Raw genomic sequence first — 60,948 nt, forward strand, 5'->3', positions numbered from 1 at the left:
CTTTGACTGAGGGTCTTGTAAAACTCCGCGAGGTAGATAAACACTCGGTGGATCACCGAGTAGCGGAGAGAATTCAACTAATGTCACCGAATGGGTGAGATCTAGATGGTTTTTATAAAGCCACGGGTTTTGACTTTCATCCTTTATCATATTCTCTCACACTCAAATTTCAAAAAATCGCACCTACTCAGTATTTTCAAAATTTTTGCATCTAGTGAGTATTTTAGCTGCTTTAGTAGTGCTTGGATCTGTACTAATATATGGCCTAGCATCATAGTCTTGACTTAATCTGCCTAAAAGGTTGGTTCTCCAAACCCTACATTTAATTATGATATTTATACTCTCGTTGCAGGTAATTTTATCCTATGTCGTGTACTGTGCCTTTCCGATAAATCTAGACTATTCGGCGTGCTGAGTCCAGCTTGCCGAATCACTTGGCGATTCGCTGAAAGACCCTACCTCGCCTTTGATTTCATGTTGTACCTAATGTTTGGTTTTGTACCTCTAAACCCTTGCGACACTGGAACTTTCGGCGAGCTAACCCATGTTCGCCGAAAGTTATTGGCGACTCGCCACCTTGCTCGGAAAATCTATCCGTAGTAAACTTTTGATGTTTTACACGAATATTTGCCAACTTTTTCTCAATGTATTGCAGACATTGCCAGATCCAAAGTCGCATGTAGAAACATGCCACCCCGAAATAAGGGTAAGGGGATTAAAATCAATAAAGGTGCAGCTGTATCAAAAGGGAGGGCTGCAAAGCCTTCCATAACTGGTAAAAAGGGGAAAAAAGGCAAGGCATTGACATCACCAGAGATCAACTCTGACAGCAAGGGCATTTATTACACATATCTCACTGCTTCTAGGAGTAATGATGAACAACAAGAAAGCCAAAGCACAACCTCTGATGAGAATGAGCTGATAATGGCACAGAGAGCTGAGTTGCGATCTAAAAAACTAAATGATCCATCTACGATCCGGAAGCCTCTGCTGACCACTCATATTCCCCAGTCCCAGAACATGCAATAGTGTTGGCATCGCCAATACAGGGACCTCCTCCCAAGTTAATGAACAAATTGAAGACGGAGAGATTAAGGACAATTCTTGAAGAAAAATGTCTATCCACAGATGGAGTGATTGATAGGTATCCAGAGATTATGAGATGTATGAAATAACATAACTTCTAGATTTTCACAAAGCCCCGTGGCCCGTATGTTTCATGCTGGGTCAGAGAGTTCAATAGTGCGTACAACGCATTGATACCACATGGAAAGAAACCGGCAGCCAAATTTGAACCGGTTGACTATGTAGTTGTCAGGGGAAAGAAAGTGCACTACAACCCTCCTGCTATAAATGTTGCTTTTGTGGTGCACCGCAACACTCGAGGACAACAGTCAAATCATGATCAGAAAAATGTCACTGGAAAGTATGAAAGCATAGTTGGCCCCATTGATATCCGATGGTACACCAAAGTGGCTTGAGACTGGGGCAGTTATCGAAAAGAAAGACCTAAATGTGGCAACAAGATATTGGTTTGGCTTCATCAGTAACATGATTATGCCTTCACAGAATGAATCTATCCTTCGCCACACAAAAGCAGCCTGCCTAGGCTGTCTCATTAAGGGAACAACGATAAACTTGGGATGGATCATTGCATTAGAGAAACTTAGGTGTGTAACGCAGTACCTGAACTCACTTCCCTTACCGGTATTAATCACTGAGTTGTGCAAAAAGGCTCGAGTACCTAGAGATGCAAAGAAAGATGTGGAGGTAATTCCCACATCCTCCACTGATATCCGGAGAATAGAAGTTCAACATCTTAAAGATCAGGCGGAGAAGAAGCAGAAGGAAGCATAGTCCACTAAATCCAGACATGCGAAGACAAGCTCTTCTATTGCTGCACTCCCCCACCCCCGGACCCACTGTTGTTTCTATCTCCCGAACTCCGATCACCCAAGCATCATTAATTAAGATAGGACATCTTACTTATTTTGCGGATCATCGAGCAGCCAAACTCGAAACCTCGGTCTCTGGTATGATTCACACTACCCTGACTGATGTTGTGACACCAATAAAAGCTACCATTAACGCCCTTGAGGCTAGAATAGTGGTGTGTAAGCATGTCCAAGGGGTCACAAATGAAGTGACAGCAGTAAAAGCCGATATTACTGCTCTGAGGAATGATGTGGATCAGTTGAAAGCCACCGATCTATGCATGGTTTTCAGAACGGCGGAGATTTCAAATATGCCAGAAATACCTTCAGGCACCATCAGAAATGAGGATAAAATTGAGCTGACAGCTAAGCCGGAGTCAGAGGAAGAGACAGATGAAGAAATGTTCGAGGAAACTGCAGAAGCTGCAGACACTACTTTTGCTAGCTCTAGTGGAGCTGGTCCTTCCGGTGTTACCCACAGTATGAAAGCTCGAGGCCAAGTTGATACCCCAGACATGGAGACCCAGACAGATGGAGCGACAGCTTACATAGGATCCCCTCTTTACCTCTCTTTCTGTCTTTCGTTATTTTTAAATCTTGGATAATTTTATTTGCATTGAGGACAAATATTTTTGTTTGTGGTGGGGTGAGGCCCACACCTTTTGTGTGCTACTTTTGTTCGTATTGTGTGTTTATATTTGGGATTTTCTATTTAAAATTATGTTAATATTGCTTTTCTTTGGATGTTTAAGCTTGTAGATCCGTTTATTTTTAACTAAAAAAATATTGACTTTTTCAAAAAAATTGCGCAAATTTTCGCCACCTCTTGTGATTGAAAGTGGTTGTTCTTAGGCAAATTTGAGTCTCAATTTTGATCAATAACGATGACTTAAATAGTGTTTGCAATCGAACGAACATCAATGTGCAGCTACGATGAGACCAATGAAGTTGCATAGACGATATGTGAACTCCTTGCATCTCGTTGTGATTAGCCATTTATCAAATTGATTCTCCTGTGATGACCGTTGCACAAAAGTGTGGAGTCTTGTTTTACTTTAGTGTTGATGCCTAGTGTGCTGAGCTTACTTTGAAACATGTATGATAGAACCTAAAATTTGCCCCATTGGTCCAGGCGACTAAGTAAAGCTTTCTCTTAACATGATCTTAGGCAATTTTGAAGAGTGCGAGCCAATTTGACATATACCTCTTTTGTGTCCTACCTTGTGAGTGTGTGAATCTCTCTTAAAGACCCTTTAACCTTAACCTTCTTTGGAAGAAACTTGATGAAAACTAGACCTTTCTTAATCCATTACCTTTAATCCTCTTGATTTGTGGTTTAATGAATAACCAACTTAGGCCAAAAGCCTAAGTTGGGGGTGTGGTGAAAAGAAAAGGGAAAGTCAAGAAGTGCAAGAAAAGTCTCCATTAACCCATGGTGTTGAGAAAAATGGAACCCTTCCTTATAAATAAAAAAAGAGAAACAGAAAAAGAAAAGAAAAGAATGAAAAAAAAATTGTGGAATAAAGTACCAAAGAAATAGGGTTCCGAACAATCCATGGGAAGCGAATAATAGGATGACCTATGATGCACTAATGAAAATGATGAAGGAAAAAGAAAGGAAGTATTGAGAGCACCACATTGCATGAGGATAAAAGTCACTAAGCCTAAATGACCATACCTTTGCACTCAACCCTGTTACAAGACTTGTTAAGACCTTTGTGATCTTGAGAAAGTTGAAACAAATGTTGATTGGAAAATACGTGTAAACCTATGGGTGAAAGCATACATTGTGTTCATCTTTGTGAGTGTGAGCGTTGTATATGATTGCTAAACTTTAAATTGATTATACCTTTGCGTGTGAAAATGGAATCATCATTTTTGTGAGGGAATTCGAAGGCTTTTGTTGAGCTTGAACTTGCATTTGAAGAAAGTATTGCAAGCTTGAGAATCTTTGGTAATGGTGTGTCACAACATGAATCTTTGAGTACACAATTGATCCTTGCATAAGTAAATTGAGTCTTGTTGTGTACATTCATAATTGAGTCTTGTGTAGCACTGTTTGAGACATCCTTGTTGAAATGTTGAACTTGAGTTTTACTTAAGGACAAACAAAAGTTTAAGCTGGACGTGTTGATGAGTCCACAAATTAGACTCATTTAGGGCTATATTTTAACATAAATTATGTCCTCAAATGTTTATTTTATCTCAATATCTGATGAAAACCTTTAAGTTTCAGGTATTTGAAGTTTGAAGGAAAGCATGGACACTACGTTGCAGAAAGGAATGAAAAGAACAAAGAAATAAAAGCATGAGGGTCACCGAGTTCACTTGGCGAGTCGCCGAAGGGTCTTACTTCGCCTTTTGTTCCAGTGTGCTAAGCCCTGAAGGAAAGGATCAAGTCGACAGAAAAAGGGAGCAGTCGGCGCATCGTCGAGAAGTTTCGCGAAGCAGCACCATGTCGCCCAATGACCTAAAGCACGATGATGCTGAAGGTTGGTGCAAGATGGCAGTGAACTACACCAAAAGGCGAATCGCCGAGTTGATCAGCGATTTCGACTAACGACGCCGAATGATCCGCTGCAGCACAAATTTGTGAAAACTATAAATACTAGTTAGAGTTGTAGTTTTAAGAGTTGAACAATTGTTAGAATTTTCAGATAAAATAGTATTTTTTGATATTTTTGCTCTAAGCTTAAGAGGGTTTTGAAAACTTGAAGATCCAAAAGGTTTCATCTTCAAGTTTTGGATTTGGGTCTCCTGGATTCTTTGATTTTGGCCTGTATCAAGACTTAAATCTTCATACACAGTTGAATGCAATCTCAATTTGGTATAAATTTCTATCTCTTATACATGTGTGGCTAAAACCCCCAATTCTTGGGGTATGATTTAGCGAATATGGGTTAAGAAATTGTGTCTTGATTACGCAAACATGAGCATGCGCGACCAATAGTCCATTGACTCGATCAAGACCCTCGTGCAACTCCTTCAACATCTTCTTTATCCCTTCTAGCTCGGTCTTATGATCTACCTCATTCCTAGGAGACAAGCGCCTTTGCGGCTTTTTTAACATCACGGTATTGTTCTCCTTCCCCGTGCATGGTGGGAATGACACTTTAGCACCATTGTTTTATTTCGAACTTGCAATCGTGGTTAAAAGCATCGACAACTTCTTCTTAGGGTTTTTCTCGAGTTGCATAGCCATTAGTCGCACTCGTCCTTCCATTGTTGGTACCTTAACCAAGGGTACCATATATGATCCTCATTTCTCCATGACTAGAAATTGTTGGAGGTAAGGGTCAATCATCGCGTGGCACTCTTGGAAGAACTCCTGCCCTAGAATTATATCGAAGAGGTCTAAAGGAGAGACAGTGAAATTGGTCTTGCCTTGCCACTCGCCTAGCGTGATGCTTAGTCCATGCGTGACTCCACACACGAGAGTCAGTGGTGCATTGACCGACCTAAGTTGGGAGTTACTTGGACTGTAACTCATACCCAACCTTGTTGCTACCGTCTTGTTCATGATGTTAGCCTATGCACCCATGTCAACCATAGCATGAGTTAGTCTTCCATTGATCGTGATGTCGACATACTACGTGTCGTATTCTATCGGCTTCTCTGGTTGCTTCGTGATGGCTCATCATAGTCCTATCAAGCCCAACCGCTTCGTCTCTGCGCCTTGTCCTTGCTCATGTGCATCATTCTCTTTCCGCTCTCGCATAATAGCACCAAGGCTCTTCAGTTCAGGGCACCTCACATAGCCATGCGGCCCATCACATATGTAGCAACCATTTTTCTTTACAGGATCTGTCTTCCTCTCGACATCGCTTTGACGTCCAAACTTCTTGCCATCGGACTTATAGGAATCATGATTCTTGGGATGTGGCCGCTACTCCTCAATTTTTCAACAATCTCCCCCACCATGGTCATGACTACCTCTCATCTCCTCTCCTCTCCTCTGGCTCTATTGGGCTTATCATGCCTGAAGCCTGTCAAAGCTTCGGCCTGCATGATGGATTCATCAATAGTCCTGACCTGTCGGTATTCCAACTCCATCCTGGCCCAATTTGCTGCCCATCCATGAAGTGGAACAACATATCATCATTCGTGAGGTTAGGAATTTAAAGCATGAGGGTGGTGAACTCTGTCGCGTACGCGCATATGTTGCACGTCTGTTTCAGCTCCCTAAACTTGCGCTTCGCCTACTAGATGACGTTGTTAGGGAAGAAAGCCTTCTTCAACTCCACTCAGAATTTCTCCCAAGTGTTGAGGGTGCAAAGTCCCTTCCCCATTTCCGACTCTTTACGCCTCCACCATATCATGGCCATCTCCGAGAGGTGCAAAACGGCGTTGTTGATCTTACTCTCATCATTCTTAACCTTGTTTCACTTGAAGTAATTCTCAAAATACCATAAGCAGTTCTCCACCTCTTGCGCATCACGAACGCCTTTGAACATAGGTGGCTAGGGAGCCTCGACCTTGGCTTCCCTATCTCGCTCAAACGATGATAATCCTCCAACTTCCACGCCCTCCTTGAGTGCTTTCATCTCGGCCTTCATGGTCTCAATCGTACTCAACACCTCCATGAGCCGACACTCCAAGAAACTGATAGCCTTATTCATCTCAAACTCGGCACACTGGCGTCCCTCCAACTCCTTGCGGAGGTTGTCGGCCTCATCAAGGGTGAATTCCTCGAGTGTCTTGAACTTGACATCAGCCATGTTCAAACGCCGGCCTAATATCTCCACGGCCTGCCTCTCCGTTTCTACCCTTGCGATCAACTCCTCTCCCGCGGTGACGTCAATGGCCTCCTTGCCAAGTTCATCGTCACTTGCTTCGGTGGTTGAAGATGGGTGAGATGTTAGCGCCTCGCTTGGTGTGGAGTCGAGCAGTATTTCCCCACTACTCTTGTGGTGCTTCTTTCCCTTGTGGTTCTTCTTTCCAACATCCGGATGGACGGTTGTGGTGCTAGCGGCGTTTACGTCTCCTTTGTTAGTCATTCCCTTGGTACCAAACCCTTGCTCTGATACCACATTGTCACGGACTTAGAGTTTTGCTAAAGCTCCGTGCGGCACTTGACAACTTACTCACGAATCTTTCACGATCTTGTAAGCTCAAGTAAGCCCTTTGAAGCTAGATTGCTAAGAGAATGCAAAGAAAGACTTAGAAAGATTTGAAAGTTTGGAAGAAGGCTTTATATTAGCTTGGAAGATTGCTTTACAACTTGAGTGATGATTTACAAATTAGATCCCCTCTATTATTACTACTTCCTAGGAGGCTAAAGTGTATAAAAAAAAATACTACACAAGTCCCTACCTATTTACACTTTAGTCCTTATTCTAGAATTCTCTACAACTCTAGAATATTCCAACGACTTTCCATGTGATTTCATAACCTTCCTTGGGAAATATCCATACTTCTCTAGAATATTCCACTAAGGACTATTCTTCTTCCAAGGTAAGCCTTCCAAGGAAATATCTAGGGAGTTCTAGAATCTTCCACAAACCTCTACACAACTCTAGTTTCTTCCCTTTTTATATTTATGTTTTATTTTAATAGGAAAAGTGGTGGGTCATGACACTTGCCTTCACAAAAACAAGTTCCATTTCTTTCCCCTACCAAAAGAGACACCTCCACCTTGAAATGCCTTGAGAGAGAGGAAGTTTTCAGTTTACCAGTCACGTGTTTTAAGCATCAGCAATTCATGAACCAATATTGACTGATGTTACTTCCTCTCACCTGCATACCATATCACTTGATATCCTTGGGAACCCATTTCAGTTTGAGTCCCCAGTAAACAGATAAAGGCATAATAAGTGAACTTTTTGACCAATGAGGCAGAACAGTCTTTCTCATTTTGGGAGTTCTGTCAGTAAGAGCAGGTCCCCTTTTCTGTGCAGCTTTCTGACTGGTGTAGGAAGAAATGTTTTCTTGAGACCTTTTATAGGCTGGACAATCCTTCTTCAGATGACCATTACGGCCACAATGAAGGAACAACAGATTGTCAGATACTGACATATACTTACTGTGAGGATTATAGGAAGGACTGATATTTGACCTTCCTAAACCCTTCCTGTTGTTGTGACCTTGATTGGTGACGTTTGAGAGTAGTTTACAAGAGTTAGTCCATCTCAGAGAATTTTTCAATTCTTCTTTGAGACGGACCAAGTCCCTTTCCATTTGATCATTTCTTTCCAAGGCCAATGAAAGTCTGGTTTCAGCAATGTTAAGACTAGCTTCTAGCTCCATTTGCAAACTACTAGCCTCTCTTTTCCCTTTTCTAGATTTCTCACTCAGCATCTTCAATTTCTCCTCGATTTCTAGATTTTCAGTCTATAAAACAGTCAATAGTTCCTCGATACCGGACACATGATCAGTCAAGGCTAACTTCTCTTTATTAAAATTGTCTAGACTATTGTTCATAGAGTATTTTTCAGTATTTAACTCAATAACGGAGTCAATCAGAACAACAGCTAGATTTCTCAACTTCCTAACAGAGTAAGCATTCAAGTTTTGTTTAAGGTCAAAGAGAGTTACCTTTTCTTCATCTTCCTCATCGTCAGATTTTTCCATGAATGCGAACATGCCATCAAACACATTATCATCGTCTTTGACAGCTAGCATGGATGCATCTTCTGATTCTTCTGACTCACTTGAGGAGTCTCCCCAGACAGCAAAAGCTTTCTTCATAACATAGTCAATTACAACTTTTCTTGCTTTCTTATGAGGGACCAAGTCCCTTTTTCTGTCTTTCTCTCCTCCAGGTCTTTGATACTCTTTGGCTTCAACCTTATGCATGGGGTAATCTATGATGAAATTCCCTGGCTTTCCACACTTGTGGCATAGGTAGTTTGCATTTGCAACTCTGTTTGAGTTTCCGGCCTTTCGTAAACCTCTATGTTGCCTCGCTATTTTTGAAACGTTCTCGTGAGGTATGTCATGTCCTCATCTTCATCAAAAATTTCACCAGATATCACCTTGAGACCTAGAGACTTGTCTTTCTTCAATTCTTTCTTTGACGTTTTTTTATTTCTGTTCAGTGGAGCAACCATCTTTCCACATAAATCTCTCTTGGTGTTAACCAGCTAGAGAGAACCTGCTCTGATACCAATTGATAGAATATAAGTGTCCACTAAGAATCAATGGAGCAGGTCCCTTGACACAGTAAGAACACAATGTAGGCACATGCATTAGTCAACATCCATTATACGTCAACGGACCAGGTCCCTTGACTCAGCAAGAATAGTAGCTGAAATAAGTGCAGAAAGTAAATAGCTGAAGGTAAAATTTGCACAAGGATTTTACGTGGAAACCTCTTTGCTCAAGGGAGTAAAACCACGACCTGTCTCACATGATTTTCAACTGTTTCACTAATCTTCTTTAAGAAAAAGTGAACCACAGTTACAGCCAACATGAGAAGAAGTTATTAATCTCACAACCAAGTAATAAATCTATTACTTGAAGAGCCTAAGAAGATACCACACTGCCCACTAAACTATCAACACTAGACAACTTAGACTTCAACTAAGCAACACACAGGCTGCCCACTAAACCACCACCCTCTGGACGATTTTAACTTTTACTAAGCAACAACAATGTTGCCCACTAAACCACCTAACTCTTAAATGATTTAGAATTCAACTAAGCAGATACAACACTGCCCACTAAGTTATCTAACCCTAGATAACTTAGAATTTGACTAAGCAACAACCATGTTACCCACTAAATCAGTAAACCTTAACTGACTTAGACTTTTAGAAACTGAAACAAAAGATCTAAATCCTTTATAGATTAGGAACATATTTACAATATAAGGACAGAAGTATAACTCCTAAGACACACCCTCACGCTTGCAGCTCGATCAGGTCCTTGTTGTGCTTGCCGGAAAATACTTCACCAAGATGGTCTTTGCTTGTATACTTGAGAATTTTCAAGATGCAAAAACCTATAAAATTTTAGACACAAAACTAAAACTCAACAAAGATGCTTCACCACTTTTTCAGATCCTTTTGTTGAGTATGAGTATCATTCTTCCTTGAAGATGACTTTTTCCTTTTAAGCTTGTGAGTTTTTGTTTGCCAAAATCTTCTGTTTGTGTTTTGGTGAGGAGACTATATAAAACACACATAAACTCCTTGAGACGACCTTATTGGTTAAAAGCATGTTGTTCAGAAAAGTTGTTCACTTACCACATCAGAGAAGGCAGCTTTTCTGACGGTTATCTTATCACATTTTCATATCGCAGTCTTGCAGGGACCAGGTCCCTTGCAATATTCTTTGGGAGTTCCTAAAAAGGCTTGCTGGCTGACTTCCTCATTTGAATGAATGACTTTAACATGGTGTTTTTCATGTTGAAAATATCAATCATAAAGAGTTATTACCCGTTGGACAAACACCCTGGTCCATTCTGATTGGTTCTGTATGCTGGCGCCTCACCAACCACTGACTGACGGGACAACTTTACAGTTGTACCCCATTATGCATCAGATGGAGAGAACTCTGTCAGGGACCAGGTCCCTACATTTATGAGGATCATTAAAACACCTAGAATGTAACAGTCTTTATTAAGGATAATTTGAAAAGTTATTTTGACGAATTCATATCTATTATGATGAACTGGAAGGAATATCAATTGGTAATATCAACAAAAGAAAAATATTGATTCTTGTAATGTTGGATCCGCAAAGTCTTTTATCATTATTTTTAATTAATACATAAACACAAACATATAAAATTACTAAACTATAGTTGAACAAAAGTGAAACAACATATACAAGAGAAACAATACGTAACAACTCTCAAAGTTGTTTTGTGATTTTTGCCTCTTTCCCCTATTTAACCATTCTCATAGTTGTGGTAAACTGTTTATAACTTGGCGGATGGGTGGAGAAATTTTTAATATAATTGCATACATTTTGAGGATGTTTGATAACTTGAATTTTTTTACCATTGTCAATATTTGAGATTGACAAGGCTGAATACAAATTTTAATGATTCCACTAGATCTAGAGGGTTATATATGGCCTAGTTGGAGGTTCGACATGATTCTCGAGTCTTTCAATAGTATATTAGATCTTTGGTAGATCTCTAGTTTTCTTAAGTTTTGAGTTGACTATGGTTAATGATACGCTCAAATTACACCTCCCTAAAGAAACATAAGCGATCGTTATCAAGTAAAGAACCCAACTTGTAGGTTGGGGTCGATCCCACGAGGAAAATGGTCTAGACTTCACTTTAACCAACAATTATATTCGTTTAGTCAAATTACTTCCAAAAACAAGTAATTCAAGGGGGGATTTGTGAAACAAATTGTAAGAATTCAGTAAGTAATCAGTAAACAAAAGTCAATTTTGGTTGTTATCAAGATGAGAGAATTAACTAGGGTATACGTGTTCCCTACAAGCTCATAACGTAGTAAGCCTAGTAATAGCAGTCCTTTCCTAGTGTACTACATGTAAAGTGATAAGCTAGATATCTCTAAATCCTTGGTCCAGCATCAAAAGAATTTCACCCCGCACCTTAGACATCACATCGATGTTTGGCTTAGTTATTACTTCGCACCAATCAACACTAGACTATTAGATAGTATCACACAAAATCTATGTTAATAATTCTTTTCTTGTTTATTACCTCTTTGGTCCGGCAAGTAGCAACAAGGCGAGTTCTAACGTTGCACACCGTTAAAAAGACTTTTAAACGAAAGAATTATCAATGCATGCAAAACATTATTCAAGAATTGCTTATTTACTATTCATACGTTGTTAATCGCTCATGGTTCCCACAACCCTAGTTGTGGAGTTTAGTTACCCATAATCATATGAACACAATTCATTGTTTTAGATGAAAGAATTATGAACTTACGTAAGAAAAATAATAAACCCAGAAATTCAAACACCAAAATCTTCAAAACGAACTTAGGAAATTAAGAATTGCTAAAGTTGCAAGTTAATATCCCAAGTCAAGAACTAGAATAAAAGTAATAAAATCTAACCCCCAAAAACGAGGTTTACATACCCTATTTATATAGAAAACAAATCCTAAAATAAAAGGGAAACAAAATAAGGAAATAAAATAGCAGGATGTGTCTCCATTCCACGAGGCTGACCTATGATTCGTAAGCCGAATGACGGTCCGTAGGTCTCTTTCATGGCTCCTTACTTAGCCGATTTGAAATCTTCACAAATCCACCTCTCTCAGTCAGCTTCCACGAACCAGCAACACAGTCCGTCAGTGAGACGACGGACCGTCAGTCACCTTCGTCGCTCTATACTTAGATTATTTCAACTCAGGTACTGGAACCACTCCTCTGATCACTTCTACGGAGCTGCAGGACGGACCGTAAGTCATTCGACGGTCCGTCAATCCTCACCGTGGTTCCACACTTGGGCAAATCTCCATAAGCTTCAATCTTGCCATGCCTGGTCATCCCACGACCCTTATCTATGGGGCGTCACTCATCCTACGGTCTGTAGGTGCCTCCGTAGGTGACTCTTTTCAGCACTTGCCTCAGCTACATCTTCATCTTTTCACACCTGAGTTTATTTCCTGAAATTATAACAAAAAACACATAAAACTAACACAAAAATGCCTTAGACATTCACAAATCCTAAGTGAAACGTATCAATAGTACCATAAACTCATGGTATATCAGTTAACATTCAGTCAGATGACCCTGGAATAGTAATTTGATATTTTTAATATATACAAATGTGTTTTATGATCTATTGTACAGTTGATTATGCTTTGTTTTTCTTGACTGACAACTTAATAATTTAAGTGTAATGAAGTATTAATTGAGATGGCTTGATGTGCTAGCCAAATTGGTTTGAGCCGATAATGGCGTGCAACTTAAGGAACCCAGTTCCTTATTATTCTAGGTTTATTTCAACAAGTCTTGTGATAAAAGAAAGTCATTTACGTTAATATCCATTTCTAAAAGAATAGACTGAATTAGAAAGATACGAAATTTTGAACCGCTAAGGAAAGGTGGGGTCGGATATATTAACGTATCTTAATTTTCAGCTTGCTTTTGACCAAGTCATAGGATAGTATTTTATTTATCTCATTTATTATTTTATTATACATTGACTAAGTCTCCTGATGTGGAGCATATCTAGGAGTAGTTGCCTACAGTAGGCCAAGTGGCCTACAGTTTAGCTTAAGTTAGTTGTAGTTTATGTATTTAAGATAGCTGGCAGATTTCAATAAGATCATCATTTGACCTCCTTCTAATCTCAATATTTATATGGTATCCGAGCCTCCATAAGATCCACCGAGTTAGATCCATTCCATTGCCTTTAAGCTTTCTTATATATGGCTCCAATTACTGATGCTACTACTACCACCAGCTCTACAGTTTCTGCCACCACTCATGTGGTACAATTTAGCATGGTTGCTCAGTTATATATTAAACTACATGGTAACCTCAATTTCTCCATTTGGAAAGCGCAACTTGTAATGCTACTAAATGGACATCAACTCATGGGACATCTTAATGGATCCACAACTGCTCCATCACCTATTATTACCCAAAACGATCTCATTGTAGCAAATTCCAAGTATCAGATTTGGTTCTCTCAAGATAAATTAATCCAACAAGCAATGATGGCATCCGTCGATCCTACAATTGCTCCGACTGTTGCAGCATCACCATCTGCTAACAAAGCATGGGAACTCCTTCACACAGCATACGCCAACAAAAGCCATACTCGCATCTTTAGCCTGCGAGATAACTTGCAAAATACCAAGAAGGTTTCCAAAACCATTGCAGAATACTTACAAGAAGTTCGTTCTCTTTCTGATTCTCTCAAAATTGTTGGTTCACCCGTCAATGACGATGAACTTATTGTCAAAATTCTAAGTGGCCTTGAACCTGAGTACTGTGAAATCTCTGTTGCAATACGCGCACGAGACTCTTCTTTAAGCTTTGAAGAATTACTTCACAAACTCACAGATCATGAGTTGTTCCTAAAACATCAAGATCAAGAAAAACCATCCTCTATGATCATAGATGTGGTTTCCCAGAAGTCCCACACGCCTCCACAATTCAACGGGAACAAGACTCGCTTTAACAATCAACCATGGAAAGCATCGCAGTCTCGCGAATGCAATTCCAACAATTAGCAAAACAGGAGACCATCCAAGAAATCTGTCAAATGCCAATTGTGCCAAAAGTTTGGTCACACGGCTGATGTTTGTAACTCTAAGTCACACAATCATTTTGAAGCTAAGGCTCACTTTGCATCTGGACAGCAATCATCTATCATCTGGAATCTCTTGGGTTCTCGACCCTGGAGCAACTCACCATGTGACTTTCGAACCTCACAACCTTCAAGAGTATACTGGAACTGAAGAAATCTCTATCGGTGACGGTAAAACTATTCCTATTACTCATACTGGTTCAATTATAATTTAAGCATCCAAAACTGCTTTTAAGCTTCTTGACACACTGTGTGCTCCATCCATAAAAAAAGAATCTTATTTATGTTGCTACTTGCCGAGATAACCTCACATCTATTGAATTCTTTCCTTTTACTTTTGTTGTGAAGGACTTGCAAACTCTGAAGCCATTGGTACAAGGCCGAAATAAAAATGGGTTGTATAAGTGGCCTCATCTGCAATCCAAGACACCATATGTTCATCTTACTTCCACACAAGCCCCATTTCAATTCTGGCACTGTCGATTGGGTCATCCCCACTTTAGGATTTTACATTTTATTCTGCAGAAGTTTTCTTTACCCGTTGTTGCTAGAAAAGAAAAAGTTTAAACTTTGTAATGCTTGTTCTTCTAATAAATCACATCGTTTGCCATTTCAACGACTCACTTTATCTAGTCATACTCCTCTACAGATTATCTTTAGTGATTTATGGGGACCATCCCCTATTTTGTCACTTGACAAGAAATTATATTACTGTATTTTTGTTGACCAATACACCAAGTATATTTGGTTGTATACCGTTAAACATAAAAGTGAGGTTGCGTCAATATTTCCAAAGTTTCATCCTTTAGTAGAAAATTTCTTCACTTTATACAGATGGCGGTGGTGAGTTCATAAGTCTTAAGCCCTATCTTCAGAAACATGGCATTGAACACTTAATTTCACCTCCGTACACACCACAACGTGTTGCCATATCTGAACGCAGACATCGTCACATTCTTGAAACCGTTAAAACCCTTATTCATGAAGCATCCTTACCATCTGATCTTTAGTCGTTTGCCTACCAGTATGTTGTCTACCTTATTAGCCGACTTCCCACTCATATCCTGAATAATAAGTCTCCCTACCAAAAATTATTTGGTCGATCTCCTGACTATACCATTCTCAAAGTTTTTGGTTGTCTTTGTTACCCTGGGCTTAAACCTTATACGAAACATAAACTTGAGCCCCGGTCCACCCCATGTGTGTATTTAGGTACTCTCAAACTCACCATGCTCATATTTGTCTTGACCCGTTCAATCCAAAAAATTTGTCAGTCGTGATGTACAAGTTTTTGAAAATGAATTTCCTTTTAAAAAAATGTTCATTCATTTATGAAAATATACTTCCCAGTTAAGTTGGGAAGTTGTTGCATCTGACAAGGACAATCCAACAACAACTCAAAGTCCCCTTCTCTTTATTCCATCACTTATTCCACTCCTTGTAGAGTCCAACTCTAACACTACCACCTCTTCCCTCAATGATGCTCACTCCAACAACAACGGCCAAGTACCAGTAGCTGCAGAAACATCAGGTAATATGCCAATCTCATCTCCTTCTTTTTCACAACTTCATCCGTCTCCTTCTTCCCATAAAACTACTCCACGTAAACCATTGCTTACATATCAGCAACGCAAAACCACAACTAGAAACTTGCCCACTCCTCCACCCCTGCCATCCCATCCGAGTTTCAATCCCTCAAACCAAGCAGTTGATCTCTCTCCTGCTATACCTGTTGAGCCAATTTCCCCACCGCCTTCAAACCGAATTATCACGAGGTCCCAGAATAATATCTTCAAACCAAAAAGAAGACTCTCTTTCCTCACCCAATTGAATCATACGCCTGCAATTTTCAATCAAGCCGACAAACATAAAGAGTGGAGACAAGCGATGAAAGTGGAGTGTGCTGCTTTAACAAGAAATCAGACATGGGAACTCGTACCACGAGACCCATCCAAAAATGTTGTTAACTACAAATGGTTGTATAGGATCAAGAGAAAACCAGATGGTTCTATATACCATTTCAAAGCTCGTCTAGTTATAAAAGGGTTCACGCAACTTCTCGACTTAGATTTTCATAAGACATTTAGTCCCGTTTTCAACAACAACCATACGCTAAGTGTTAACTATAGTTGTGCAACACAACTGGCCAACCCACCAACTTGATGTCAATAATGCTTTTCTACTAGGAAAATTGGATGAAGAGGTCTTTATGTCTCAACCCCGAGGATTTATTAATTCCCGATTCTCGACTCATGTTTGCAAACTGAAGAAGGCTATTTATGGCCTCAAACAAGCCCCACGGGTTTGGTATAATGCTCTGTGGGAATATCTACTGTAAATTGGCTTTGTCAGGATAAAATCTGACACCTCTTTATTTGTCTGGAAGACTCAGGTTGTAACTATTTATGTGTTTTTCTATATTGACGACATCCTAGTCACTGGAACTCATCCAATAGTGATTAAATTTGTCATCAGTTCCTTGGCAGAACGATTTTCATTGAAGGATCTTGGCTATCTAAACTATTTCTTGGGTGTGGACGTCAATCAAGTCCCAAATGTTCTCATTCTTTCTCAATCCAAATACATTTTGGACATTTTTTCTAAACTGGATATAGACAATTGTAAAGGTGTTTCTACTCCCATGTGTTCCACTACGAGTAGCTGATGGTTCTCCACCTACTAATGCCACGCGCTACCGGTGTACCCTTGGCAAATTACAGTATTTGTCACTCACTCGGCCTGACATTTCTTATACAGTCAATAAATTGTCACAATTTATGCATGATCCGACTGATGGACATTGGAAAGTAGTTAAACGAGTTCTCCGATATCTCAAAGACACTGTAAGTTCAGGACTTCGCATCTTTCGCAACTCTGACTCTAATTTGTATATGTATGCTGATGCAGACTGGGCTGGTGATCCAAATGATAGAATCTCTACTTCAGGTTACATTCTTTTCTTTGGACCAAATCCAGTCAGTTGGTTGTCAAAAAAACAACATGATGTGGCTCGCTCATCCACCGAGGCCGAGTACAAATCAATCGCCAATGCACATGCAGAGCTTACTAGGGCGTGAAACTTACTTCATGAATTATATGTCACCGTTCTGAAGACACCAACCATCTAATGTGACAATGTTGGAGTTACTTATTTATCTCACAACCCAGTGTTTCATACTCGTATGAAACATGTTGCTGTCGATTTTGCATATGTCCGTGACCAGGTTCAAGCTAATTGAGTTCAAGTTTCTCATACTCATGCTTGTGATCAACTTGTTGATACCTTCACCAAGCCACTGCCTAAATCAGCCTTTACTAGATGTCATTCCAAGTTAGGTATTGTTACACCATGCCTAACTTGAGGGGGTGTATTAACGTATCTTAAGTTTCAGCTTGCTTTTGACCAAGTCATAGGATAGTATTTTATTTATCTCATTTACTGTTTTATTATACATTGACTAAGTCTCCTGATGTGGAGCATATCTAGGAGTAGTTGCCTATAGTAGTGGCCTACAGTTTAGCTTAAGTTAGTTGTAGTTTAAGTATTTAAGATGGCTGGTAGATTTCAATAAGATCATCCTTTGACCTCCTTCTCATCTCAATATTTATAGGATAATGTTCTATAGAACTCAAAGGTATCAAATGTCGGTCACTTAGCTTTCTCCTTCTGATTTGCTATTGCAAATACTTCATTTCCTTTAAAAGTTTTAGTTGTTGTATCTAATCTAATAGAAAATCGACTGATATTATGTTTTTAAATTTAAGTTTTTTTTGAAAGATCCAAAAGATTTTATGACTTAGAGTATGTGTTAAATTCAACATTGAATAAATAAGATATAATTCAACTATCCCAATTTAAACATTTAAAAACATTGTGATGAGTGATTCATTTTATTTTATAGGATTAAGTATTCACATTTGGCAAGATATATTAGAAATAGTATACATCATTTACATTTGACGAATTAGCTAAAGATTTTTTTTAAAAAAAATAGCTTTGTTTGTGTTAAACAAGGAACTAGTTTAAGAAATCCATTTTTAAGCTAAATTCAACAATTAAAACGAGAACTTACATGTTTAGAAGCGTGAATAGTGAACTTAACAATGCCCACACGGTACTCTTAACTCAATGCAATGGATTTCACAAGAAAATAGCTCTCAACACTCTTGAACGGAAAATAAAATAATGAAGCAAGAACAGTTAATCACTTTAATCGTTACTCCGGTGATCGCAACAATGCTCCAAAACACAGAAACTTACCAAAGTAACATCAAACGTACAATCAGGTGACCAAGTTGTCTGTCCTAACAAGTCATAAATGACTTAGAGTCAAAACAAGAAAGTTTTAAATGCCGAAAATACCACCAAATAGAGAAAATGACCCAAAGGACCATTACAAAATTGCAAACCCAAAGAGAAAAAATCATTCTTTTATATCAATTGGTAAACATGGATAAATCTCCAAATGGTGACATGAATATTAATGATAAAGGTCTTAATTCCGATAAATACCATGGGGTTTTGATTTTCATAAAGGTTTAGACCAGTCAAATATATTTGGATTTTTTCAAGCTGCCTAACACTTCAATAGAAAATGCTTCCAAGATAATTAATCTTTTTAACCTTAATAAAGATGATGACTACTCATTGTCTTATATTTTTTCCATGGGAGGAAAGAATGTTGAGAATTGGTTCAAATCTGTTTTTTTTTCTATGTTTACAACGTAGGATTTTTTAATGTGAGTTGAATAAGTCGAGTTGAAAAAGTCTTTGTTAGGTTGCTATTTTTTCTGATTTAGTTGCAACTTTTTCTAGTATGTTTTCCTACTTTTTAGTCAAGTACAGTCTTGGATAGATTTGATCTTTCTGAATTTGTAAGCCTATAAATGACAATAAAACTACGCACTTCTACAAAGAATTTTTGTCATCTTCGTTGTGCAACCCTAAGTTTTCTAGTTAAAGAATATCTCTTTTTTCCTACAAAGAATGTTTCCATGCTACAACAGGAAGAAGGAACAATTAAATTTACTACTAGTGAAGGGAGAAATCAAGAAAATCCTAAAATCAATTACTTAATCCATGTGCCTTAATTTATGGAGAAACAAGGTGGCATTATTAATAATTCAAGTAGGAGGGAGAACGAGAACCCTAGAATTAATGACATGATTTTCCAACTACCTATGCCTGGAATTTCAATTTTTGGAAAATTAGAATGGTAGTCATCCATGAAATAAAAGTTTTTCATTGATCATCCATTGGGAATTTTAAAATGTACTTGGAAAGAGCAACAAAACTCTAAATCCAATGATTCACCTATGCCCAAATTTTCATGTTTGGAAAGATATTTCATAAAGCCAACTGATCATCTTAGTTTTTTGATTAAGGATCCTGGCACATTGGAAAGAGCAACAAAACTCTAAAAGTCACTTTCTTGATTGAGGATCCTGGCACATTGGTTTGTAAGTTTTTTTTGCTCTATTCGAAAAACTAGGATGATTAATTGGCTTCATGAAATCTTTTTTTCGAACATGGAATTTTCGGCATAGGTGGTTCATTGGGTTCAACGTTTTTTTCTCTTTCCAAGTATATTTCAAAATTTTCAAACAATGATCAATGGTCTAATTTCTCCAAAACAAGAATTTATAGCATAGTTTGTTGGAGATCAGAATCATGTCATTGGTTTTATGGTTCTCTTGCTCCCTCCTACTTGAAATATTAATAATGTCATCTTGTTTCTCGATAAAATTAGGCATAGGGATCAAGTCATTGATTTTAATGTTTTCTTGATTCCTCCCTTCACTAGTACTAATTTTGCTTGTTCCTCCTTCCTCTTGTAGCATGAAAACATTCTTTTCTCCCATGAAAAAAAAATAAGATGATGAGTTGTTATCGTCTTTATTAAAAGTAATCTGATAAGTTATTATTGAGATTGTTTTTATTCTCATCGTTAGTTATATTAGTTACAAGATTGATAGATAGCTTTAGTGGTTGTTAGCTTAGTTGCAGTTGGCAATAGTTAGTTACTACTCCCTGTCCCAATTTATGTGACTTACTTTTCTCTTTAGTCAGTCCCAAAAAGAATGATACATTTATATATTAAGTAACAATTTAACTATAAAATATCTATTTTACCCTTAATGAAATGATTTACAGTCACACAAATTTCTATCATTCATTTTGGACCACAAGTTTTAAAAGTTTTCCTTTCTTTCTTAAACTCCATGCCGACTCAAACTACCTCACATAAAATGGGATGGAGGGAGTAGTTTGTTAGATTGTTAGGAATGCTATATATAAAGGCATATGTACAGATACAATCTCAGTTTGAGAAGTTTTATTCAATCAAGCAGCTTACTTTACTTCTCTCTGTCATGATTTCTGGCATTGATGCTTACTTAAAAGCTTGGAACTCGACTATATATTTTTGAATTTGACATGGTATTAGAGTCGTAACCAATTTTTCAGTTCGTAAGTCTATTTTTCCGTCCTTTTAGCTCTCTATCGATAGTTCATGTTTTTTTTTTCTTCCATTAACATCAATTTCGTGTTCATCTGATTACTTCCGTTGATTCTCCAATGGCTTTTTCACTCGATGTGCATTCATCTTCCTCTAATTTCTCCACCACTATTGATACCAGCAATCCTCTATACGTATATCCCTCAGATAGTCCTGGCCTAGAGCTTGTTCCTGTTCCTTTTGATGGAATGGAATATTGATCATGAAGAGAAGGGGCGTCATGTGATCTCTCTCCGTGAAAAATAAATTATGAGTGCTACACTAAGATAAAGAAGTTATGGGAGGAACTTAGTAATTTGATTGTCAAAACTCAATGCACATGTGCATGTATCTTTGGAGCTAAGGATGGTACACATAAAGCTGAGTAGGATAGACGCTTGATTCAATTTCTAATGGGCCTCAATGAGGTCTACACCATAGTTTGAGGCTTTGCGGTTCAATTTCGAGGTAGGTTATATTTTACTTTTCTTAGATTTATCTTGAGTGACAACTTATTGCATAAAGCATGTTATGAGTTAAGTGTAATGTCTGAATGAAGTATTAATTGAGATGACTTGCTGATGTGCTACCCAAATTGGAGTTTGAGCTGATAATGGCATGTAGGAACTTGGTACCTTAAGATCCTAGGTTTATTTCAACAAGGTTTGTGATAAGAGAAAGTCATTTATGTTGATATCCATTTTTAAAAGAACATAGTGAATTAGAAAGATAAGAAATTAGGTTATTCTCGATCCTGAACCTAACTCCCGACTCTATCAAGACCCGATCTCTAACTCAAGTGGGGTGGTGTAGAGAGGGGTGAGGGTAATAGAGTTGGGTAAGCAGAGGTAAGCAAATAGGGGAGGGTAGATCATGTAAGGGTTTAATTTGGGATCCGTTGCGTGAATTTTGAAAATGTTTTCATAAAACTTCTAAGGAAAATATTTCTTTTCTATTTACAAATGTAAGTTCATATATGGATATCATATTTTACCTATATTTGTCCAAATTTTTATATGTTAAAAATAGACCGAAGTTTGTTTTTGCCCAAATAAAATATAAGTGACCCAATTCATTAAAATATGAATTTAATGGGCTGATTTTATAAATATGGGCCGAAACTATCAACTCTATTCGGGGGCAAACCAAATTTTAACAATGTTTTTATCAAATTTTAGAAAACCCTAGTCGCCTGCCCCTTCTATAAAAATAAAAATAATGTTTGAACAATCTCTCTCATTCAGCCAATATAAACGCAACTCAACCTATTGCGGCCGACATAAAATGGATTCACAACATTGCAGAGAACGCTGATAGCAATGACGTTTAAGGAATTCAATTCCAGCAGTTTCCTTTTCATGGATTCTTCATAATTGAATCAACGAATCACCAGTGGTAAGCTCTTTCTTTTAATTTTATTTTTTTTAATTTGATGATGTACTAGTAAATTATTCTTTAATTCTTTAAAGAACTATCTCTTGCTAATACTTCATTTCCATTAAAAGATTCACATTTTAAAAAAAACATTTCAATTTTAATTGTTGTATCTAATCTAATAGAAAATCGATTGATATTATGTCTTTAAATTTAAACTTTTTATAGATCCAAACAATTTTCTGACTTAGAGCTCGTGGTAAATTCAATATTGAATAAATAAGATATAATTCGACTATCTCAATCTAAAATCTCTATATGAAATTGATAAAAAGCTTTTTCAATTTAGGTTTATTTGTGTCCAACAAGAAACTAGTTCAAATAATCCATTTTAAGTTAGACTCAACAATTAAAACGATAACTTATGGGTTTAGGAGCGTGATTAGTGACCTTAACAATGCCCTCATGCTACTCTTACCTCAATGCAATGAATTTCACAAGAAAATAGCTCTCAACACTCTCAAATGGAAAATAAAATAACAAAGTAAGAGTAGGGATTTAATCACTGTAATCGTTGCTCCAGTGATCCAAATGTCGGAAGTACTAGGTGACCAAATTGTCAGTCGTAGCAAGTCATAAATTACTTTGAGTCACTACAGAAAAGTTCTAAATGTTAAAAATACCACAAAATAAAGAAAATGACCAAAGGACCATTACAAAATCGCAAACCAAAAGAGAAAAAAATCCATTTTTTTTATATCCATTGGTAAACATGGATGAAGCTCCAAACGGTGACATGAATATTGATAACCATGGGGTTTTCATTTTCGTAAAGGTGTATACTAGTCGAATATATTTGGATTTTTTTCAAGAGCATAAGCCTGCAAACCCGGATATTATTCCTAACACTTCAATGGAAAATGCTTCTCCAAATTATAATCAAAATTCTAAAAATATTTCATAATTACCTAATTTTATTCTTAAAAAGAAGCAACCCATTACCAACATCAATATCCTTAATTAGCAAATAGCAATTCATCAATAGATAAGAATTCTTCAAGATAATGATGACTACTTATTGTCTTATATCTTTTTCATGGGATAAAATAATATTACCATGCTAGTAGAGGAGGGAGGCACAAGTAAATTTAGTACTAGTGAAGGGAGAAATCAAGAAAATCCTAAAATGACTTGATCCCAATGCCTAAATTTATGGAGAAACAAGGTGTCATTATTAATAATTCAAGTAGAAGGAGAAAGAGAACCTTAGGATTAATAACATGATTTTCCACCTACCTATGCCCGAAATTCCAGCTTTTGGAAAATTAGAATGGAAGTCGTCCATGAAATCAAAGTTTTTCATTATCATCCTTTGAAATTTTTAAAAAGTACTTGGAATGAGCAACAAAACCCTAAATCCAATGACCCACCTATGCCAAAATTTTCATGTTTGAAAAGATATTCCATAAAGCAAATTGACCATCTTAGATTTTTTATAAAGCAAGAAAATTCAAGAACCAAAGCCCATATCCTCAATCAAGAAACTGCTTTAAAAGACACTTTTTTGATTGAGGATCATCACACATTGGTTCTAGGATTTTTTTTTTATTCGAAAACTAGGATGATCAATTGGCTTTATGGAATCTCTTTCTGAACATGGATTTTTTGGCATAAGCGGGTCATTGGATTCAACGTTTTCTTTCTCTTTCCAAGTACTTTTCTGAATTTTCAAAGGATAATCAATGGTAAACATTGATTTCACGGACAACACCCTTTCTAATTTCTCCAAAACATGAATTTTTAGCATAGGTTGTTGGAGAATTCAGAATCATGTCATTGGTCTTATGGTTCTCTTGCTCCCTCTTACTTGAAATATTAATTATGGCATCTTGTTTCTCCATAAAACTAGGCATGTGATCAAGCCATTGACTTTAATATTTTCTTGATATCTCCCTTCACTAATACTAATTTTTCTTGTTCCTCCTTCCTCTTGTAGCATGAAAAGAGTCTTTTCTCCCATAAAAAAAATATAAGATAATGAATAGTTATCGTCTTTATTAAGGGTAATCTGATAATATTGTAAAACTTAAGAACAAAAGAACAATATAAAGAGGAAGAGAAGAAGAATATAAGACAAGAGGAACAATATAAGGTAACTTTCTTTCTTTCAAGTATCATCAACATTATTCTCAACACCACTATTTATAGGATTACATTGAGGAATACCAAAGGGTGTCATAAACATTACATTAAACCTTGAGAAATACTACCCATTAAGGAGGAAATAAACCTAGGAGTTATGGTCATTCAATTAACTATATTATCAACAACATTACTACCAATAAAGGATGAAATTAACCTAGGAGTTATGGTCATCCATTTGACCACATTATCAACAACATTACTACTCATAAAGGAGGGAAATTAACCAAGGAGTTATGGTCATCCATTTAACCACCAAAATGATTTACAACACTCCCCCTTGGATGACCATTGATAGATAATATACCTCGTTAAAACCTTACTAAGAAAAAACCCTGTGGAAAAAAAAATCTTAGTGAAGGACAAAAGAGTACACATATCTTGTAATACGCTTTGTTTGCTGCCTCGTTAAAAACCTTGCCAGGAAAACCCATTGGGATAAAACCTAGGTCAAGGGAAAAAGAGTGTAGCGCGTAGTTTACACCCCCTGTTGCGAACATCATTTAATTTCTTGGAGACGACACATTCCAATCTTGAATACCAATTTTTCAAATGTTGAGGTTGGTAATGCTTTAGTGAAAAGATCCGCTAAATTATCAACTGAGCGAATTTGTTGAACATCTATTTCACCTTTCTTCTCAAGATCATGAGTGAAAAAGAATTTTGGTGAAATGTGTTTTGTTCTATCTCCTTTAATATATCCTCCCTTCAGCTGAGTTATACATGCAGCATTGTCTTCGTACAATGTAGTTGAAATATCTTTTTCCATAGAAAAACCACACATTTCTTGAATATGTTGAGTCATTGATCTTAACCAAACACATTCCCGACTTGCTTCATGGATGGCTATTATTTATGCATGATTTGAAGAAGTAGCAGCTAATGTTTGCATCATTGAACGCCAAGATATAGTTGTGCCTCCATATGTAAATAAATAGTCTGTTTGAGATCGAGCTTTATGTGGATCAGACAAATATCCAGCATCTGCATAACCAATCATTTCTGACTTGGATTTATTAGAATAAAATAATCCCATATCAATGGTTCCCTGAAGATATCTTAATATATGTTTGACTCCATTCCAATGTCTCTTTGTTGGGGATGAGCTAAATCTTGCCAATAAACTTACTGCAAAACAGATATCTAGTTGAGTATTATTAGCAAGATACATAAGTGCCCCAATGGCACTAAGATATGGAGTTTCATTGCCAAGAAGCTCTTCATTATTTTCTTGCAGTCGAAATGGATCTTTATGTATGTCAAGCGATCTCACAACCATCGGGGTACTCAATGGATGTGATTTATCCATGTAAAATCGCTTTAAAACCTTTTCTGTGTATGTTGATTGATGGACAAAAATTTTATTTTTCAAATGCTCAATATGTAGGCCAAGACAAAATTTTGTCTAACCAAGATCTTTCATTTCAAATTCTTTCGTTAAACACTCAACAGCTTTTGAAAGCTCTTTAGGAGTGCCAATGATATTTAAATCATCAACATACACAGCTATTGTAACAAAATCAGATCCAGACCTTTTTATAAAAACACAAGGACAAATAAGGTCATTTATGTACCCTTCATTTAGCAAAAATTGGCTAAGACGATTGTACCACATTCGCCTTGATTGTTTCAATCCATATAAGGATTTCTGAAGCCTTATCGAACAATTTTCTTGCAAATTTTTATATGCTTCAGGCACATTGTATGCTTCAGGAACTTTCATGAAAATATCGTGGTCTAATGATCCATATAAATAAGCTGTGACAACATCCATTAGACGCATTTCAAGCTTTTCATGAATTGTCAGATTTATTAGATACCTGAAGGTAATTGCATCTACCACAGAAGAATATGTCTCCACATAATTAATGACAGGCCTTTGCGAAAAAATCTTGTGCCATAAGTCGTGTTTTATATCTTACGACTTCACCTTTTTTATTTCGTTTTCTCACAAAAACCCATTTGTACCCCACTGGCTTGACACCTTCAGGTGTTCGGACTATTGGTCCAAAAACTTCACGTTTTTCAAGTGAAGTCAATTCCGCTTGAATCGCGTCTTTCCATTTAGGCCAATCATTTCTCTGTCTGCATTCATTAATAGATTTTGGTTCAACATCCTCACCTTGTTGCATTATTTCAACAGCAACATTATAAGCAAAAATATTGTCTACCACAATATTATTTCGATTCCACATTTTTCTCGTCGAGACATAAATTATTGAGATTTCTTCATTCTCATTATTTTCAGTTATTTGGACCTTCTTTGTGGTCTTATCATTTGTTATATCTAGGAGCTCTTCTTGAGCAATTTCCTCTATGGTATGATCTTCATGATCATTTGTTCCTTTTCTTTTTCGAGAATTTTTATCCTTTGAACCAATTGGCCTGCCACGTTTTAAACGTGATTTTGACTCATTTGCTTTAACAATTTGTCCTACCGAGACATCAACTCGAACTGGAGCATTTGTTGCTGGAATATAAGATTTAGTAACCCTTGGAAGGTTAGTAAATGCATCTGGCAGTTGATTTGCAACATTTTGCAAATAAATTATCTTTTTAACCTTTTGCTCACATTGATTTGTTCGAGGATCCAATTGAGATAGAGATAATGAATTCCAATCTATCTCTTTTTCCAACTGCTTATGTTCTCCCCATAATGTTGGGTATACTGATTCATCAAAATGACAATCAGCAAACCTTGTCGTAAATATATCTCTTGTTATAGGTTCCAAATATTTGATGATAGAAGGAGATTCATACCCAACATACACTCCCAGCCTTCTTTGGGGACCTATCTTTGTGCGTAGCGGTGGGGTAATTGGAACGTATACCGCGCACCCAAAAATTTTAAGATGGGAAATATTTGGCTCATGACCAAAAACCAACTGTAATGGAGAGAATTCATGATAACTAGTTGGCCTTATACGCACCAATGCTAATGCATGCAAAATAGCATGCCCTCATATTGAAACAGGTAAGTTTGTCCTCATTAACAATGGTCTAGCTATCAATTGGAGGCGCTTAATCAAAGATTCCGCTAGACCATTTTGAGTGTGAACATGAGCAGCTGGATGTTCAATTGTTATCCTAGTGGACAAACAATAATCATTAAAGGCCTGCGATGTAAACTCACCAGCATTATCAAGACGAATTGTCTTTATTGCATAATCTGGAAATTGTGCTCTTAATCTTATTATTTGAGCCAACAACCTCGCAAAAGACATATTGCGAGTTGATAATAAGCACACATGTGACCATCTTGTAGATGCATCTATCAAGCCATTTAATATTTAAATGGACCACATGAAGGGTGAATTGGCCCACATATATCACCCTTTATACGTTCCAGAAATGTAGAGGATTCAATCCTAACCTTAGTTGTTGATGATTTAATAACCAACTTTCCTTGAGAGCAAGCAGCACAAGAGAATTTCTTTGATTGAAGAATTATTTTATTCTTCAAAGTATGCCCATGTGAATTCCCAATAATTTTGCGCATCATATTATAATCGGGATGGCCCAACCCGTCATGACAAATGATAAAATCATTAGGATTAGTAAACCCTTTGTTACCTATGGCATGTGATTCAATCATACTAATACTTGTATGGTACAATCCAGAAGAAAATGCGGGTAATTTTTCATGCACATATTTTTGCCCCAATTTTACTGTAGTAATATAAAGGTATTCAACCTTTCCTTCATTGGCAGTCTCAACATGGTAGCCATTTTGGCGAATAACCTTGAAACTTAATAAGTTTCTTTGAGACTTACTACAGTACAACTCATTTTTAATATTTAATATCGTTCCCCTAGGTAGTAGTAAGGCCGCTCTTCCAGAGCCCTCAATTAATTTTGCACTACCAGATATTGTATTAACATAAGCCTTTTTCGTAATCAAATTAGAGAAATATTTCCTTTCTCTTAAAATAGTGTGAGTTGTAGCACTATCAAGAAGACACATATCTCCATTACTCATTTTGAACCAATTGAAGATTGAGGAATTTTATTTATCTTCATAAAATAAAAGTACATCATAAGAAATATGAAAAATCAACAACTATGCAAGAAAATAAAATTACTTTTTTTTCTGAATATAAAAACAACATAAGGAAAAGCTTAACAATTAAAAGCACATAAATAAAACAACATAATTATTTTCCCCAATCAAATGATCAAACATTAGTTTTGATCTCCAAAGAAGTCTTCAACTTCCAAATGAGTAATATCATCAAGGTCATCAAAATCATCATCTTTTAAAGCCAAATTTACTTCAATATTGTCATCATATTTTCGTGAAGGCCCTGTCTCGGCATCATTTTTATAAGTCAAGTGTGACTCCACCCGAGCATTAGAAGAAGATGCACCATTTTTATTTCTTTTTCTTTTCAAGGAATCTTGATAAAGCCTAATAAAATGCTCAGCTGCTCGGCATTCATTCTTCCAATGCCCTTTCATGCCACAACGATGACAATTGCCTCTTGAAGGATTGCTTTGAGAACCCATATTGTTCTCCCTTTTGTGGCGACCACCACCACGACGATTATTATATCGTCCTCTGCCATTGCCACGTCCACGCACATTATTTTGGCCCTGATTTTTATTTTTTCTTCTTTCAGACTGGCCATGTGCTTCAACCTCATTTGCTTCCGGTAACGGAGTAGTTCCCGTGGGACGGGCCTCATGGTTTTTCAATAAAAGAGTATTATGTTGCTCAGCCACAAGAAGGCATGAGATCAACTCAGAATACTTTTTGAATCCCCTTTCACGATATTGCTGCTATAATACCAAATTTGAGGCATGAAAAGTTGTGAGAGTCTTTTCCAACATGTCCTCATCTTTTATATTTTCCCCACATAATTTCAATTGGGAAGTAATTTTGTATACAGCAGAATTATATTCACATATAGTTTTAAAATCTTCTAACCGCAAGTGAATCCATTCATAACGAGCCCTTGGCAATACCGTTGCCTTAAGGTGGTCATACCTTTCCTTCAAACCAGTCCACAATTCAAGTGGATCTTTTATTGTAAGGTATTCAACCTTCAATCCTTCATCCAGATGATGACGAAGGAAAATCATTACCTTTGCTTTGTCCTGACTCGACGTTGTATTACCATTGGTAATAGTGGCACCAAGACCTTTAGCGTCAAGGTGAATTTCAGCATCGAGTACCCATGACAAGTAATTATATCCAGAAATGTCAAGTGTCACGAACTCAAGCTTTGATAAATTCGACATGATAAAACTATCATAAAAAATAATTAAATTAGAGTAAACTAGACAATGAGTAAATAATTAAGTAGCAAAACTTTTTTTTTTCATCAAAGTAAAATTAGCATACAATCTAAATTAATATTATGCCTCACAAATAACAAAAATAACTTTTAGTAAAATTGTTAGATAAAGTCTTTTCATTAAAAATTAATCAATAGTATAGATAATTCACTTTTTCCATTGAGAATAGAAAACACTAGAATTTGTAATCCATTCATTTTTTTTATTATTATTTTTTCACTAAACAGTGACCTTCATCTTCTCTTCGCAAAATCGATAAATAGTTAGCCTTTTTTCATTGAATTATAAACAAAATGTAAAGCAGAAAAAGTATAGCCACATTTTAATAATTTTAACATTAGATTATAAATGGATACCTCACAAGAAATGTTGTTCAACCTTGAGACTTTGTGCTGATAACGTATTGTAAAACTTAAGAACAAAAGAACAATATAAAGAGGAAGAGAAGAAGAATATAAGACAAGAGGAACAATATAAGGTAACTTTCTTTCTTTCAAGTATCATCAACATTATTCTCAACACCACTATTTATAGGATTACATTGAGGAATACCAAAGGGTGTCATAAACATTACATTAAACCTTGAGAATTACTACCCATTAAGGAGGAAATAAACCTAGGAGTTATGGTCCTCCAATTAACTATATTATCAACAACATTACTACCAATAAAGGATGAAATTAACCTAGGAGTTATGGTCATCCATTTGACCACATTATCAACAACATTACTACTCATAAAGGAGGGAAATTAACCAAGGAGTTATGGTCATCCATTTAACCACCAAAATGATTTACAACAGATAAGTTATTTTGAAGAATTTTGTTCTATTCATGAACTGCTACGAATATTGGTGATGGTTATAGGTTGCTCTTCTTTAAAAATAACATTAGATAATTATGAAATATTCTCATAATTTTGATGATAATTTGTAAAAGTATTTTCTATTGAAGGGCTAGGAATAATGTTTACCTTTACAAAAATCAAAGCCCTATGGTATAATACAAGAACTAAGACATTGATTATCAATATTTATGTCACTATTTGGATCTTCATCCATGGTTATCAATGGATAGAAAAAAACAAATCATGCATAAACAAGTTCTTGTAATACTGGATCCACAAATTCATCTATCATCAATTTAATTAATACATCATTAAAACTACATATAAATTTACTAAACTATTACTATTATACTATACAAGAAAGGAGAATAAGCACACAACTGGCAGTTAACATGTCAGCTTTCGTTGTGTGCTTACCTTCACATTGAACTACTTGACTTATTGGTTTAAGCTTGACTTTTTAAGTACAAGGTCTGGGGTTTGAACCTAGGCAACATCTTTTTTTTTTTTTTTTTATTTCAATTCATTTGAAGCTTTTCACATTTCGTATTACGTAAATATATTTCATATTCATATTTTATTTATTTCATCTTTTAGTTTACATAAAAATATTTTATTATTATAAGAAAACCTATCTACATAAATGAATTTTTACTATAAAAAACAAATTAAATAAGTACTACTTAATTAAGTGTAACAAATATCTACGATGTTATAAATTTAATTTTTTTATTTATTTGCCCATTTTTATCTATAAACTACCTTTTATTTCGAATATTAATGTTAGATTGTTAATATTATATCTATAAAAAACAAATATAATTGAATTTAAAAAATTAAAAATACCACAAATAAACATTACGAATTTCAAATAATAATGATTGGACCTGTGAGCACGGGCTTCCCCTTTCTAGTATTTAAACAAAAGTGAAACAACATATATAAGAGAAACAATACGTGATGGTCAAGGTTTTTTTTTTTTTTTTTGGCTTCTATTCCCCTATTTAACCATCTTAGCTGTTTATGAATTGGGGATGGGTGACGCAATTCTCGAGTGATCGGATACATTTTGAGAATGTATTTCAGTTTTAAAAGTTGAAAATTTGAAAAATTTGACCAATGTCAATATTTGAGATTGCAAGGTTAAATCAAAATTTTAATGATTCCACTAGATTTGGAGGGTTATTTATGGCTTAATTGGAGGTTCGACATGATTCTCTAGTCTTTCAGTCATATTTTGGATCTTTTATAGATTTTTTGTTTTCTAAAGTTTTGAATTGACCACGGTCAGCATTCAGTAAAGATAACCCTGAAATAGTGATCGACTTGATATTTTCAATAGGTACAATTGTGTTTTTGGGTAGAGTATCTCTTACTTTTCTTAAATTTAGCTTGAGTGACAACTTATTGTGCAAAACATATTATGAGTCAAGATAAGAAATTATAAATCACAAAGATAAAGAAATTTTGAACACTCAATGCTTGTACCTTGAGATGTACTCCTTCTCTTACATCGTGAAACACATTATTTCTTAAATATCTTCTTTGTACAACATGCAAAATAACTAGAAGTGAGGCATCTCACTTTGTTAATAGCTTTGTGAGCAAGCTAAGAAAGGCCACAAAAAAAAAGTAAAGTGTGAAAAATGGAATTGTAATGGTTAAACAACCTTTCATCCTTTAGATGAAAAATGACAAAAGAAAAAAAGAATATATCCATTACTTCCTTTCAACTCCACCATGGAAAATTATCCATACTTGTTTCCTTGATAATTTATATATATATATATATATATATATATATATATATATATATATATATACACACACTTACAAGTAATTAAATTAGTATACACACAAAAGATAAACAACATGATAGAAACATCACCACCACCATCTTTCTCTATGATGTTATTAGTCATTTTATCATTTTTATCGATATTTTCGTTTACAAATACTCATGCTCATCATTGTAGTAATGATTTCTTGTCCGAGGCGAAGAATAGAAATCTAATCAACTTAACATTTTCCAAGAGATATATGGAAAGCAATGGAGTTGAAGTAGCCATGTATCTACACGAAAACACTCGAAAACTTGACATAATGGTGGGAGCTAAGTTAAAAGAAGAAGAAGAAACAGGATGGCTAGCATGGGGTTTGAACCCTGGTCCAGAAGATAGAATGGTTGGAACACAAGCTCTTATAGGTATAAAGACTAAGAATGATGAAAAGTTACTTAAGGATACATACAACATTACTAGTTATACCAAGTTAGGTTGTCAACTATTGCCTTCTCCTATTGACTTAAACATAAGTAATTTCAATTTTATTTACATTAGTAAACTTAAATATCATGTTATATTAGCAACTATTATTCTTCCAATGAAATATGATTTGTCAAGGTTGAATCAAGTGTGGCAAGTTGGAATTAATATTGGGGCAGTAGGGAATAAAGAACTAAAGATGCATGGAAAAGGCCTCATGAATTATGATAGTAGTGAAACAATTAACTTGTGGACAGGCAAAGGTCGAGGCAATAGAGTTCATGAATCTAGCAAAATAAGACAAGTAAGTCAAGCTTCTATAATTTTTTTGAATTTTTTTATTGTTAACAAAAATATGTATGATGTGTCAAAATATGATTTAATCATCTAGTCTTAAACATGTCACTTGAAACATTTTTTTATTGTTAACAAAATTATGTATGATGTGTCAAAATACTTTTTAATCATCTGGTCTTAAACATGTCACTTGGAACATTGATAATAAGAAGTTGGCAAACTAAAAAAAAATAAACAGAATAAAAAGAAAAGTAAAATAAATAAATGGAAAGAAGTAATACTTGTAGCAATATATATATATATATATATATATATAGAATGTTCATGCCTACTATTTTATGCTTTTCATGAAGTTTTTCTTACTACACTTGAGGGTATGTTGGTAGGACCCACAAATATAAAATTTAAGTCTATTTTTTGTGAGGAAAAAAGAAGCCTCACACGACTAATATCAATTATTCTATGACACAAAATTTTAGTTCTTTTTTTACTGATTTGATACTCTCTTTATTGCATAATGATGAATTAAGAATATATATATATGTGTGTGTGTGCAGGTTCATGGGATATTAAATATTATTGGGTGGGGTACAGTGCTTCCTATTGGTGTGATTATAGCAAGGAATTTTAGAGAGTTTCCATTACCTTGGTTGGGTTGGAGAAAATATCATATTTCATGCCAAACAATTGGGTACCTTGTGGGAACAACAGGATGGGCTGTTGGAATATGGCTTGGTAAAGCGTCCAAATATTATTCCTTTCCCAAACATGGAACTTATGGCATTTTCATATTTGCTTTTGCCACCATACAAGTAAGACAGACACTCTCGATTTCAATTTATTTGTCTGATTTTTAATTTAATACGAAGTTTTTAAAATTTTGTGATCTGAAATTAATGATATATGTAGAATATACCTAAATGTCTCTTAATCTTATGGTCTTAGACTCTTAAATATGTCATGTGGAAAGTTAGAATTAAAAAATTATTAAAAAGAGAAAGAGATATTAATTTCTTTTTTTAAATAATTTAAAATAAAAAGTAAAACATACAAATTACAACGAAGAGAATGTATATATATTGGTAATTTGGCATATCATGTAATTTAGTCTCTTTTACAATTACATGGCAAATAAGTTGTATTATATTATTCTCAAATATAAAGCAATATTATAATTTTTACTTAACACAATATTATTCTATAATTGGTTCTACAGTTAATAATTTATTAGATTTGTGAAAATTCACAAGTAGAACAGAATGAAAAATGCACATGTTAATCTATACGTAAAAAAAAAATGTTTCGCACATGTTAATCTCCAAATATTATTCCTTTCCCAAACATGGAACTTATGGCCTTTTCATATTTGATTTTGACCACCATACAAGTAAGACACTCACTCTCTATTTCAATTTATTTGTCTGATTTTTAGTTTGATACGAAGTTTTAGAAAATTAAAAAGATTTTAAAATTTTGTGGTCTGAAATTAATGATATATGTAGAATATACCTAAATGTCTTTTAATCTTATGGTATAAGATTCTTAAACATCTCATGTGGAAAGTTAGAATTAAAAAAATTATCAAAAAGGAAAGAGACATTAATTTCTTTTTAAAACAGTTTAAAAAGAAAAGTAAGACATACAAATTAAAACAAAGAGAAGGTATATATATTGGTAATTTGGCATATCATGTAATTTAGTCTCTTTTACAATTACATGGCAAATAAGTTGTATTATATTATCCTTAAATATAAAGAAATATTATAATTTTACTTAACACATTATTATTCTATAATTGGTTCTACCGTTAATAATTTATTAGATTTGTGAAAATTCACAAGAAGAACAGAATGAAAAATGCACATGTTAATCTATAGGTAGAAAAAAAAATTATCTAGCAATACAGTATAATTTTTCATCGAAATAATGGTGTCAGTTGACACCTCTCAAATACATATGGCTCTGCTAATGAGTCAACATCAAGAAATTTTACATTGATAGTATATTTTAATCGGTCATAGCAGGATATTAAAATTTTGTAATGTTCCAAAATTATTATTCAAATAAAAAAAAAATCAAATAGAAAAGTATATATATACTTTTGTGGAATATTTGCTAAATTAGTTGGACTCAACATGAGTAAAACGTTGATAGTATCATTCAATATCTGTCAAATAAGAAAATGTATCATTCTTTTTAGTTACAGTTTATATAGTCAACATATTGCTGTTTGCCACCTTTAACCATTGATGATGTAAACAGACTTGTGGAAACCCTCTAAATTTACTGTTTAATCATTTTCTCCCAAAATTACAACTTTACTTAAACATGAATGATACTTAAAGAGTTTCATACAAGTATAACATCACATATTTGTGAATGCAGATGTTGTTTTTCAAATTTAAACCAGGCGATCGCGATGAATTTCGTATGTATAGGAACATGTTTCATCATGTTGTTGGATATTCGTTACTGATTGTGAGTTGTATCAACATATTGAAAGGGATACACATAATGCATCTGGACTACACATACTGGAAACCAGCTTATTTAGGAATAGTTAGCTGTTTGGCTTTCATCTTTCTTGTTTTTGAAATTGTATCTTGGTTCAAATTTGTGTGTGATAAGTTTGGGTTTTGGATCTTATGTGCTAAGTGCATACCAAATGAGGAAGCAAATGAGAAAAAAGGTTCAAGAGAAGATGGAAGAGTTCAACCTAGTGATACACCAATAAACAACTAACAGTAGACACAAATAAGAGGTAGTAATTGCTATTATGTTTTGTCCAATTGTAAGTTTGTGTTAGAAGTTTTTTTTACTTCTTTTTGTGTGGTAGAATGTAGAGGCGTATTCGGGATTTCTGAAGGATTATGTGTGTATGCTACTATCGTTTGATATTTCTTTTTAGTTTTTTTTAATTCTATATTTGATACACGTTGAAGCCTGAATAATTCAATTGAATCCATCCTTAATTTGATTCTAATGTCATGATGATAATGACTTGATGAATAAACTACAATCAATATTCTTGTCACAAATAAACGTTACGTTATTCCGTTTGCAACTATTTTTGAATAGTTTTCCAATTGAAAAATGATCAATAATATCACAATTATTTATCACAAATACCTTAGTTCTTTTGTAGCAAAACTGTTATGTGTTACACACGAAGGAAAACATAAAATGTTTTCTAATTTTCTCATGTTTGGTTGGCTTAAATGTTTTGGAAAATATTTTTCAAATCAACTTATTTTCCTCAAATTTAAGAAAAATGACTTGCCTTTAAAAAGTAAGGAAAACATTTTCCAAAACTCATTTTGAACCTCGACACCTCGATCAGCTTTTCAACCTAATTCAAGTAGTGTCGATTTTCGATTCTAATCCTAAATCTGGCTCATGATTCTCAATTCTAGACCCGACTCTCAATCTCGATTCGAGATCCAAATCTCAAGTTTCGAATTGAACCAAGGTTAGATGTCGAGTTATGATTAGAGGTTGAATTTTGCGTCGGGTGTTGGGTCGGATTTCAAATCAGGTGTCGAGATGGGGTTTCGAGTCGGATTTTGGGTTGAGAGTCGAGGTCGGATCTCATGCCAGGTTTCATATTTGGATATCGAATCGATTATCGGGGTCGGGTGTCATTGTCAAATATCGGGGTCGGATGTCGAAGTCAAATCTCTTTTTGAAAGTTGGGTTACGAATGGGGTACTGGGTCAGGTCTTGATTCAAAATCGAGTCTCAATTTTGATGTTGGGTCTCAATTTAAGTGTCGGTGTTGGATCAGGGTTCAGAAGTCAAGTGTTGACGTTAGGGTTGGATTAAGGTTCGGTTGTAAGGTTTTTACTCGGGCGTCAGGGTCGGGTCTCAGTTTGAAAGTTAGTTCTTATTTTGGTGTCAACAACTGGGTCAGGAGTCGGGGTCAGGTCTCAGGTCGGGTGTCTAGCGAGGTCGAGTCTTGGGTCAGGGTCAGATCTCAGGTCAGGTGTACTCTAGTCGAGGTCGGGTCTTGGGTCAAGGTCGGATCTCGGGTTGAGTCAGATCTAGGGTCAGGACTTAGATTTAGATCTGGGTCGAAAGTCGGGTTAGGTATCGGGTCGAAAGTTGAGGTCGGGTTTCGAGTTCGGCTCGAGATCAGTTCTCGGGTCGGGGTTGGATCTCGTATCAAGTGTCGGGGTCGAATCTCGATTCAAAATCAGATCCAAAGTCAGATATTTGAGTCAAGAGTCAGGGTTAGGGCTGGGATCGGGTCCCAGTTGGGGTCCGGTCTCGGGGTCAAATCTTGGGTCGAAAGTTGGTGTGAGGTCTTGGGTTGGGTCTTAGGGTCAGATCCCAAGTCGATGTTAGTTCTTGGATCGAGATCGGGTCTTGAATTGAGTATTAAGGTCAGATCCCGATCCAAAATCAAATCTCGAGTTAGATGTTAAGGCCGAGAGTCAGGGTCAGGTCTTGAATCGAGTGTCAGAGTCGAATTTGATCCAAAATTGAATTTTGAGTCGGATGTTGGGGTCAGGAGTCGAGGTTGGGGTTGGATCTCGGGGTGGGGTCGGGTTTCAGGTCCCGAGTCGGGGTTAAGCCTCGTGTCAAATATTAGGGTTAAATCTCCAATCAGTTATTGGCGTCGGAAGTCAAGGTTGTGGTCAAGTCTCAAGTCGGGGTCAAGTCTCAGGTCACAGTCGGATCTGAGTCAAGGTTGGATCTCGGGTCATAGGTTAGGATAGGATCTCGGTCCAAAAGTTAGATCTTGAGTCGAATGTTGGGGTTGGGAGTCGAGATCGGATCCTGGTTCAAAAATTGGATCTTGATTCGGATGTTGGTGTCGGATATCGAGTCGGTTGGATCTCGGGTGGGGGTTAAATCTCGAATCAGGGTTGAGTCGATAGTCGAGGTTGAGTTTCAGATTTGGATCGGGTCGAGTCTCGGGGGTTGAATCTCAAATCAGTCATCGGAATCGTGTTTAGGTTTGGATCTCAGATCAAGAGTCGGGGTTAGGTTCTAGGTTGGGACTGAAGATTATGTCCCGAATTGGGTTAGGGTCAGGTCTCGTGTTGGATGTACGTGTTAAATCTGGATCGGGTGTCAGGATTAGATCCAAGGTCGAGTGTTGGGGTCGGATCCCGAATTGATTGTCAAGATTATGTTTTGGTTCTTGTGTCGGGTCGGGTATCAGATCTATTATTATGGTTGGTTTTCATGTCAAAACTTATTTTCCTAAAAAGTATTTTTTACTCTCTAGCCAAGAAAAAAAATGGTTTTCATTAACCAACCTTACCTCTAACCAACCAAACATGAGAAAATAAGTTAGAAAACGAACTTATTTTTCAAGAACACACTTTTTAGGTAAATATTTTCCTTCGTACAAAACACAATCATTACTATTCGATGGAGAATAGTTTCAATAAGCTCAAAAAGGGAAAAAGATAGAGAGAAGACAAAAGAATATAAAAATTAAAAATAGCTCAAAGAGCTAGAGTGGGGAAAAAAAGGGGGGGAAACATAAAAGAAGAAAAAGAATTAGATTACGAACTTTTAAATTTTTTGGTCAAGAAGTAAACCAATTGAGAAAAGAACAAGAGGGGAAAAGGTTTAATCGATATATAGTGTTATAATTCAAACATGGCCAGAATATATAACAACAAATTTATTTTGTGAATGGACTTTTGCTGGCAATATTGTTAGATTCAATGTTTTTTTCTTCCCTAATTAAAATGCTTAGCTAGAAACGTATAAAGAAATTAAGAAAAATTGAAAATGTAATCCAAAATTGGCAATTAGATAATGGTAAGAAAATTGGCATTAGCTCGGGAGAAGTTAATTGCAATGCTTTAAAACCTTTATTTTCACTATTTTTTAAATTTAAAATAGACTATTTTCTAAAACTTTAATTATTTGATCAGCTATTTAGTTGAAAAATATTAACAATTTATTGTAAATAATATAATAAATATTTATATGTTTATAAACTAGTGTTGGTTCGTGATATGCAAATGTCCTTATCTATATATACTTTTAACATTTATCAAAAGGAAACAAATTCTAAAGAAATTAAAGTTTAATTTAATAAAGAAGTTCACACATGTAATACTATTCTTGGGTTATTTTTATAAAGAATAATAAAATACCAATATATTTAAGACAATTTTTTGGAAACTAACAATTGTCACCATTTTATATATGAATTTGTGTTTGCATTATGGAATAAATCGCCCTAGACAAAAAGGAACGCAAGTACATATAACTAGGAAGAGCATAAAAGAGAGATATAAAACATAGCCTATTGAAGGCATCTAAAAGTTGAAGTTAGAGTAAGAGTAATTCTCTTGTAATTGTAACGTTCGATAATTTTTTAGAGTATATTGATACATAGTTTAAGAATATATTGATACATAGATACTTTATTAACTAATAATTTTGGGCCACGATCTTGAACCCACAATTTGAACCCATTATATTATTTATTTTTAAACTAGCAGAATCATGGGACATCAAAAGCGGTAAATTTATGGTTGATTTTTAAATATGATTTACTTTCTATATAAGTCTTACTTAGCCACAAAGAATTAAAGATGATGATGGCTAATAATGAGTAATATTTAGACCAGAGGAAATATTTCTAAATTGAGAAAAATCCTAATCTTTCTCTCCTCCCATTTTTCCGTCACCAAACAACCACCAACAGTACGAAACCCCAACTCCGGCGAGGATCATCAAGCTCTGATGAACTGAAGCAAACCGGTGAGGAGCTTCAAGCTCCGATGAACTGGAGCAAACCGGCGAGGAGCTTATTCTCTTTTTCTGAGTTCTGCTTCTCATTCCCTTCTTCTACTATTGTGTTCATTAATTTTCCTTTTAATTCTTAATTCCTTTGTAATTTTAATTACGAGTTAGTGAAATATATATATTGGTTGTTTGAGTTTGAATTGAGTTAGTCTAGTAATTGGGTTTGTTACAATCGTCTTCATCAAATATTGATCGTGGTCAGTGTTTTAAAAGGCGAGGGCGTGAGGCGGAGTGTTTTACTTAATTAGTATAGGGTGAGACGTGGGGCGTAAGCCTATGTATCTTTAAAATTTTAATTTACAATATAGTATAGTAATATAATAACACAAAATTATAAAAATACATCAATAGTTTGAAATAATTACAAGCATGATTAAAGAAAGTCATAGAAAATAAAACTTGTAACATGATTGTACAAGTATAAATAATCTAAAATCTTAACTTTCTAATAATAAAAGAATCATTATTTCTTAATATATATTTTTATCATACTATACAATTTACCTTCCTAAAAGAAAATAATCAATAAAACTTACTAGTATTATAATAAAAACATCACTCCATCATTAATAAAAATAAAATTCCTTTCAAATAGCTAGATAAAATATGATAATTTTGAGACATATGGACAAAACCATAAAGCCCAATGATAAGTGAAAAAGTAAAATTTCGCTACGTATTTTTAAAAGAAATGTTATGTAATATATAATCACCTTCACAGTGTTATCAAATAGTAAAGATGCGATACTACAACTGGTTATTTGAGTTACTCTCAATCTTCTTATCTCTATAGATTAAAAAAGTATTAAGTATCATTCATTTATTGAAAAATTATTAGGGTAAAAAATGTTAACTAAAAATTTTAACACATAATTTGTGTAAGATCTGTTAGGCGGGCCCCGAATGTTGGGGCATAAGTCTTATAAAACTAAGCCCCACACTTGAGTCTCGGGATATTTTGCTAGACCCCTGCTTCCGAACAAGCCCCGAAACAAGTTTTAACAGAGTCTTTTAAAACACTGATCGTGGTTAACTCAAAATTTTGAAATGAACTGAAATGCAATCAATGACCAAAATAACACCCAAGCGCTTCAAGATCAATGCAAAACTTTGCACATGTCATAAATCACCCTCCGAATCTAATGAAATCGTCAAAATCAAAATCCGACCTCGTTAATTCGAATTATTCGAATTTGGTCAAACTTTCCAAATTTTAAATTTTCAAAACTGAAATCTTCTATGAAACATATCCGATCATTTTTGAAATTGTGCCAGTCATTCCCAATGATTCCATATTTAATGCTTGAAATCTCACTTTTTTTTCTGCTCTTTCCATCTTGAGAACATTCTCAAAGATCTTAAAAACGTTATTCTATACAAATTTTCAACTTTTAAGAATTTTAACTTATTTACCATTGCTACTCATTTTCTAAATAAAATATATGACTAGTACCAAAGAAGAATAACTTATTTAATTATATATTTAATAACATTTCAACATGGTAGCTAATTATAATAGCAAACAAAAATTATTTCTGGTTTGTTATATAATTTAGCACTTTCTTTTAATTACTCATATTTAGGGTAAATAAGGTTAAATTATCTTTTTACTAGTTAGAATTTATCACTTTTCTCTAAAAATAAATTGTAAGTGAATACTTTCTTGTCCCAATTTATATGATATATTTAATTTTTCGAGAGTCAAACAATCTAAGTTTGATCGAGAATTTGCTCATGAAATCTTCAATGATTTAAAAATAAAAAATATATAATTTGTAAACTACGTAAAAAGTACTATAAGTCACGATAATTGACAATTCAAAATATTTAAAAAAATATAAAAAAAATTAACAATTAAAAATAGACATGTTTGAAACTCGAAATCTGAAAGTGTCACATAAATTGAGACAGAAGAAGTATAAAATATATTTTATGCGCTCTCAATTTATGTGACGATGTTTTATTATACTTTCCATATTCGGAAAAGCCAACTAGTCTAGTGGTTATGACATTTTCTTTCTTACAGAATAATTAGTCTACAAAGCCAGCTAGCAAAAGATAAAGAGTTTCTTGTTGAAATTAATAAAACTTCTGACATTTGGAGTGATTTAAAATAAAACTAAAGCCCCATCACCTTCAAGTTACATAAAAAATGTTATATCATGCAAAGCTGGAATGAGTTAGTGGAGATCATGTATATAACCTTCATATATATCATGCAAGTTGATATATCAATTCGTGCTAACCTTGATTAACTAATTAATCAATAAGAAAATTTCAGAAATAGCAAATATAATAGACATAATAAGACTCTATGACTATAGTTTCGATAATTGCGTTCCATAGCTATAGTTTTGTTTGGTATAGAGGTAGCAGTTTGTATATTTCGCTTGTGAATATACAAATTACAAATAGGGTAAGTATATACAAATTCCGTATTTATACATTTAGGAATTTTTCAGAATTTTGTTTGTATATTTCGCTTTTCAATATTCAAACAAGGTAATTTATTATGAATACTTCATAAATCGTATACAAATAGTTAGGATAAGCATATACAAAATTCTGAATTTATACAATCAAGAACCGAATTATACAAATTCTAAATTTATACAAATCAGGCGAATAACAAGAATTCGGAAACTATAGCCGATAATTACAATTTTCTTAAACTATAACTATAGTCCATAATATAAGCTAAATATATGCTATTCTTCGTAATTTTTCTTTAATTAATTAAACAAACAGAATAATTCAAAGTCAGAACATTACATAAAAGATACGATATTATTCTTTTTTATGTCTTTGACCTTGTATAACTAATTAATTAATTAACTACGCGGTTATATGATAATTTGCCTATAAAAATCGAATTGTAACTAACAATTTTGTATGTACAAGAATTAACTAAGAGTAACAAAATGAATTCATTGGCGCTACTTTCTTGTTTGATTCTTTGTTTTTCTGTATTTACTAATGCTTCTTACAAGTATAGTTACGATTATACGTCTCCACCACCACCACCAAAAAAGTCTGGATATCCGTCATTGCCACCAAAAAAATCGACGTTTGGTATTGGCTTCTATTCAAAATCATGTCCACAAGCTGAAGGCATTATAAGAAAAGCTGTATTCAAAGCTGTTCTTATGAATCCTGGCTTTGCTGCTGGCATTATTCGTATGCATTTCCATGATTGCTTTATCAGGGTATGTAACGCTTTTTACACACAATTAAAATTATGTTTTATGTATATATAGTAGATGTTGAACCCCTTTGACTTCTTTGTATGTTGCATACTTAGCGAAAATCCTGACTCTGCTACGTACTGTTAAGAATAATCATGTTAATGTATTTACTTTAGGTCCTATTCTATGTTTTCTACGAGTTTGTTTGGTCATGTTAGGGAAATACATAATATATGGTGAAATTCTAGTACATCTATGACTAGAAAACTGTTGGCATTATTCATATGCATTTCCATGGTTGCTTTATCAGGGTAACACTTTTACATAGTAGATGTTGAACCCTTTTTGATTTTTTCTGTATGTGTTTACTTATTCAAATTTTGAACATACGTAGTGAAAATCCTGCCTATGTTGCTACTGTTAAAGAATAATCATGTTAATGTATTTACTTTAGGTCCTATGTTTTCTAGGAGTTTTTTTTTTTTTGTCATGTTAGTGATAACATAAAATGTAGTGAAATTCTGACAATTTCACTATAACAAAAACAACTTTTAGCAGTAAGAAATGTACACATTAACAAAGAGTGATAAAATCTTTACCGACATTAGTTAATTGTCATTGGATCCAGTGTCACTACAGGCTTTAGAGACATTTACAAAGAGTGCTAAATGTCACTAAAGGTAATTTTTGATGCAATGTTTTTGATTTATTTGTTGAATGCTAACTTACATTTGTGTTTGTTATTTTCTTGTTTATAGGGTTGTGATGGTTCAGTGTTGCTGGATTCAGTTCCTGGAAAGGAAACAGCTGAGAAAGATAGTCCCATTAACAACCCGAGCCTTCGAGGTTTTGGGGTTATTGATGAAGCCAAGGCATTGCTTGAAAAAGTATGTCCACACACAGTTTCATGTGCAGACATACTTGCTTATGCTGCTAGAGATAGCGCGTTTTTTGTAGGTGGTATAAAGTATGATGTACCAGGAGGACGTCGTGATGGACGTGTTTCATTGAGTTCTGAAGTCATTCAAAACCTCCCTCCACCTTTTTTCGATGCCAAGCAACTCGAAGACAACTTCAAAGCAAAAGGATTGTCACTTGATGAAATGGTGACTTTATCAGGAGCTCATTCAATTGGTGTCTCTCATTGTTCTTCTTTCTCTAATAGGCTTTATGGTTTCAATACTACACATCCTCAAGATCCTTCACTTGATCCTAGATATGCTTCTTTTTTGAAAAACAAGTGTCCTAGACCAATGAGTGATACTCAAGATGATCCTATTGTAAATCTTGATGTTTCATCACCTATTCACCTTGACAACAAGTATTATCTCAATTTGAGGAACCATAAGGGACTATTGACTTCTGATCAGACGTTGTATGAAAGTCCTTTAACTTCTAAGTTGGTGTTGAATAACGTTAAGTTTCGATCGACTTGGACACGTAAGTTTGCTAATGCAATGGTTCATATGGGTTCAATTGAAATCCTTACCGGTAACAAGGGTGAGATCAGGAAGAACTGTCATTTCATCAACTGAGTTAATAAATTCCAACAGGTTTATCGCTCCCATGGGGTGTGGCTTAGTTGATTTATTGTATGTTAACATTTGTGTGAGCTTTTGTATTCTTTTGGTTCGATTTAATTTCTTCCTACTACATTGTGTTGAATGTTGATTGTTAAATGTAATGTAAGTACCTTTTGTATCATTGCATATGTTTATGGAAAGGGAATAAATTTAAGCTCTCTACCTCTATGTTCCTTTTTTAAAAAAAAATTGTACCTACATTTTTTTCTACTTGAAATATCCAAAATGTTTGACACCATATCAATCACTCTTATACAACATTTTTCAAAGGGAAAATACATAAAAACCCCCTTGAACTTGGCACGAAAACTTACTTTAGTACTTCAACTACACGGGTGTTTATATACCCCTAATCTCATTTAAAGTGAATAAATACCACCCTGAGAATACAAAACCAATCTCACAATGGCAAGTATATTACACACGCACCAAGTCATTGCCATATCAACGCCACATCATTGCCACGTCAGAACCGTGTTGGAAATCAGTTTTAAAAATTTGTTTTTTTTCCTTCCCTTCTTCTTCTCTCTCCCATGTCAGAAATCAATTTTTAAAATTTAATTTTTTTTCCCTTCTCTCTCCAATGGATGCACTACATTCCACCTCCATTAGTGTTTTCTTAGTTCTTGCTTGATTATCATTAATTTTCACTAATGACTTCTCTATTTTCAACCTCACTATCTTCTAACAATTTCACCAATTTCTTTTGAGAAAATTCTCATACATTTTCTATCAATATCCATTGATGTGAGATTGCAACAAATATGGACCTACATTGAATTTTTTACCGATTTATTGCTCTCTTTGGTATTTGAGGACAAATAAATCAACTGAAAATGTAGATGAATTCGCCCCTTTAGTAAAAAAAATCAATCCTTTCCAATATTCCATCTTCAAAAACCCTTATTTTTTCATGACATACAACAATCATAATTTTTGAAATATGTGTTAATGAAATTTTCTTTTGTTTGACAGAAATCTCAAGTTTGATCGGAACAAAGTTTAATGGATTTTCTCTCTTTAGTAGATCTGGAAAAAAAAAGAAAAAGAGATGAAGATTAAGATGCAGGTGAGGTAGGGTACAATGGGGGTGTTCAAAGAGGGAGAAAGGGGGCGAGATAAGGGGTTCAGAATAAGTGAAAAGGGCTGGGGGGTTTTGCAGAAGAAGAAAAAGGGGATTGGGGGTGGGTGGGTTTGGAGAAGATGAAAGTAAGGGTGGCCGGGTGGGTGATTTTTTTTCTTTTTTAATTATATAATACATATATTAGTGGGACCAATTTTTTAATCAAAAAGAAAGATGCGCTTGACTATTTTCTTTATGCCGTCAACATTAAGGGGGATATTTATTCACTTTAAATGAGATTAGGGGGGTAAATAAACATCTGTATAGTTAAAGTACTAAAGTAAGTTTTCCTGCCAAGCTTAAGGGTTTTTTTTTAAATGTATTTTCCCTTTTTCAAAAGGTCAATTTACTCACTATGAGTTGGACTAACGCTTTAAAATTGGTCCCAAATAAAATAGTTATCTATATATCTAAATAGGTCTTAATCATTACGATTTAGAACAGAGTCGTAATATCATTAAGAGGTATTCTTGTGTAGACAATATTTACCATTAGTCTATCCACAATCACCAGCCACCACAACTAACCACCTCTGACATCACAAATTTTCACATTAGATACAATTAAATATTTGTGAAGTATCATTCACCTTTTGTGGGTTTGATGTTTACTTGCAAACTGAATTTACATGTGGAGAGTTTAACATGCATATATACCAATCAAGTACTGACAAACTTGAGCCTGTATTCGCTAGATAAGTACTATAGTCGAGTGATGATTTTATGCCACATGAATTTGATGTTCTTTCTATTTGAAGAGATCATGTTAGTCAAGAGCCACCTACAATGCATTTTGAAAAAGAGCTTGCTCATCCTAACTTTAACGTGCATCCACATATTTTATATCTTGAGTTCTTTGTTGATTTAGGTCATCCAATAATACAAACCTTTTAACCGGTCGTACCAATATAGAGAAGCCTTTTGTTTTAATTTGTGGTAAAATAACTCAAATAATATACTATCATATTTATGGTAAAGTAACTCAAATAATAGATAGGATTAATCCTCGTGCATGTGGTAGAGTTCAATTGATGATTCATACATCTCATTCTTTATTGAGTTGCTGAGTCTAGAGTCTTCTTTTGCTTGGTGTAGCTGAAGAATATGTCGAGATCCTATCCTGATTAGGTGTTAGCGGTTCTTCATTTTAGAGGATTGTAGACGTCAGTTGTGGATCTTGTAAGTCGGTTGTGGTCATATTGGCCTTGTGGTTAGTTGTAGTTTCCAAATAATGGTTTGAGCAGCTTTGCATTGTATTTTCCTTATATTTCGAATTTCTCTGTTGTGTTTCTCTTGATTTTGCTTGGTCTTAACGACCATTTATGTTATCTAGTTTAGTTTCAGTAGTAGCTCGCTTGTTTAAGTAAGTCGCCATGTGTTAGTCACGCCTTCCTGATTTTGGAGCATGACACTATATCTAAATTTTGCAACAATAAAGTTATATCCTAAATGTGCTAAGTATTTCATAGAATCATAATTTGTCCTTTCTCCCCGTCGAAAATAACTTGCTTCTATTCTCGTTGGAATTGGATACAAATAGAAAATTTATAGATTACAGTAATTGGCTAATCTTTTTAATTAACATACGATACAATTTCACTTAAAATTAAATAGAAGATATTCTTTTTATACATAGGTTTAAAATGCACTTACCTAAATTTCAAATTTTACAAAATAAAATAACAGGGTAAACAAAAATCTCAATTACAATAGAAAAGAACTTGAGTTTTCTTCCCTTCTATACATACAGCAGCAAAGAAAAAAAAAAATGAAATTCATGGCCAGAGTAGAGATCCCAACTCTTTGTGGCTATGCGAATTGATATTCGGGAGACTCAATTTGCTAAATCACTGTGTGTTTTTACTTCTTTTGAGGAAGAAGGGCTGCTTGTGGAGGGTTTCAGAGTTGAAAATGGTGGAGTCTCCGACATTGAAACGGAGATTAGAGGAGGAGAATGAAGCAGAATCTACTTCGAAAAGGTCAAGAACTTGCTTGCACGAGGTAGCAATTCCCAGTTGTTTCGCTTCAAGCAACGATGAATCACTTCATGGAACCCTTTCAAATCCTGTTTATAATGGTAAAATGGCGAAAATCTATCCATTTAAGCTTGACCCTTTTCAGGAAATCTCAGTAGCGTGTTTGGAGCGAAAGGAATCAGTTCTTGTATCTGCACATACTTCTGCTGGTAAAACTGCAGTTGCAGAGTATGCAATTGCTATGTCTTTTAGGGATAAGCAAAGGGTAATCTATACTTCACCTTTGAAAGCTTTGAGTAATCAGAAATACAGGGAGTTGAGTGAGGAGTTTTCTGATGTGGGTTTATTGACTGGAGATGTTTCAATTTCACCAAATGCGAGTTGTTTGGTGATGACGACTGAAGTTCTGAGAACTATGCTTTATGTGGGTTCTGAGGTATTGAAAGAGGTTGCTTGGGTTATATTTGATGAAATACATTACATGAAACATCGAGAGAGAGGGGTTGTTTGGGAAGAGAGTATTATATTCTTGCCACCAGCTATTAAGATGGTTTTTCTTTCAGCAACAATGTCAAATCCTATGGAGTTTGCTGAATGGATTTGTAATATTCATAAGCAGCCTTGTCATGTGGTTTATACTGATTTTCGACCCACCCCTTTGCAGCATTATGCGTTCCCTAAGGGTGGTTCTGGATTGTATCTCGTTGTTGATGACAATGACCAATTTAGGGAAGACAATTTCTTGAAATTACGGGAAACTTTCACCAACAAGAAGCCAGGGAGCTCCAGCGCAAAGGCTAGTGGAAGAAGTGGAGAAGGTGGCAATGCTTCTGGTGTGTCTGACATCTACAAAATTGTCAAGGTATTATCCAATGATTAGCTAAAATGGAGTGATACTTGTCTTTCATATCAGTTAAGTGGTTACTTCTCATTGTTTCAGATGATCATGGCACGGAAGTTTCAGCCTGTCATTATATTCAGTTTTAGTAGAATAGATTGTGAAAAACATGCAATGTGTATGACCAAACTTGATTTTAATACTGAAGAGGAAAAAGAAGCTGTGGAGCAGGTATTCCATAGTGCAGTGGCGTGCTTGAACGAGGAAGATAGGAACTTGCCAGCAATTGAATTAATGTTGCCACTGCTTCAGCGAGGGATTGCTGTTCATCACTCTGGTTTGCTTCCTGTTGTCAAAGAACTTGTGGAACTTCTTTTCCAAGAAGGACTAATAAAGGCCCTTTTTGCCACGGAGACGGTAAGCCCGTGACTTTGCATATCTTATTAGCTTTTTGTTGAATGTATCATTACAAGTCGTTGATAATCTTTCCCCTTTTGTCTTCCCTCCAAATATTTTTTTTAACAGTTTGCCATGGGACTAAACATGCCTGCAAAAACAGTAGTTTTTACCAGTGTAAAAAAATGGGATGGTGATGCTCATCGTTACATTGGATCTGGTGAGTATATACAGGTGAGTGTGAGTTTAAATATAACATAACATTAGCATTATTTAGTCTTCAGATTTTGATATAATTTGTCTCTCTTTCATGCAGATGAGTGGAAGAGCAGGACGTCGTGGCAAAGATGAGCGTGGTATTTGCATTATCATGATTGATGAGAAGGTGAGTTAATAGTAGTATTATCTGCTTAACAAGCATCCTTTGTACTACCTGCTACTGCCTTCTTAAAATGTATGCTTCTTTTGTTCTACTATTTTTGATAAATCAAAATACTTTATTTGATTTCACACCAAGATGGTCATTGTCACTTTACAAACTGAGGTTTGACATCTCACTTCTACAGAATTCAACTATCTATACAACCAAAAGATTATCCGTTTTCTGATAGTTACAACAAAATATCCCTTTTTACACCAAAAATACAAAAGGAACTACAAGGAGCTTTTGACTTTAGCTTCACAGTGGACTTCCAATTCCTTCAAAATTCTACTATTTCTTTCTCTCCAAATCAATTGAAAAGGGTGAGATACAGTTTTCTATGCTTCTTTCCTCCTGGCATCCATCCTTTCTCATTCTCCAGCTTGCCATAACTTCTGCAGAGTTCTAGGCATTGTCAAGAGTGTGTTTTTATTTAAACATGCCCAGTGTATCCCACAAGTGAGGTTTGGGGAATCATGCCGGCAAGGTTTCTGCCTGTTAAAACTTTGCAATGATAGCAATGTTCATGAAGTTTTCTGTGGGATCTGGAGTCCACTATACTGAAACCTTGATCTCACTTCATGTTTCCATATAATTCAGCTTAAATTAAAGTCAGTGTTCTCTGTGTCTTACTTTCCTTTTTAGTTTGTTTAGAAAAGAATGCCACTTTCCAGATTTAGCAACTCTTTAATCCAACTTCCCACATGATATGTTTAAGATCACAAGATTCAAAAGGTTTTTGGTTCATTATACACATTTTTAGTATAAGACCACAATATTCACATGTCTCCCTTATTCTTTTAAACTTTGTGCCTAGTCATACTAAGAGACATAAATGAAACGAAGGGAGTACAACATAACTAACCGAGTGAAATTGAACATATTATCCACTGGATAGCTGTACCAACATGCTGCTGATGAATACACATGTTACCTTTCTGGGAAATATTGAATATCTTATCCACATCATGCACTTTGACCAATCTACACCAGGAAGCAAACATAACAATGCATCTTGAATTCAGTAAAGAATGGCTTTTCTTTTTCTTTCAAGACCTCTCTTATTCCTTCCTAGCCAGATTTTCCATCAGATACACACAAGAATTGTATCCCAGATTTTCTTGATAGTAGGGCTCAGACCTTTCCTTATCCAACACTATAACAGCTCTCTGGTAGTTTTTGGCATTTGTCCTACCAAAAATACTGAAAAGCAGATTCAATAGTGATGAAGTCTCTGTACAAGGGGTAAATAAGTGTCTATGTCTTCCTTCTCCCTTTCTCCAATATAACATCTGTTGCATACTTTCCACCTCTGCTCTGCAGGTTGCTTCATGTCAATGCAATTTCATTGGAGACTTACCAGATGAAACAAGCCACTTTAGTTTTTTCAAGATTTCCAAATCATCCTTGTTAAACAATAACAAATAAGCCTCAGTTGCAAGTTGCAAGTTGCAACATACTAGGGTCGGCTATATGTATACTCATTGACCATGTTTCTCTATTGAATTCATCTCAGGACTAAATTATACAAAATAATAAAAAAAAGTACTAGAAGTTCTCATATATTTTATACCCCTATAGAAATCTCTGATAGGATTAAAAGACTCAATTTTTTTAAAAAAGAAAGCATAAGACTTAAACGTAAACATATTAACATGTATATCCCAGCTAATTTGTTCACGTCATAACTTTCTTCCATGTGATTTTAGGTCTATGTTGTCCTTTTTTAATACCTTTGCTCACCATGGTGTCACACCTAAAGATTGATACATCCGGTGGTTGATGTAGGACATGACCAAACAATCTCAAAAGACCTTTTATTTTATCCTTGGTGTGCTACTTGCATTTTTTGGGAAATGTAGTCATTTTTAATCTTGTATGACTGCATATCTTAGTATTCACATCTCTACGATACTGATCTTGTGCATGTGTTGGACTTTAGCAGCCTAATAATCAGTCTCATATAACATTGTTGATCTTATTTTGTTCTAGAGAATGTACCTTTCACTTTGGTAGGCATCCTTCTATTGCATAACATCCCCGTAACACTTATCCATTTCAATCATACAATTTTAATCCTATGTGTAACATCTTAATCTATCGTTCCATTCTCCCATAAAGACGAGCCTAGATATCTAGATTGCTTACATTTAGACACTACAATCCCGTCAAATTTCATCTCAACTTCACTTTTATTATGTTGACAAAAGTTGCAGTGCATAAAACCCTTGTTCTTTTAGTGCTTCTTCATAGTTCAAGCTTTTGGTTGACAACATTACTTGTTTCATCAATTACCTAAATATCATTGATAAATAGCATGCACTATTATAACTTATCTTGTATTGTGTTGATTAGCTCATCATAATTAAGGTAAACAAATACAAGCTGAATGCTGAATATTGGTGTAAACCCATGGTTATGGGAAACTCCTCATATTTCGTCACTAGTGCTTTCACGCTAGTGACTGTTCCTTCATACAAGTCCTATATGGTAATTAAAGAAAAAGAGACTCTTCTAAATCATTTGCCCCCAGGGCTTTGGTCTAGTGGTTCTTACTTATTAAAAAAGGGCTTTGATCTAGTGGTAAGAGCAACAAGCATGATGCACAGCACTAATCGTTGTTTTGAATTCTGTTACAAACAAAAACTTGGTATGTAAGTGGAGAAGGGTAGAAAGGTGGCCAATTACCTACTGAGTTTCGAACAATGCACCACTGGCTCTTAGGGTTTACTTTGATTATCAAGAAAAAAAGGGAAGAATTCCAAATCATTTTCCATACCAAATCTACAAGCTGATATTACTAAAAACATTCCACCCTTTTCCCGATCAAGTACAGAGTATTTTATACTAAGGTCTGAAGCTGGAAACTATATAACTCAGCAATTGAGTCAACCTTTCAAGCTCCCAGCCATTAAATTTCTTCTGTAAGTCAAATCACTCTGTTGATTTGCTCTACACTGTGATATTGTAGATTGCTTGCTTCTAGTAAAGCTTAACAGATATAGATATCCAAGGCAAGAGTCAATGCGGGAGTCAATTCGTTTCTTCTTTTCACTTACTGCAGCTACAGTTAATTTGTGTTGCTTGGTACACCTATGCATATGACATACTCAACTAACTATGCCTAGCACAGTCTTATCTGATGGTGTTAGCTCTGTAGTGATAACTGACATACAGTATTGTTTCAGATGGAGATGGATAGCCTCAAGGACATGGTTTCGGGCAACCCAGATCCGTTGGTCAGCTCCTTTAGGTTGAGTTACTACTCAATTTTGAATCTATTGAGCCGCACTGAAGGTCAATTTACCGCCGAGCATGTTATCAAAAACTCATTTCACCAGTTTCAGTATGAGAAGGTTCACCCTGGAAAAATACCTTTTTCTATGTCATTACTCTATATTAAATGATTGACAGTGATATTGTCTCTTTGTTAGGCTTTACCTGACATCGGGAAGAAGGTTTCCAAGTTGGAAGAAGAAGGTGCATTGCTTGATGCCTCAGGAGAGGTATATTGTTTATTTTCCATTTTATTCAATGACATTTATTTATACAGTAGATCCTAAAATTGCATCTGTTCAATTTGTAGGCTGAGGTTGCAGGATATCATAAACTAAGGCTTGAGATGGCCCAATTTGAGAAAAAATTGATGGCTGAAATAACAAGGCCTGAAAGGGTTCTGTATTTTCTTCTTCCTGGTAGGCTGGTAAGTGGTTGTAGGCATATATTCTATTATTCTATCAGTTCTGATTCAACCAGGACATGTAACTTAGCCCTTTTTGACTCAATCTATGATTGGTTGACTTCCCTTTTCTTTTTCAGGTAATTCATTCATGGGTTGAACTTTGTTTAGTCTCTCGAAATATATTTTTTGACATTACTGTGCCTCCACTCTCTTTGTTAGTGTACATGGCATTTTCTCTATTGCCATATCCTGATAAAATTTGAAATGAAATATGTTATTATGCTGCTTACTGTTTGCAGCTTAAACCTTCTGCATGGATCGACTCTTCTCCAATGGGAAATGAGCTGAAAGAACCTTGCATTGCCTTTTGTTACTACATTACAGACATTCTAGAGTATTATACCCTATAAAATCTCACCTTGTATAAAAAAGAATATTTTATGCGATACCTTCAGGATATTCTGTAATAGTCTCTATTTAATTATAGAATACATTCTTTGTTAGGCATAGCGTATGGCTACTTATTTACGTAGCTCAAGACTCCTATAAGTAGACCTTCTTGTATGCTAATTATAGAATACATTCTTTGTTAGGCATAGCGTATGGCTACTTATTTACGTAGCTCAAGACTCCTATAAGTAGACCTTCTTGTATGCTATTAATCAATCAAGTTCTCTTGATTATTTCCCCCACATTTACCTGTTGTTTGATAAATAGGTTTAATTGCAGCTCCTTTTACCTGTTAGAACATGATTTGGGACATTCGGAGGGTAATGTAGAAGTTTAGAACATCTTATGTGTAGGTAAGGTTAAAAGTTTATAGCTTTTAAATGATGGATCAAAGTTGAATTTCCAGATGCTGTATATTTTATAATGTCTGAGTCACACTCATACTGAGAAAAGAAACTGCATAAATAGATAGAGGAGTTCATATCTCCTTTAGGAAATGTCAGTACTGCTAGTTTGCGTTCAACATAGTACAGATGATGTATCACATGAATGGTAAGTTGGTAACTGTCCAGGCTAAAGTTACTTCTGTGGTATATTTTTTTCGTTTTGCTGCTTGTGTTGACTGGAAATTCACTCACTTAATACCTTTTTTCGACAACTCCATTAGAGGGTTCATGTTTATTTTTTTGCATATACACTGAGCATATGCATGGTTAATGGCAGGTTAAGGTACGAGAAGGTGGAAAAGATTGGGGTTGGGGTGTTGTAGTCAATGTGGTGAAGAAGCCTCCAGCAGCATTGGGTTCTTTGCCTGCTACCCTCTCTGCTTCATGTGCTGCTGGCTATATTGTGGATACATTACTTCATTGCTCTCTGGGTTCCAGTGAAAATGGTTCTCGACCAAAACCATGCCCTCCTCGTCCCGGGGAAAAGTGTGAAATGCATGTGGTGAGTATCTTATACTGCTGTGTTGTATTTTCCAATACTCATTTCATTGCACACAAGTGAATTAGGTTATGAGCATTAGTTGTATTTTTGAGTCTAAATGGCTGTTTCTGGGACACCATTAAAATTTGTAGGTTCCTGTTCAGTTACCCTTAATTTCTTCTCTCAGCAAGCTTAGAATATCTGTTCCTTCTGATCTTCGGCCTTTGGAAGCAAGGCAGAGTATTTTTCTTGCAGTACAGGAGCTTGAAAAACGGTTCCCTGAAGGCCTCCCAAAGCTCAACCCTGTAAAGGTATTTATTTTCACTTACTGTTTTTTTTTCTTCTGAATTTGGAATTTGCCATTTTAAAAAGTATCAGGTCATTGATCATAAACAATGGTTGTCAATTAAGTGCCAAAACCTTGTTTCCGTTAGCATGACGAGCAGAAACCTTAGGCCTAACGTTGGCAGCAGATTGCCATATTTAATGGCCATATTCTCTTTCCTTGCCTGGGGGAATATTTATCTGACTAGAGTATGTGTCAGGAACATTGCTAGTGATGTGTATGCAAAAACTGCAGGTCAAAAGCTGGAAATGAGGGTAGCTAATAGGAATATCTTTTTAGAAGGTAAAATAATTTTATAAATTAGAACGGCACAATGGATGTGCTATTGGGACTGCACAATGTAGCAAAGAAGAAACAACAAAAGTGTGCCCTGTCTAATCTTGTAAGGATTCTAATGTTTGTAGAACTGTTTCAGCCTCACTTACATGTTCCATCCTACACTATAAGCAAAGCAAAAACATACAATTTGACTATAATATGTTGCTGAGTAACAGTTCTTCTGTTGTATGGGTCAAAATTCTGTATTATATATCATTTTGCTTGTCGCATAAGTTTAGGTTCACCAGAAGTAATAGTCTGTTTAGTATATCTTTTTACTCTATGTTTATTCTTCAACTTTGGGCGACTGATCAAGACAAAGGTTTGTTGCTATTATCACCCTCAAGACTAGATGTTTGGAATGTTTATTCAATTGGCACTTTCTTTCCCTGTAAACAGTGTGGATAACTTTTTGGATTTTGTTAGCTCCCTGTTTTTAGCTTAGTGGAATATTCAGGGGATTTTTTTGGCCATTATACAGTTAAGTTTGCTTCATGTTTTGTTTGAAGCAACTTCTTTTGCTCTCTTGTAACCTTGCATCTTCTTGATGCTTTTCTAATATGATTTGATTACTTTATCAAAACAAGACACAAGGGTTTGTTGCTTTTCCTAATTTTAAAATTTGTAGGACATGGGCATTGAAGATCCTGAAGTTGTTAATATGGTGAACCAGATTGAAGAACTTGAGAAGAAGTTCTTTTCTTATCAACTGCATAAGGTTTGACAAGAAGTTTGGTTTTGAATGATCTGTTTATTCAGTGAGGAGCTCAACTAGAGGCTTTTGCCATTTTCCTCTATGGATGATGGTTTACTTATTGTCACTACTTTTACCATTTTGCTGTTGCACACATGTGGGCCAGTCACAAAATGAACATCAGCTTAGGAGTTTCCAGAGGAAGGCTGAAGTGAACCTTGAGATTCAACAGCTCAAGTCAAAAATGCGTGATTCACGGGTAGATCTCCTATGTTGCTTGCTTATTGACACATTTTTTTCTTTTTCCTCTTATTTGTTTTTCTCTCTTCATTGATCTCTTAGATGTGCTAGGTTTAAGTTCTTTTCATCTAAAATACTATCATTATATATCTCATGGCACACAATCATTAACATTCATTCTTCTTTGGTTAGTGTATTTAATAATTATTGCTTTTCTGTTTTGCTTATCCATCTTATTAAGATTTGGTTTTGAGACTTCTCCTACGTCTTCAATTTCCAAGTAACCGATCCTTGGAGTATTTAACAATTATAACACTTTGTGCTGGATTTTTGCTATTTTATTTACTTATAACTAAATTTGGCAAATTTTCAGCTTCAAAAATTTTGGGATGAACTTAGGAACCGCTCCCAAGTCCTCAAAAAGCTGGGTCACATTGACGCTGATGGTATTGTGCGGTTGAAGGGACAGGCAGCCTGCTTGATAGAAACTGGAGACAACCTTCTCGCGACTGAATTGATGTTTAATGGTAATGTAATTGTTGTTTGAAAACTGTCTGCAACACTAATTTCTTTGTTTATGTGGAAACATATTGCTTTTATTTAAAAAATGAGAGACAGGCTATTTTGTTTTGAACTTTGAAGCTTGAAATGTAAACTAGATCAAATTAAACTGAGTTGTTATTGCATTTTAGAGATTTATATACAGTTCTGGTGTATTGCATGGTCTTAAACTTGATAGAACTCTGAAGATAAAAATGAATAATTTTACTCAAGTCTCTTGGATCATATTGAAGATGTGTATACAATTATGGTTGGTTGCTCTGGAACTGAAACTTACAGACCTGCTGATGCGAAACAAAAACTGTGTTTTATTCTTCTCTTTTATTTCTTTATAGCCTTATAGTATAGATCATCGTCATCCCTACATACTTTTGCTAACTCAATTTTTGAATACTCTGGTTGCTGTAGCTTCTCCTTGGGCAATCAGACTCATTCAATGTTGTTTAATTTCCAGTGGGACATGACCAGGCTTTGGAAAATCTTGTGGAATTCCCTTGGTGGTGCAAAAAGAGTGGGTAGTTATATCTGATATCGTGAATAAATTTTGTGACCAGGTACATTCAATGATCTTAATCATCATCAAGTTGCGGCTCTGACAAGCTGCTTTATCCCAGGTGATAGATCAGAGGAAAAAATACAATTAAGAGATGAACTTGAAAAACCATTGCAACAGTTACAAGATAGTGCAAGAAGAATAGCAGAGGTGAGTTGAAAGACGAATATGGCCTTCTTTATTTACATTTCAGAAGCATGGATAACACCAACGACTTTTCAGATACAACATGAGTGCAAGCTGGAAATAGATGTTGATAAATATGTGGTGGCATCAGTTCGACCATTCTTAATGGATGTTATTTACTGTTGGTCAATGGTGAGTAAATTAGTTGTATTTCATGTTTATTCCCCACAATGATTCATGTTCCTCCCAGCATGAGTGTCCTAGATTTGTCTTGTTGAATGCTGTTAAGTGTTAACATCATTCTGCAAGTCAAACTCTCTAGGTGGTTAGAGAGTAAAGCCTGTTTGGCATTCTCTTCCATTCAATGAAGACTAGATATAAATAAGACATCATCTTGCCGCACTATTGCCTTTCAAGGTCTCCCTCTTTCTTTGTTGTTGGCCTCTCCTGATAGGTTGTAAAGCACCCCTTTAGAACATTTTGGAGGGGAAGAGGGGGGGGGGACCATTTACACCAAAAAGACTACCCATAGATCCACAAAAGTTGATCGTCCCAACCATTTCCTTTCAACTCCATATTACTTGCAATTACTTCTGGGACTAGTGCTATGCCATCAGAATAGTTACCATACCCAGTATATCCAGTGGGCATCTCGAGTAAACATGGGATATTGTTGAATGTGGTTATGCTGTTACTCCTTGTGGTATTCTTGCTTTGTTTATCTCTTTGCTCAAGGTTCAGGATCATGTTTTACTTAGAAGACTTTCGCGAATGTTCAATTGCTATAAGGGAAATACTTTTTTCCTGTGATTGTCAGTATCCATCCCTCCCAAATAGCTAATAGGTTGTCTCATACTGTTGGTGAGGAAAACCAGTCAGAAGGAAATGGTAATCATGCTAGTTTATCATATACATGGAAGCAACCTTCAGTCTTAGTACGTGACAGATGTTAAGCTGTTCAATCTTCAAAGGCATCATTTTTTGCATTCGAGTTCCTTCTTTGTTTAAAATGAATGAGGGTGCCAGTTACCTGAAATACCTTTTATAGAAACAAAAATGGTTTACGTTGAGTCCTCCAAAGTTGACCTGAGTTCTTTCACTTCCCCAATGAAAAACTAACAAAAGAAACAACTGGAGATTTCATCTTCCTCTAATAGTTGTTAATCTGCATATTGCTTTCGCTTAGGGTGCATCTTTTGCGGAGGTTATACAAATGACAGACATCTTTGAAGGTAGCATCACACGGCTGGCTAGAAGGCTTGATGAATTTTTAAACCAGGTAAATTCATTAGAACTTCAGTTGTGTTCATGAATAATTCGAGATATTAAGTATCAGTTAGTGGTGCTAAATGAGCGAATTGGATTGGTTTGAATTTCAATCCACCCATATAAATATGGATAACAATTGGATTGGCTAAGATATGGATCGAGTGAAATAATCTCAACCTACTTTATTCCCTTTTGAGTGCTCAGAGTGCGTTCCTCTCAGAACAACTTTTTCTAACTCCTTTCTGTGTTTAGAAGAAAACTATTACTAAAAGTAAACAGTTCTGTAGCTTTTGTCTCTGAATATCACAGCTACATAGGTCATGCATAGTCCAAGTAAAAATAATATATTTAATTATTCATGAATATCATTTTGTTGAGATTATAAGTATCGATTGTTACCTTAATTTTTTCCACTAAACCTAATCTAGGCGGGGTCATCCCAAATAACCCCGTTATATTTTCTAATTTATCAACTCATACTTATTATAGTAGCAGATCATTTAAATAAAAACAATCTACATAATATAAATAGTTTTTACCGTAAGTAATAGGTTAACTCGATCTACTACAGTATGAACTTTTTATATGAAGTTGATAAGATATTATGACAAATTGAAATTACACTATATACTAGGTATCCCCAACTTAAACTCTTACTACAAGCCTCAATTTTGTCTCTATTTATGTATTGGTGTTTGAATTTGAGAGTCAAACGAGCTTTTCTCTAATTATATTTTTTTATGCATTTTAAATGCTTTTAACTAATGATTATTGTGATTTGTAGTATTTTTTATGTACTTAACAAATATTTGACTTTTATTTTAAAACTTTTAAGAATTCTATATCCTGATTTACGATAAAATAGATTAAGAAGTTTGACGATTGAAATCTGAATTGTGATGGAGGAAGTATTATAACCCGAAAAATCAAGCTCATTGTTCAATTTTAAGCAATTAGCAATAGTTAGGTACCTCCTCCTGTTTTGAATAATATTCCCTCCATCCCATTTTAACTGATGAAATCATCAATAATCGTCAGGTTGTGATGAATGGCTCAGCTATTGGGTATATATGGATGCCCATATTTTATCCATAATCCAACTCATTAATATGTAGATTAAATGGACTAGCTTTATACAGTGTTATCAAAGGCGCGCTTTAGCCCTGAAGCGAGGCTCAAAACGTGTTGAGCGCTTTGCCTCGCTTTATGTGCGCTTCAGTGTTGTCATCAAGGTTCTAAGGCCAACGTTTCCTTGCCAATGAGCCTCTTGTGCAGAAGTGAAACTAAATAATTGATGTTTCACTTAATTATAAAAAAATTTCAATTTCTTTGGTCATATATTTGTCATTCATGTTTATAATTATTAGTCATGGACTAAACATATATATTTGTATTTTTTTCTCCCTTTGCGCCCTTTTCATTAAAGCCACACTTTATTTGCGCTTTGCGTTTAAAGACCCCGGACCTTAGAGCTTTTTTGCGCTTTTCGCCTTTGATAACACTTGCTTTATAAATATCAATGTTCATTGGTATCCACTTGGTGCATCAGGAGAGCACTTCCATAAGACTTAATATTCTTTTAGTTACACTTATTTGTTGAATGAGCTGCTGCGGTAAACAAGTACGTCAATGATACCTGTAGTTCCTTTTGTGATAATATACTGTTTTTAAAAATATGAGTTTCCTTTCCGTTATACGAAACAGCTTCTCCACATGTTTTTGTGTTGGTAATTTACAGTTGAAAGCTGCTGCACATGCTGTGGGAGAAGTAGATTTAGAGAACAAATTTGGTGCAGCAAGTGACAGTATTCGGCGAGGGATAATGTTTGCAAATTCTCTCTACCTGTGAAGTAGATCAGTGCTTGGTAGATTGATCAAGCTGTGTAGTCTCAGTCCCTAGTTCTTCATTTATTCAAAGTAATATTTTTCTGTTGTAAATAATTGGCAGATGTCCTATGGGCTTACATATGCTATAGCATGAGATGTGACAATAAAGTGTCATTGCATGAGATGAAATCATAACTTTCTTTTTGTACTTATGATTATTTTAAAGGACTATACTTTTTACTTTCTATAAATGATTACTCACATCTACAAAGAATGAAAAGAGCTTCTTTACCAAGTTAATCAGTTTCTCATAAAGATGGGCCAATTTTCTGACTATATTTGTTAAAGTTATTGACATTGCTAAATGTCACTAGGGGTGTACATGACCGGATTAGTTTGATTTTTTCAAAGATTAAACTAAATCATTTGTGTTGAATTTTTCAATTTTTAAATCAAGCTAAACTAATAAAACTTGAGGTTATTTGGATTTTTTTTGAGTATTCATACAAACATATAAGTAACTTATGCTCCAAATAGTTCTTTAGTCCTCATCTACCTTATGTGAATAGAGTAACAAGAGTTCACTCTTGTTACTTTGTTGCTAACAATGACTTTGCCGGAGTTACAGATCATACAAGATGATGTAAGAGTTGTTATAGGCCAAAAATATTACAGTTGTTGTATACAAAACTTTTTCAAAAAATATATTGAACCAGTATTCCATAATAATGCTTTCGCTCAGTTATTT

At 35.1% G+C, this 60,948-nt stretch overlaps 4 protein-coding genes across 4 annotated transcripts; 3 read left to right on the forward strand and 1 right to left on the reverse strand.

Moving 5' to 3' along the window:
• Window positions 1-28,386: 28,386 nt before the first annotated feature.
• On the reverse strand, window positions 28,387-29,445 carry LOC125823518 (uncharacterized). The gene is made up of 2 exons (XM_049502894.1): window positions 29,092-29,445; window positions 28,387-28,983 (listed from the first exon to the last, which is right to left on the reverse strand). The coding sequence occupies exons 1-2, from the start codon at window positions 29,443-29,445 to the stop codon at window positions 28,387-28,389; spliced, it is 951 nt and encodes a 316-aa protein (XP_049358851.1).
• A 2,759-nt stretch (window positions 29,446-32,204) lies between these two features.
• LOC125823509 (cytochrome b561 and DOMON domain-containing protein At4g12980-like) lies at window positions 32,205-35,651 on the forward strand. Its single transcript, XM_049502890.1, has 3 exons — window positions 32,205-32,916; window positions 33,467-33,721; window positions 35,295-35,651. Exons 1-3 carry the CDS (start codon window positions 32,221-32,223, stop codon window positions 35,649-35,651), a joined length of 1,308 nt encoding a protein of 435 aa, XP_049358847.1. The 5' UTR covers window positions 32,205-32,220.
• Window positions 35,652-42,601: 6,950 nt separating this feature from the next.
• LOC125823503 (peroxidase 5-like) lies at window positions 42,602-44,430 on the forward strand. Its single transcript, XM_049502883.1, has 2 exons — window positions 42,602-42,892; window positions 43,630-44,430. The coding sequence occupies exons 1-2, from the start codon at window positions 42,608-42,610 to the stop codon at window positions 44,404-44,406; spliced, it is 1,062 nt and encodes a 353-aa protein (XP_049358840.1). The 5' UTR covers window positions 42,602-42,607; the 3' UTR covers window positions 44,407-44,430.
• Window positions 44,431-47,431: 3,001 nt separating this feature from the next.
• LOC125823491 (DExH-box ATP-dependent RNA helicase DExH10-like) lies at window positions 47,432-60,433 on the forward strand. The gene is made up of 16 exons (XM_049502867.1): window positions 47,432-48,414; window positions 48,493-48,807; window positions 48,916-49,020; window positions 49,103-49,171; window positions 52,396-52,563; window positions 52,642-52,713; window positions 52,794-52,910; window positions 54,063-54,287; window positions 54,419-54,577; window positions 55,559-55,648; window positions 55,791-55,883; window positions 56,238-56,391; window positions 56,980-57,128; window positions 57,201-57,296; window positions 58,291-58,383; window positions 60,112-60,433. The coding sequence occupies exons 1-16, from the start codon at window positions 47,488-47,490 to the stop codon at window positions 60,220-60,222; spliced, it is 2,943 nt and encodes a 980-aa protein (XP_049358824.1). The 5' UTR covers window positions 47,432-47,487; the 3' UTR covers window positions 60,223-60,433.
• Window positions 60,434-60,948: the final 515 nt, after the last annotated feature.

The sequence above is a fragment of the Solanum verrucosum genome, unplaced genomic scaffold (genome assembly GCF_900185275.1).
Source record: "Solanum verrucosum unplaced genomic scaffold, falcon-dt-bn FXZP01000012.1, whole genome shotgun sequence".
Lineage (NCBI taxonomy): Eukaryota > Viridiplantae > Streptophyta > Magnoliopsida > Solanales > Solanaceae > Solanum > Solanum verrucosum.

Excerpts from the sequence above, each read along its gene's own strand:
- LOC125823518 (XM_049502894.1), bottom strand. The coding sequence starts at position 29,445 with ATGTCGAATTTATCAAAGCTTGAGTTCGTGACACTTGACATTTCTGGA. Across the intron at positions 28,984-29,091 it reads TATGTGAATATAATTCTGCT|CAGCAATATCGTGAAAGGGG; the intron begins GTATACAAAATT and ends TTGGTATTATAG.
- LOC125823503 (XM_049502883.1), top strand. The coding sequence starts at position 42,608 with ATGAATTCATTGGCGCTACTTTCTTGTTTGATTCTTTGTTTTTCTGTA. Across the intron at positions 42,893-43,629 it reads TCCATGATTGCTTTATCAGG|GGTTGTGATGGTTCAGTGTT; the intron begins GTATGTAACGCT and ends TCTTGTTTATAG.
- LOC125823491 (XM_049502867.1), top strand. The coding sequence starts at position 47,488 with ATGGTGGAGTCTCCGACATTGAAACGGAGATTAGAGGAGGAGAATGAA. Across the intron at positions 56,392-56,979 it reads GACTGAATTGATGTTTAATG|GTACATTCAATGATCTTAAT; the intron begins GTAATGTAATTG and ends TTTTGTGACCAG. Across the intron at positions 57,297-58,290 it reads TTATTTACTGTTGGTCAATG|GGTGCATCTTTTGCGGAGGT; the intron begins GTGAGTAAATTA and ends GCTTTCGCTTAG.
- LOC125823509 (XM_049502890.1), top strand. The coding sequence starts at position 32,221 with ATGATAGAAACATCACCACCACCATCTTTCTCTATGATGTTATTAGTC. Across the intron at positions 32,917-33,466 it reads AATCTAGCAAAATAAGACAA|GTTCATGGGATATTAAATAT; the intron begins GTAAGTCAAGCT and ends GTGTGTGTGCAG. Across the intron at positions 33,722-35,294 it reads TTGCTTTTGCCACCATACAA|ATGTTGTTTTTCAAATTTAA; the intron begins GTAAGACAGACA and ends TTGTGAATGCAG.